Source organism: Bidens hawaiensis, unplaced genomic scaffold (genome assembly GCF_021521415.1).
Source record: "Bidens hawaiensis isolate Kalapana, Puna unplaced genomic scaffold, B.hawaiensis_p1.1 tig00030294_1, whole genome shotgun sequence".
Taxonomy (NCBI): domain Eukaryota; kingdom Viridiplantae; phylum Streptophyta; class Magnoliopsida; order Asterales; family Asteraceae; genus Bidens; species Bidens hawaiensis.
Window position 1 is genome coordinate 182,176 of NW_027495054.1, and position 72,089 is coordinate 254,264.

At 37.0% G+C, this 72,089-nt stretch overlaps 3 protein-coding genes and 1 pseudogene across 5 annotated transcripts; 1 reads left to right on the forward strand and 3 right to left on the reverse strand.

The window, feature by feature from the left end:
- Positions 1–20,272: 20,272 nt before the first annotated feature.
- LOC143580267 (homeobox-leucine zipper protein HAT22-like) lies at positions 20,273–22,157 on the forward strand. Of its 2 annotated transcripts, none has more exons than XM_077063351.1 (3): positions 20,273–20,673; positions 20,761–20,843; positions 21,868–22,157. In XM_077063351.1, the coding sequence occupies exons 1-3, from the start codon at positions 20,434–20,436 to the stop codon at positions 22,106–22,108; spliced, it is 564 nt and encodes a 187-aa protein (XP_076919466.1). In that variant the 5' UTR covers positions 20,273–20,433; the 3' UTR covers positions 22,109–22,157. The 2 variants fall into 2 exon arrangements, with proteins under 2 accessions (XP_076919466.1, XP_076919467.1); XM_077063352.1 differs by having other exon boundaries at positions 20,274–20,673; positions 20,764–20,843.
- Positions 22,158–28,147: 5,990 nt separating this feature from the next.
- LOC143580258 (uncharacterized) lies at positions 28,148–29,346 on the reverse strand (the record flags this gene model as incomplete). Its single annotated transcript, XM_077063346.1, has 1 exon — positions 28,148–29,346. A coding segment is annotated over one exon (903 nt), but the record flags the coding sequence as incomplete, so codon positions are not given.
- Positions 29,347–33,681: 4,335 nt separating this feature from the next.
- On the reverse strand, positions 33,682–38,113 carry LOC143580268 (transcription factor bHLH18-like). Its single transcript, XM_077063353.1, has 4 exons — positions 37,674–38,113; positions 35,904–36,368; positions 34,810–35,199; positions 33,682–34,122 (listed from the first exon to the last, which is right to left on the reverse strand). Exons 1-4 carry the CDS (start codon positions 37,707–37,709, stop codon positions 34,048–34,050), a joined length of 966 nt encoding a protein of 321 aa, XP_076919468.1. The 5' UTR covers positions 37,710–38,113; the 3' UTR covers positions 33,682–34,047.
- A 6,056-nt stretch (positions 38,114–44,169) lies between these two features.
- LOC143580269 (transcription factor bHLH18-like) lies at positions 44,170–53,385 on the reverse strand (annotated as a pseudogene). Its single transcript, XR_013143610.1, has 4 exons — positions 53,297–53,385; positions 52,717–53,220; positions 46,713–47,092; positions 44,170–44,269 (listed from the first exon to the last, which is right to left on the reverse strand). The product of XR_013143610.1 is annotated as a transcription factor bHLH18-like (transcript).
- Positions 53,386–72,089: the final 18,704 nt, after the last annotated feature.

Here is a 72,089-nt window from a genome sequence, read left to right on the forward strand (position 1 = left end):
TTATAATCTTTTTGTTCAACATATTTGATTCAATATTCTTACCACACACGAGTTCTTTGGTCAACTAAAAAATAGCAGTAACGGATTAAAATAAAAATTAAAATAAACTATTTAAAAGTTAATGTCAACCTTATACACTAGAAACTAGACTATTAATTCTTTTAATATAATCTTTTTGTTAACACATGATTCAAAATTCTTACCACACACGTGTTCCTCACTTCTTTAGCCAACTAATATAAATAAAATAACATGGATGAAAATTAAGAAACAATTTAAAATTTAATGTCAACCTTATACACTAGAAACTAGAAAACATCAACAAAAGTCTACAAATTACGAATACATCTTGCTTAACAAGTAAGCAATGACTCAAGTTCTTTTCTCACTAGCTCTCCCGACAAGGCTATTTTGACCAAACACTATTGTCAACTTTCATTTCATCAAGCATATAAATTAAACGCTTTAAATATTAATACAAATAAAACTTATTTATTTATTTTTTTGGGTTAAATTTTGTTATGGATGCCTTCATTGTAGCTACAATGAATCTAAGATCAATTGATCAATATGAATATCAAGAGTAACGGTGGATTGTCGCCTCTTTATCCTGAAGGCTCTCCTGGCCATTATTATATGGCAATGTATTTGAGGCTTGCCAAAATTGTACAACTGACAATTATAATAGTTGGAATGATAACAGTCATTCTTGATGGTATTATAATTGCAAACTTGCAGATGATGATAATTTGACGTGTGTAAGTGAAAGTATGGAAGTTATATTACCATAGTCATAAGTAGTATGTCTTTGTGACATATCCTTAACGCTTTGCTAAAGTATATGATAATGATAAAGTTATGTTTTAAGTTTAAACCCTTTTTTTATTCTAACTTAAGTAAAGCTCAAACTCACTCAGCAACATTGATTTTTATTGTGTATCTCAAGTAAAGTGTATGACCTTTTAGAGGACATTCGGGATTGACAGAACTAGAGCGGACTACCTACTCAAGATTGACATCTCTATACGATTTATAGACAGTTCATGTTTTAATTTAAGATCTCCGATCCATTGTTGGACAATATTGTAACAACACTAATTTATGCTATAGTTTAATGTCTTAATTTGAGCTTTAGAACTATGTTGCATGTGTAAACCCAATCATTATCATTATAAATCTTGGGGTTCGGGTGTTACATAAATTCTTTTGTTCTTGAAATTTTCCTAGCGATTGTATCGTTGATCCATGGCCGAGCCATATTGCCACACCTAAACGTGTCGGGTCATTTATAATCTAGTCATTTTGGAGTGTTAGTTGGACGGTCGATACACCCACTGACCATGAAGAACTGTCATTTTATTGTTGAGTCATTCAAAGTTCTTTGGTTGATTTGAGCATTCTAAGAGCATAGCACAAGATCATATAGTCATCTTGAGTTGATGTTTATCAAATATGATTTTTAACTTTATAATATCAAGATAGACAAATGTTTGTACATTTATGCACCAACATCCTTCAACATTACTTTGTAGGTGTCGACTTTTTTGAGGTTGATTTGAACACTTCGTCCTTTTTTATTCTTCTACTACACATGAGGTTGTTTGTGCTTTGCAACCTACTTTTGATATTGTGTCTCCTAAGTCCTAATAGTTGATGCACGGCTCAACCATGACATCAATAATGCAACCAATATATTTTGTTACCTTCTTGTGAGCACTTTGGTTCACTTTGTATCTACATGTGAAGAGAGATTATATTGTAAACATATGAAAGTTTTTAATTAGTGTTCCAACTCGCAAGTAAATATTTCATTATCATATATTATTCTCTAGGAAGTACGGTTCAACAACCCCTTTCAGTACTCTCCCCAAACTTTTGATTTCGACAAAAAGTCAAATAGTATCAAAGGACTCGGAAGGAACAAATTAAGTAAGCAATGAGATTTTTTTTGTCATTACAAGTACTACTGATTAGGTATATATTCTTTATTTTAGTGGCGGACCCAGAATTTTATTTTATGGGGGGCGGAATTTTTTCCAGAGTCGGGTGCTTATTGCATTAATGACAAGTCAATTCAGAGTCGGGTCGGGTAGGGTCATGTAACTAAAATAATAAAGCTAAATTAAATTTCAATTATATAACAAAACTATATCAACCGTTATTAGATATCAATAACAAAAATACAATTTCGTACATTACTCTCAAGAACTATATACAACTAATTCTATTAGCTATTACTCAACAAATACACACCAACCCATGTAAGTCGAATATTAATTTGTTTAAATTGTCTTGTTTATTCTTAAGATATACCTTTTCAAATGAAATAATAAAATTAAATGAAAAATTTATAACATTTAACTTTATAAACTACAAAGTTATATTAAATAAAGCTACAAATTAATTCAGTAAGATACAACTAAAAACCAAAAATTATTGAATTAAATTAACATATGAATATATAAATAAATCAAAAGTTAAAGAGATACCATTTTAGTGGTTGTAAACTGTAAAATATAAAAACTATAGGACCGTAGCCTATGTGTAATGGGGTGTAGATTTGGGCGATTTTGGGCGCGAACACCGCCCCCCCGGGCGATTTTTGGGCGAAAGGGGCGGGGGCGGGGGGTTTTTATCGCCGTGGAAGAAGAATAAATATTATTATTATATTATATGTATGTGTGTGTATATATATGTATATGTATATATATATGTTGTGTGTGTATATATATGTATATGTATATATGTTGTGTGTGTGTATATATATGTATATGCAAAATGAATCATAGAAACAACCCGAACCAACCAAACCACCCATTCCCTCCTTTCGGTCAACATCATGGTTCGCAAAACCAACCGAACGTGAACTTACAATGGAACCCGATGAACCTAAACCAACCGAGCTATCTGTTTCAATTTCCCGACCCGAAACTAAACATGTACGCCAACCGAGCTATATGTTTTTTTTATATTTTTATTTATGTATTTTTTTTGTATTTCTTTTTAATTTTAATGCATTTTTATTTTATTATTTGAAGAAATTGGTTTTTATTTGATTAGTTTAATTATAAAAAGAAAATAATAAAAAAAATACTGTGGGCCCAACTTGTAGACTCTACACCATTACACCCCAAAAACAAATTCGTCTCCTTTGCTAACTGAGCGCCACGTGTCACAATTCGCTCTCAATTATAGCCCCTCCAGTACACATAGCCTTCGTGTATGTTTCAAATCTTTAGTGAGGATCCAGAAAGTACATTTATTAAATGAAAATAAAGTAAAAGTAATAAATCAACTTCATCTCTTTCTTCCACCTCTTTCTTATCTTCACCGAACAAAAGCTGCAGACCCTTGTTGTAAACATTAAACGACCGAAGAAAATTCTAAAATTGATATTTTTGCCTTCTCTTTTCACTAAGATCCTCTAGTAGTCCTGTTTATGGAGGGCAGTGTCAAAATTTCATGGGGGGCGGTGTCACTAAATTGCGAATATACTTAAAGAAGATAAAATTTTAAGGTGGGCGGCCGCCCCCCTTCTCCACATACCAGGTCTGCCAATTATTTAGTTTGCCAAATACAAAATTTTGATCAAATTCATTTATGTTAAAACAATTTCATTTTAATAAAGAAGTTATTTGAGATAAAAATTCAAAGCCTATATGAGAGGGTTTAATCGGGAACTTTAAAAAAGTGATGAACTAGGAAATCGTATAAAGTAACGTTAAAGAACAAATGATTGCCAGTACATTTATGCACCAACATCCTTCTAACATTACTTTATAGGTGTCTAATTTGTACCTTTTTGTTCCTAGATACAATCCAAAGAAACGAAAAATGTAAAATATAACAGAATTATATAACCTTTTTAATTGGGCTTAAAATATAGCGTTGAATTGTAGGTCCCGTGACCGGCTCAAACAACACAACAAACTAAGTACTAGTCGTCTTGGATGAACCTCTCAACTAGTTGGCGGAAACAACTAGCTAGGACCGAGATCTCGGATCTTGTGGTGTGGGTATGGTCGTTGAGTTAGAGAGGGAGGATCGAGAAAGTTTGTAGGTTAAAACAATATTTTTTCAAAGGGTTGTCTTGTGTATGCTATACACACACATTATATAGTGTGTGTATCGTCATACATTATTTCATTAATAAGGCCCAATGGGCTCCAATTGCACAAGGCCTCGGCCCAAAACATACAAACGTAAACAAAATAGAAGCGTAAACTAACGAGATACAAATACGAAAGACTAATAACAAAACGGGCCTTACACGAATAGATTACTATCATAATATGTAGTGCTACTCTTCTCATACATAAGTTAATTTCAATGTTTTAGTATTCAAGTAAATGATTAATATTAATAATTATGCCATTATTATTAAAGATTGATATTATGAAAGGGAATATCACTCGTGACAATTGAATGAATTCAGGTAAACTAGATATCATGCAATCTAGTCATGTATTATTACATATATTTGAGATAAAGATTCTTTTCAAAAATTGACCCGAAATGTACGTGGGAGATGAAGACAGCATAGATAAACATGACGTAAAGATCTCAAAGATTCCATGCAAAACCACATGAAGATGCAAATTTTTAGGAAACCAAAACACCTGCCCAACTAATTTTAGGAAACCAAAACACCTGCATATAGGGACGTAGGGTTCCAATGAAAACCATTAAAAACTGAAAAGATCGTGAAAACCATTTTTAAATATCAATTTTAATATATTTTTTATTTTTTTCTTTGTTTTTATATGCTATTAATCTTTGTCAAAATAAAAAAGAAATATAACAGTATGTAGATTACATGGCTTAATAACTAACAAACAACGGGTATTGGCATCAAATTTTACTATGTAACCTAAATGCAGAAGTTAAACATCCCATAGGAAAACAAAAATAAAACCTAATATAATGCCAATTTTTGTGTTATTATTGAATGAGGTTTAATTTATCATATGTATATAATATATTATATGAGAAATAAGCAAATTAAACAAAAAAGAAATTATTTTAGTAAAATTTTTACGACTATACCTATTTGGTAAATACATTTCCATGTACACTCTTCTGGGAGGCAAATTAATTTTTTCAGTAAATAACCATAATTTTGTAGTAGTGATTGACATTAGAGTATTCACATTAAATCCATTAAAATATGCGAGTGAAGTTTTTATAATTTAGGGAGTGGTTCAGAATGTTGTGAGTTGAGAATAGAGAAATACAATGATTTTTCTGTATATTTGAAAAATTACTGTTCATGCCCTATAATTTTTTAATAAATTCTAAAAGTGGTTGTGAGTCGAGCATTCTCAACCTATCCCCTGTAAGTATGTGAGGGGAATTTGTAAATTATATGATATGGTTATAAGTGGTTGTAAGTAGAGGAGAAACAAAATGTTATACGGAAAAGTTAAATTTGGGGTTTCATTGTTCACACCGTATAATATTTTTCTATTTTTTGAAAGTGGTTGTGAGTGAAGAAGCGATAAATGATAAGAATAAAAGTATAAAAGTGTGTTATTTAATTGAAAATGAGAAACTGTAGTGCTTTTTAGTGTAGTTATATATATATATATATATATATATATATATATATATATATGACAAATCTAAATTCAAAGTTACACTAAAAATTACTACATTAATTTCTTTATCTTTTTAATTACATACTATTTTTTATACATTCATCATTACTATTTATTTTTCCTTCACTCCGAGCATTCACATTCAGTTCCCTACCATATATATATATATATATATATATATATATATATGGTAGGGAACTGAATGTGAATGCTCGGAGTGAAGGAAAAATAAATAGTAATGATGAATGTATAAAAAATAGTATGTAATTAAAAAGATAAAGAAATTAATGTAGTAATTTTTAGTGTAACTTTGAATTTAGATTTGTCATAGTACATATTAATTCTTAGTTTATTTTTTAAAACAACTCATACAGCTATTTCTAAATTATAAAAAAAAAATTATGGTCACGACACTTGAAACTCATACCATTAAATCAACACCATTTTTTGTTTTATTATGTTTTTTTAAATCTTTACAAAGAAACTTGTTCCATTGACGTTAGGATTCAAACCTTATGATCTCAAATTTGGTAATACAAAACTAGAGTACTGAATTTGAACACTATAATAAGTGAAAATTGTAGCTCCTAGATCTAGGGATTTGGGCCTGTTTTCGGTGCGCGTGATGAAGATGGCTCACGAACCGATCGATCGAACAAACAACAATATATAAATGATAAGAGCAACAAAGCTATGCTTCCGGTAAACAACTTTTATTATTACAATGATTACATAACTTCGTTCCTCCTCGGAGAAGCCCACCCCGGAGCGGTGGCTCACATACACAATATACCGTCACCAACAAATGAGGTATGGTTTGCTATTTATAGACCCTTGAGCCTGTTCGGTTCAACGAGCCGCCACTCATGAACAAACACGTATACTTTCACAAAGATATCTCCATGAAGTTTCACATAATGGAGTTGGACCAAATTCGCATACTCCATCGTGAAGATTCATTGGCTTTCTTGATACTTTCACTAATTAGAATGCTTGTGGTTTCACGAGCAAGCTCTACGAAACTAGCGAATTCCTACGAAACTTCATGGATTCTTTAAATCTTTATCTTCACAATCTTCTATCCGCTGCAAACTTTATGAATCGGTTAATTGATAATATCATCCTCAAATCCTAGAACCAATAAGAACATTTGTGAGTTGCAATGGATCTAAAACCTTTAAGAAGATTTTTTAAATGAGAAATGATTTAATTATATTATAGTCGGTTTTTTTATCAACTTTACTACCAGTGAACTACAATATCTAAATCCTTTGAGAGGACAAACCGACAAATATATACGTTTATTATATGTTAGCTCCGTATTTTTTTACAAATATGAGAACTCGATACTAGTAAATACATGTTTTTTTCCTAATACCCGGCTAACTGACAAAATAAGATAATCCCAATTGACGCTAGGCATATTGCCTTCTAGAGTCAATGACACGAAACCATTTGCATAGGATGACCTTGATTGGATCATGGGGCAAGATTGAAAGTTTGGATGCACAATTTGAAGAAGACAGGATTTGACTAAATGAACATGACGCTTTTGTCTCATATTCCATTAGCCCATACCTGGAATTTGCTAAAACATGTCCAATCACATATTACAGCTCCCTTTTTTTCCTCTCTCAAGACTATTATTGTACTTGTGTATTTATTGGTGATAGATATTGTTTCATAAAAATATAAACGTAACATTCCTAAAACATATAAGGTATATTTGGTGCGTCAACAAGAACGCGTACGAATTTTACAAATATTATGTTCTTTCATTGCATGCATACTTGGTGAAGTCAGCTCAACGTAGAAATTGTAGTTATCGTTTATAACGATTTCAAACGCTAATTTAAGTGGTAAAAAAATAAAGTTTATTAACTTTTTTTCAGGGAAAAAAAAGGTTTTCTCATTCTTACACGGCTAAACAAACACTAAAATAAAAATAAAATCTTAACAACGCACATGACATTTGAGTTTTTTTGGAGTCTTTGGACTACATTAGTAGGGCTGTTCATGAGCCGAGCCGAACCGAGCGAAGGGTTGCTCGTTGCTTGGCTCGTTTACAACCGAACCGAACGGCTGAAATTCGAAATGAGCGAAAAATGAAACGAGCCAAAATCGAATCGAGCATTTTTCGATTGGATATCGAGCGATTTCGAACATTATTTGTTTATTTTTCAATTTTAAATTTTCAATAAAAAACAAATTTGAAGGTTGTAAATAATATATTTTATAAATAAATTATTAGTTTTTAGACAAACATGTAATATATTGTAAATTTTTATTAAAAGTAAGTTTAGAGTGAGATATAATGTTCATGTAAACAAACTTTTAGTATTCTAAAAACTTGAATCGAACAAATAAAACTATAAAATTGACGGAATATGGAAATTTTAAAGGGGTAAAAATAATTGTAAGCTTATATTTACGTGTTTTGTCTATATATTTATATATTTGTTCATATATAATTATATAAAAAAAATAATTAAAAATATTCGAGCCGAACCGAATCGAGAGGACCCTTGCTCGTTGCTTGGTTCGTTTACAAACCGAACCGAGCAGAGCGGCTCGTTTTCAATCAAGCGAAAAAACGAGCGAGCATTTTTCGAGCATTTTTCAAGCGAGCGGCGAGCGGTTTGGACGGCCCTAACATTAGTAGTTTAGTACATTCTCAGATGTTTGGGCCTCTGGGTAGCCCATTACAGTGGGCTGGTTCGTTCTGGGCTGTTAATGTTGTTGAGTAGTTGAGTGTTGAAAGCCCAAGCGTTTTAGTAGTGACTGCAAACATGTAAGGCCCAGTCAAATACTTGGTCAATTTCTTTTCATATACGGCCTGTCAAACCAAACACCACTGCCGGTCTGCCGTAGCGTCGCACCGCCGCCATGAGACCATTCTCAGCATGTTCATTCGATGAACCGAGATGGAGTGGGTTTGATGGAAACGAAGTAGGAAATATTTGTAGCCATGTGGGGGTAGTTGTCACTGGGTCGTGATAACTAACTACATCGAATTAGTTGAACATGATGTACATTTATAATAATAATAACAACAACAACAACAACGGTATGGTTTCTCGAGGGAATGTCCAAGCCAAACTCCGAAGTCAGCGTAGGCCTGGTTAAGACAACATAGTCTGGCCAGAGTGGGGCATCGGGCTCTCCAAATTTGGAGAGTGCGGTAGCCTAAATACAAGAAAGTCGTTTTTCTGGAAAAGAAAAAAAGGTAATCTCTATTCTCTACCCGTTTTATAAAAACATGGACTAATGTTGTGGCACTGTGGGTTTTCTGATTAGCTGATTGGGCCACCGTCTTAGCCAGAAAATGCCAGATTTTGTTTATATATGAAGCCCACATGCAATTTTAATCAGCGAGAAGCCCAATAATTTATTTTGCGGGACGTGAATTTTTTGTGGATTTGTCATTTAATTTTTTATTTTGTGTGGTGCCAACAAAACAACAATTGCTAGCTAATGTCTTTGCCATCCCTTTAGCATTTTCAAGTGATATTAGTGAGAACCTTATCATTCAATTTAGTATAAACGTTATTAATGATGATGATGATGATGATGATGATGATGTAGCAGTAAGTAACAATACCTAGTAACATAGCAGTTGGGGTAACAGCAGCATGAGTAGCAATATTAATAATAGTTTCAGCAGACAGACAATGTGTGGTGGTAAGATGTCTCTCTTAAGCCATAAGCATAGTTGATTTATAAAAGTATTTACAAGTAGTTTCGTTTCCATTAAAATAATGTTCATAATAATAAGATTTTTAAAAACTTATATATTGCTAATTTCCGTAATTGATGGACATAAGTATTCTAAAACAAACCAATAAATGGTTGGGCGTGGTTGCAATAATGGAAGGAGAATGTAAAGGTATAATAACATCTTTTAATAGTACATTAGCCTTGACTTATGTATTATTCGATTGTTTTTAGAAAACCGACAAATGTTGTTAAATTATTTTTATTTGTTGATGTAGTTTGATTTCGCTGTTTCAGAAGAAGGATCAGACTAATCTCGGTGTGGTTCTCAAAAGAGGCCATTCTTAAGGTACTTTTGTTATTATTTTATTAGAGCCATAATCAACAGTCCCATTTGTTGCTATTGTAATCGCTCGGGCCAGAAAGTAGTATCAGGTAATAAAATTTATGTCTTTAGGTTAATATCCGTAATTGCATTTATTCATTCCTTCATGTACACTATGTTTGTGTATCTCACAGTGCATTTAATGTCATCAAAATGGGCACATGTGTATTGGAACCATGTGTGCTTTTTTTCCTCTGCACGTATAAATGCTTTTCATTTCATCTTTTCAGTACAAATATTAGGGCAATGGAATTCAATTTGTAGTATGTTTCCTTTTATTCTTTGTCTGTTCTTCAAGTATGTTTTCTTATAGAATTATTTTATACATATACATATCATCTTGATGAAATGAATTTTAGAGGTTAAGTTGTGGGTTATGTTTTTTTTATGGCTTGACGTGAGTTTTAAATATAAAGCGAATTGTATATATATCTTAATTATTTAATTGAAGTATTAACATAGGTGATAGATGGAAGGTTGCTGGGACAGATTTTGTTTGACCTCAAAAGTCAAAATGTGTATGTACCGAGATGCAGAAGTCTCTAATTTTCATTGACTTTTGAGTTCAAACATTTTTCAAAGTTATAGAATTTGATGTGAAATACTAAAAAAAATGTTAAATTTTGCTTAACTACAAGATTTGTCATTTGTTACAAGACTTACAGAATTACTGTTTAAAAATGAGTCTTTTTTAGCATAATCAAAGTGAGCCTCTACATCAAGTTCATGTATTAAATAAACTCGAATATGCAGGTATGACTGTACCTTATGGTCGGGAATGGCGTAAAACAACTTTTTACAATGGAGCAGATATAAGGATGTCTAATCATAGGCCGGTTAGTTCAAATGTCTCGACTGATGCAGTGCAAAACTATTGCCCTAACATAAGCTTCAGTTGATACATCCCGAATCTTTATTTTTTATACTACATTGAAATGTATATTTAACATTTTTTTCTTTAAATTTATAGTATTTTTTATTTATGTAATTCCTATTCTTCTAATTTATAGTATTTTTTATTTATATAATTCTTATTTGATCAACCCGTGTAATACACGGGTCCATAACCTAGTTTTCAATAAAGAAAAAAGGATACCGACTTCTTAATGTAACGTTCTTCATACTTTTTCAACAATTCTTTTTTGGTTTGTATTGTTTGGGTTGCTTGTCTCTTGTGAGTGGTTTCTCTTTTCGTTTTAATACTGGTCTTTCAAAAAATAAAAATAAAAAGTTGTTCACTGTTCTGTATTAATTCACTCGTCCTCTATAGACACAAAATATTTTGTTTTTTGTTTATTTTTGGAACGACACACAAAAATGTTTAATTTATTTGTTTAAGAGTATGTGTAGTGAAAGAGAGTGGATGTGTCAAAGCCTAGCCGTGTCACACTTTTAAATTTTAATGCCCCAAACAACTCCACACGAGTGTTAACAAGGGGGTCAAAGGTGAGTTCACCAAACCTTTAATCGTGGTGAGAGGTGTGAGAGATTTGGTCCATCCCCAATTAAGATATATTTTTTATTTTTATCTTCTTTATGTAATTAAATATATTTGGTTTTAACCACTACACCAAGTAAAATAACGTTAGTTAAAGTCTCATTATCTGTGTTACATTTTAACATACATTATATGTTAAATCACTACACATGGTTTAAAATGTGTATTATATATATGTTCAATCATTGAATAAAACTTTTTAATAACTTATATGTCTAGCTAGTTGATTGTCACATTATAATATATTATATTATATATATATTAAAAGGCAAATTGTCGTTACCTCACAAAGTATACTGTTCATCCGATGGACCAACTATTTTCTAACACGTTTCAAGAGTTTACTAATTTCAACGATGGTAGTTATCTCACAACTATTGGCAGCTCAAACGCTACAGTAACATATTCTATTTTTTTCACCTTTTTCATCGTTCTTCGAAGCCATTGTTACGTTGCTCTTCTATCTAATTCCATGTATTTTTCCAGGTTCGTTTTCACCCAATTTATTAGGGTTTCTGAAAAAACACTAACCGGACCCCGGGCAGATTACGAGTAACCTGGGGGTTAGATAGATGTTTCCCACGAGGGGTTAGACCCAGAAAAGATGGTTCTTCTGATAACCTGCAAAACAGACACCGTGAGCTAACGAAGCTGAGTATGAAGCATTCTTGGCCGGGTTGAGGATTGCGCGAAAAATGGGAGTAAAGAACTTGGAAGCCCATGTGGATTCCATGTTAGTTGCCAATCAGATAAACGGGACGTACACGGCCGTAAACGACACAATGGCCCTGTACCTCGCTCAAGCAAAAACCCTCATGCGCGATTTTAATGATTGTAAAGTCATACACGTCAAGCGTAGCGAAAACAAATCTGCGGATGCGTTAAGCAAGCTTGCGTCATTAGCTTTCACTCACTTGGGAAAAGACATCCGCATTGAACTGCTTGGAGCACCATCAGTCCCACACAAGGAAGTCTGTGTCATCCAAACCGGCACAGAAACGTGGATGACACCAATAATAAATTACCTTGCGGCGGGCATACTACCAGAGTCAAAAACAAAGGCAAGAAAACTACGCTGTAAAGCACTGAACTATCAACTCATCGATGACATCCTTTACAGACGTAACTTTCTTGGCCCCCTCCTCAGATTCGTCGACGACCAAGATGCCAACTACCTCCTAAGGGAAGTACACGAAGGCATCTGTGGGATACATGCAGGTCCACGCGCAGTTGTAGCTAAGCTAAACAACGCGGGATACTTTTGGCCGGGGATGCATACGGATGCGCTGGCGTACATCAGAAAGTGCAGGTCTTGTCAGCTCTACGCACCCAACACGCATCGCCCGAAGAATGAACTTGTTCCAGTCACCTCTGCATGGCCATTTCAGAAATGGGCCATCGACGTGACAGGCCCATTTCCCACAGCGGCAGGGAACGTCCAGTTTCTAGTGGTCGCCATCGACTACTTCACCAAGTGGATAGAGGCAAAACCCTTAGCCCAAACGACCGCAAAACATATCAAAAAATTCATTTGGGAATTTATCATTTGTCGTTTCGGGCTTCCACAGAATTTGGTGAGCGATAACGGCACCAACTTTGCTGACAAGAAGCTACAACAGTGGCTTAAAGAACTTCAAATCACCCACACCTTTACCTCGGTGGCGCACCCGCAGGGTAATGGTGAGGTAGAAAGAGCAAATAGGAGCATCGTCGACGGCATAAAGAGAAGACTATTGGAACACAGATCCGGCTGGGTGGACGAAGTTCCACACGTACTTTGGGCACACAGAACGATGAAAAAGGCAAGTACGGGAGAAACCCCGTTCAGCCTCACTTATGGCACTGAAGCCATGGTCCCGGTCGAAATTGGTTTACCCTCACCAAGGGTCATGATTCAACCAGAGGACAATAATGCGGAAAGACGGTTAGACCTTATGCTAACCGAGGAACGCAGAGACTTAGCCGCAATGCGTGAAGAGAACTACAAACGACAAATGCAAAAGTACTACAACACGCGGGTAAAACTCTGCAACTTCAATGTAGGAGACTACATATTGCGTAACAACGAGGCTTCGAACCAAGATCGCCCAGGAAAGCTGACCCCTGTCTGGGAAGGTCCGTACGTTATCAAACAAGTGCTGGGAAATGGCGCATACCGGCTCGAAAGGCTCGATGGCACTCCCGTCCCAAGAACATGGAACGGAGCTCAATTACGCAAATGTTACATGTAGATCAATTCCAAATTTGTAAAGAAAAGGCCAAGAGCCACTTCTAATGGAAATGATTCTCCTTAGAACATTGACGCTGATGATTTTACATTTATACTTATAAACTTTTCACACGGATATGCCGGTCTTCACCGCATAATTACGAGGAAAGTCGTTGCGTGGGGAAGGCGGCAAAACCCGCATAAACCCAAAAAACGGCAAACCTTCACGCAGGTCAGTCATAGGTAAACTTTGGTCATTCCACTAAATGAAAGTGCCGGTCCTAACCGCACAAATCATAAGAAACCAAACCTATTGACAACCGCGCGTCGAACGGTTAACTTATCCAAAGCACTGGGAAAATTGCTAAAATAAACTAAAATATGCATGCGCAATTCATATAACGTTTATAACGCAAGTCTCAAAGATTCAAAAGTAAGCGGGAATATACCCCTTACCTTGGCAACCAAGTAACTATAAGACGGGTGCGAGTACAGTGTTAAGGCAAAACCCTTCACATACCTAGCACCTGCAGGGAATTGACGCCAGGAATACCTTGGAAGTAAAGTAACTATAAGACGAGTGCGGGTACAGTGTCAAGGCAAAACCCTTCACATACCTAGCACTTCGCAGGGAAATGAAACCAAGAAGGATCTTCTGGGCCATGCTTGCGCAAACGGGAATAACATCCCCGCATAGCGGGAACGTCGAGAACTAGATTGTTTGAACCTTCAAGATGGAATTGGTGGTTTTAACATAATTGATCACTATGTTCAAAACTACCAAAACCTCATGGAGAATCTACACAAGAGGTACTCAACGCTCATGACTTGCGAGGAGGTTACAGACCTACCCGCATCATACCCAAAGATCAAGCAGAACAGTGGGAAATTCTGCGTGACATTAGGACTTCCGCAATCCCCATGGAAAACCTTAAAACTAAACCCTTTTCAAAAAACCCTCTGCTTAAGTCCAAAAGTTCACCTCACTTTATTAAACATTCATGAGAAGAACATTGGACTGGGGGGACTTGAAGAGGTAGGTCCCAGCAGAGCCCAGTTGGACCCGCATGACTCACCTTGAAAAGGGACGTCTGCGCAGTTGAACCCGCAAGACTCCTTAACGGACGTCTGCGCGGTTGAACCCGCAAGACTTAACTAAAGAGACGTCTGCGCAGAAACCAACTGGATCAGCAGGACCCACCACGCTCAGAGACGTGACGTCCTTACGCGCAGTACGCAAGCTGTTCCCGCAGGAAACGCCTCCCAATGGTTTCCAAGTACTCCGCCTGTTCCCGCAGTTACGGATACCAGCCATCAGGGAAGGCTGCTCGCGCAGCATGGCTACACGCACAAGGCTTAACTCTCATAATAATTCAGTAGTCACCTGAAGAAGGAATGAGCAAGCCGGGAACAATCCCGCACAAGGGCGGGAGGGGGAATACTCCCGCCCAAAAGCCAGTCCGTACGATACGGGAAGATCTTCTGTACTGTACCTGACGAGGTATGGGCAAAAGATCTGACTAAAGATACGACAGCTTATTGACAACAGTATGGCGAGCAGCATGCTCCTGTACTGTATGTCACTATTAGCCGCTGCCTACTCACCAACTCCTGTCATACCACGTGCATAGCCGGCAGTTGGTGGAAAAGGAATAGTACACAGCAGGCCTGGTCACTATCAGCCGCTGCCTACCCACCAACTACCAGCAGAGCACGTGCGTAGGCCACTGTTGGTAGAACAGGAATACTATTCAGCCGGCCACACCTCCTTGGAAACCTACCTTCGGCTATAAATACCACAAATGGTATGATCATCATATCTTATCATATCTTATCATATTATCATCATAATATACCTGATATCTGCTCTAGCAATCTCTTAATATACATTTATATTTAAAGAGCAATCTAGTCTGATTCTCACGCCGGAGGGTGGTCACAAGGAGGAACCCCCCCCCCCTTCTCAGTGACAAGCTCACGGTGTCTGTTTTGCAGGTTATCAGAAGAACCATCTTTGCTGGGTCTAACCCCTCGTGGGAAACATCTATCTAACCCCCAGGTTACCCGTAATCTGCCCGGGGTCCGGTTAGTGTTTCTTCAGTTTCCATTTGATTTGGATTCGTCGTTGCTATTGTTAAAAGCTTTGGATTTGATTTGATTGGATCCATTGCTTTCAAGTTTAATCCGCAATAGTTGCTAGGTATGCTTGCTCTGATTTTTTTTAATTGATTAGGGCTTCAATGTATCCGATTAGGGCTCAATCAGTGTATTTGATTAGGGATTCAATTTATTACATGATCGGGAGATAAAATTGTTGGTGTACATTATTTGCTCTATGGGATGTTTGATTGGGCTTTTACTTGGTTTGAATTACTATGATAGGAGTGTTCATATGCTTACTCATTTGCCCTGCTTACTTTTTGTGTGATTAATTAGGCTTCGATTTAGTCGACTTCAGCTTAGATGATGCAGGTTTGAACCCAACCATTGGTTTTTAGTGTATCTCATATGTTAAATATGTGTTATGATTAGCAGGTTCATATGCTTGCCCTTCTGTCTTTCTGTGTCAGGCATTATGGCTTCTATTTGGTCCATCTATTTGATTAGGGCTTCAATTAGTATATGTGGGTTTGAACTTGAACTTCGTTTGTTAGTGTACCTTATATGTTAAACATTTGTTATATTTGCTATATGCCAATAGTTACCTACTAATGATTCGCCTTTAATGTTTTACAATTTTTGCACTTTAACCTAAAATTAGTTAGAGTTAACGCTTTTAATCTCTCAATAAAATGTCGTTGCCTGAATTAGAATGTCTAAAACGAGGTGCAAAAGAATGTGATGTGAAATGCACAAGAAATCATACATATTTGCAGTTGAAACTTAAAAATAAGATTGTCAGCTTAGATATATGTAGGATGCTAATGTAAACAATGTTCTTTATAGTCTTGCATCCTAATGATATAGTTCTTTTGTCGTTCATAAATATTACGCTACTTTTGTAAAATCATGGAATCCTAATTGTTATAAGTATTTTTGTATGTACAGGCAACATCAAATTGAACATGGTGCAACTATCGATTTGGTATGCGATGTTGAGAACATATTGATGAAATCAGATCTGTTTAAAATCACATGGTTCTGTTTTTATAAATTGGATATGTTTAACCACACTGTTAGTTTGCTGCTTTGTTTCAATAGTTTGGTTGTTTTTAAAATACATTTTGTGTAACTTAAACCATTTGACCTGTTCCGCCCTATTTTCATTTTCGCCCATTTTTAATGTTTGCTCACTTGACTCATTGAAGACCAAATAACCCATATGAAAATGTTAACCATAATAATTGAGTTAACATGACCTTTTATTAGCATGATTCTTTGTATGCTTCTTTATTGTTAAAGTAAAACTATAAGTAAAACTATAGAGTTTTTGGTAATTTGGATTTTTAGGAGAGAAAGTTGTTATTTTATTTCTTTAAATTGCAGGTATTAGTTGCAGACTAAAAAATCTTTTGAATTCTTTGGAAGTGATGTACTGCAACAAATTTTTAGTATATTTTATATATCTTGCAAAAACATGCTTATGGTGTATGACGTTGACTTATTTTATAACCATTTTATCAATCTGTTAATCAACTTTGAAGGTGCAAGGAACAATGACCAACAAAAAGCTTAAGCAATTCATAGGGGTCAGCAATTACTCACAATGAAAAACATAATTATCAAACGAGTGTACCTAAATTCTCGATCTCTTATTTGCAATGGCTGTCATGTTTTTAATTCTATTTATAGGTATCTCAAATGGTGGTAGAAAGTAGATAAACATTGGCTAAATTCACCCAAAGCAGAGGTTATGTAAAGTACCGGTACGATACCGTGGTCCTGAAACAAAAAAGGTAGGAACCATCGATACCCGTTTCAGCATTGGTACTCGATACCATTTTCTCATCCCTAATTTTCCGATTCTTTATTACTTTAACAACACACTAAATTACCGCGGCATCACGCGGGGTAATCAACTAGTTTTATTTTAATAGAGAAAATAATAGATAATTCAAAAAGAAAGATAATAATATTCAAAAGAAAAAAAGAGAAAATCTTATCCTAGGAAATCAAACCTTCAATAATTGCCAAATTCTATGTACCATAATCATCAATCTTCCCAATCTAATCTCATCCAGCCAAATCATTTGTGGGTACCACCTCTCCGTTTTCTTACTTTAAATTTTAATTACTAAAGAAAAATGCAATGTTTTTTTTTTTTTGAACGGCAAATTTAGGATCACTCACGGACCACTGGAGTATAGTACCAGCAGAACCACGCGATCATATCCATCTCCACTAGGCAATAATGCCTAACCACCAATTCAGGAGGAAAGCCAACAAAAGTTGGGAAAACCCCCTTTTATGGGATTCGAACCCAGGACCTTATGGTCCCTAAGCCTTATCCCACCACCAAGATGCCACTAGGCTACAAAGCCATGGACGAAAAAAAAAAAAAAAAAAAAAAAAAAAAAAAAAAAAAAAAAAAAAAATGTCATGTAAGCTAACGTAAGCAAGTCATGTTTGTGGGTTGCCAGGTCTAAAGCTGACACGAATTTAAGAGTTTGAGAAGAACAAGAACACGATACGAATCAGAATATCGTGTTAGACAAATGAATCGTATACACGCATACTCATGGGTTGATATGAACACATCTCGATTTTTTCTTTTTCTTTTTTGCGTCTCTTTAGTTAAAACATTGAGGATGTTTCCATGTTCGAAGCACTCACGCATAGGTGCGTTCATTAAATGTCCTTAGAAGTACTATGTAAAGCTATGTGTAGTGGATGCTGTACAAAATGGGGCGACTTGCGTCATGTGGCGCCTAGTTAGGAAAGTGTGGGTTATGTTTTAAGGGTGTAGTGGTGTTGTAGCCTATATATATGTGTGTGTGTGTGTGTGTGTGTGTGTGTGTGTATAGGGGTGGGTTAACGTACAATAATAGCTTATCGTACATTAGGTACGCGACCTTCCAGAGCGTTAGATTAAAAACACGCGGTGGCAGTTTCGTAAATAACCCAACTGCAGTTCGCGATCAAATTCATCGATTACAAATCGATTCTGATCCAAATTCGAAACTCATGGCTCTATCTCATCCAATTTATAAACTCTAATCACAGCTTAAAGTATGAAATCTCTAAATAAAAACCAAATCAAAATCGAGCGTCGTTGGACATCAAGAAATATTCAAAATTGATCAAAAAATGATGATTTAATCAATCGAATTGATGTGTATAGAAGTATTTAGATTCATCAATCGATTATGAAATTGCATAAATAATTCACTTAATCGAGCTCTGATTAAGGTTCAAAGTATTACGTTTAAACGTTCTGAACAAAACTGAAGACCTTTAAACGTTCTGACCAAAATGAACATTTAAACGTTCTGACCAAAAATGAACATCTTTAAATGTTCAACTAATACGTTCAAAATTAGAAATTCTGGGTGTTCAAAAAGTTTAGAAGTTCTGAACTTTTAAACTTTTTGTACTAAACAAACCTTTGAACGTTAGATGTTCAGTAAAACCCATCACTCAAAACTTAAAATTGATCGATTGAGCTTTAAATTGATGATTAACTGGATCAATTTCAATGTTAATTGATCAGTTAGGTTTATCAATTTCAATTTCAATTGGTCGATTTGATCAACTCACCTGTGAACAACGATTGATGGTCGTGACATAAGAAGACGGTGTTCACGTCGTTAGACGATGGTCGCGACGGTTGACGGAATCGTTGGACGGTGAAGGATTGCTGAACGGTGATGGTGAAGATCAAGGCGGACAGAATCGATGGGCAACAGAGGTGTCCGGCTCGCGTAGTTGTGATTTAGGGTTAACGTGGTCATTGAAAATCAATGTTCCAGATTGCCGCGTACAAATTGTACGATAAAGACATTACACACACATATACTATAATAATAATAAACACATTACACACAAACATGCGATAAAAACCCGTCGCCCCCTTATCGCTTAGGGGGCGGTGTTCTCTTCTTTTATCGCCCCAAAATGGGCAAATTATCGCCCCGTTACGGAGTGCTAACAAACCAAATGTTGGAAATATGGGCCCACTTGAAAATATGTTACGCGCGTTGATTTATTGTACTTTCACTTATAGAGTTCCCTATCGATGAAGGCATGCAACGTGTCGGGAGTGCATAGTCGATCGTCTTGGTATCACATTGATCTGGATTAAGGGTCATCCCTAATCAATCAATAGTAAGAAGAAACCAATTAATCTGGACCTCATTTAGAATTGTTGGAGACTAATAATGGAACTAAAAAGTGTGTTGAAATGGCAAAGGTATAACAACCTCCATATTTTTTTGAGTTTTTAGTTTCATTATACTTTGTTTTATAAACTCAAATAGATTTTATAAGGTATATTATTTTTGTTAAATCTAATGCCATAATCAGAATTCTCTAAGTTATGTTCATTTATTTTCATTCATCCATCAGCTATGTTCTTTTCTTTACGCTCGTTTGTTTTCATTTACTTTCGTGAACCATTCATTTGCATTATTAACAAACAGATATAAATGAACACGAATGCACTCATTTTCTTAACAACTGAGCGTACACCATATAAGAAATCAACCACCCTCCCCTTTCATTTAAATGTTTGTATTCAATCGTTTGTACGGATAAAGTTAATCAATCAAACACAAATATGCTCGTTCCCGTCGATCATGGTGTGTTGTTTAAAAAACATATATATAAATAAAATAAACAATTAAATGTATGTAGTAGACGTCGTTCTAAAAGTATACAAAAAAAAATGTGTGAAGACTACAGAAAATTGTTGGATAATTAGTTATATACATCTCTTTCACATGCACAATTTTCATTTTATCTACCAATCTCTTTTATTTCTTTAGTAATCATCAAAACCACCAATTATTTCTCATATTCTCTCCTTCACTCTTTATTCTTTGCTAATTCTCAAACCCAACATATTTTCTTCAATCCACTATCTTTGTTTCATATGGATTTCCATGGTTTTGCTAGCATTGAACATGCACTAGAGCTCCGCCTCAGTTCATGCGGTGGTTCATCGTTCTCTAACGCTTGCGCAAAGAGGGAGAGAGAGGTTGCAAGTGAAGAATCAGAAAACTGTGAAGAAGATGAAGATGGTGGTGTGAATGGTAAGAAGAAACTTAGGTTAACCAAAGCTCAGTCTGGACTATTAGAGGAAGCCTTCAAACTTCACTCAAGTTTAAACCCTGTAAGTTTTTTTGTAACTATAATAATCATATTGATTAGTTTGCATGCTTTAAAAGTTAAAACTAACAGTGATTGCTTTTAATATTAGCAGAAACAAAAGCAAGAGCTTGCAAGGGACTTAAAGCTAAGACCTAGGCAAGTTGAAGTTTGGTTCCAAAACAGGAGGGCAAGGTTTGTTTTTTCTAAGATAATGTTATATCCTCCTCAAAATCTTTCTAACAAAAAGTAACTAAGATAAACGCTAGTTTAAACTCGAATTTGGCTCGTTTAATTTAAGATGTGTTGGGTTCAAGGTGATCAAGCATGGTCATTTAGTGTTTTATTTCTAAGCTCAAGTTAGACTCGTAATTAATTTTAGAAGCCTCGCTAGTCTTGGTTTGAAATCGCTTCGTATATTATTTATTATATAATTATCATATTATATATTTATAGTTATATGAAAGGGATAATGAGAAACTAAATAGATACGAGAAAATCAAGAAACTAATGCCAACCAATACATTTTTTTATTATAAGGTTAGAAATATAAAAGAAAAGATTCAATAACAAACTAGATATCAAAGTTACGTATATATGTAACTTGTACGCTACATATGAGATACATATATATAACTTTGTGAGCTATATATTTTTATTTATTTATTTTTTAATTTCTAACCTTATAATGAAAAAAAAAAGAAAAATATAATAAAATTTTATTGTTTGTGCTAGTTTTCTTATAAATTTGTGGTTTTATCATAAAACTCTCCCCTACAGTAACATATATGTACACATAATATTTGAATAATAGTATATATGGTTCATTATCTTTGTCTAAGTTTTTTATATAATAATAACTATGAATAAAATAAATATCTAATATATTAAATAATAATTATAAGAAATAATACTTTTGTTTATAGTCTAAGCCTAGTCAAACTTGCTTATATGAAGCTCGACCTCGAGCTCGCTCATTAAATGGGCCATAATATAATTATTATAATATCAGCTTAGCCTGAGTTAGTATAACTCGGCTTGATTCAAGATTTTAACAAGTCTATCTCGTTATTTGTTAGTGTCTGTCAAAAGGATAATTTAGTTAGGTGTAATACTTATCTTTTTTGAATTAAATTACCATTAATAATTCTCAAAAATTAATGCAACAAACACAATCAACTGAAGGGTTTCTTTGTTTATTGTTGTCAATTGATTATAGAACAAAACTGAAGCAAACTGAGGTGGACTGTGAGTATTTGAAGAGATGTTGCAAGACACTAACCATTGAGAACCAAAGACTCCGGCAAGAGGTTGAAGACCTGAAAGCTCAAAAGGTGTCTCAGCCGTTGTACCTGCAGCTGCCGGTGGCCACCCTTACCATGTGTCCGTCGTGTGAGCATATCGGAGACACCAAAAATGCCACCAGCATATCATTAGTTCATCGGCAGCGTGTTAATTAATATTAATATGGATTGTAGAAAGATTGTTGTCTTGTAAATAATCTCCTGTCCATAAAGCTATTTGTAGTGGACGGGCTATAAACGGAGGCGAATTGTGACATGTGACGCCCAGTCAGCAAAGGGTGGGAATTTGTTTTTCTGTAATGGTGTAGGGGCTACAAATTGGGCCCACAGTATTTTTTTTTATTATTTTCTTTTTATAATTAAACTAATCAAATAAAAACCAATTTCTTCAAATAATTAAATAAAAATGCATTAAAATTAAAAAGAAATACAAAAAAAAATACATAACTAAAAATATAAAAAAACATATAGCTCGGTTGACGTACATGTTTAGGTTCGGGTCGGGAAATTGAAACGGATAGCTCGGCTGGTTTAGGTTCATCGGGTTCCATTGTAAGTTCACGTTCAGTTGGTTTTGCGAATCATGGTGTTGACCGAAAGGAGGGAATGGGTGGTTCAGGTTGTTTCTAGGATTCATTTTGCATATACATATATATACACACACACAACACATATACATATATATATATATCACACACAACATATATACATATATATATATATATACAATAGTAATATAATAATAATATATAATATAATAATAATAATCTTCATCTCCTCCGGGCGACAAAAGAACCCCGCCCCCGCCCCTTTTCACCCAAAAATCGCCCCGGAGGGGCGGTGTTCGCGCCCAAAATCGCCCAAATCCACGCCCCATTACATATAGCCTAATATAACAAGAAGTTAATGTTTCATTTGGTTTTGTATACAATTATATATATTTGTTTAGACATGTCTTGGAAGGTCTTCAAAAGTATTGTCTTATTTGGTTTTTTAATGTTTCATTTGGTTTTGTATACAATTATATATATTTGTTTAGACATGTCTTGGAAGGTCTTCAAAAGTATTGTCTTATTTGGTTTTTTGTTCAATCATTATATATATATCTCACCAGAATATGTCTCATTTGAATTTGTATTCAATCAAATGATTAGACCCACTATTACCAAGATTTTCCACCAAATGTCCCTCAAACACAAACTGGTCAAAAAATGTTTTAACACTTAACTATGTCCACCAAAGCCCAATCTGCTGATAGCATGATATTTATATAACACAAGTTGGCTTAAAAAAGAAAAGAAAAGAAGATTTATCTAAAAGAAAGTAATTATACACTGGACCACTACACCATATATCTGTAGTTAGGTTACAAAAAGCTTACCACATGGGAACTCCTTGTTCCGAATGTGCAAGTATGGATACGCCTACTAAGCAACATATGTCCGCTATAACAGACAAAAAGATGCTTAATAAATAGTAATAAAAAATATTCAAGCTTACAGGGGGTTCTTCAGAATCAGGATGAGTACCCTTAGATAGGTTAACAAATGCAAGAATCGAGCACGCATCGATTCTTAATTTCAGACTCGTAATTGGCGTGTCTTCAACTTCATGCTTGTCATTCTTTTCTTGATTCTCTCGAGACATTTCTTGATATCTTGCAATGTTTTTCGGGCTCCACTTGGCTTGAAGAAACACTTGCTTCGTTTGATCCTTAAACGTCTTCCCTTGGGCTTGAATCACTTTCTCGACCGCACTTTTAGTTTCTTGAACTCTCTTCATTGGAATTTGAATTTTGGAAGTAGGATATTTGATTGGCATCTGACTTGTACTCGGCTTGTCTTCTTTCAGTCCAACTCTTTGAAGATCCTGACCTGCAAAATTCGTCATTCCAACGCTAGCTCGTTTACTAAGACTTGCTATCTTGAGGCTAATCTTGTACAATAGGTTCTTGGTCCTTGTCACCTTCATTAAAAGCTTGCTTGTATCATCTTTAATGGTTAGCAAATCGTGTTTCATGTAAATCTCGCATCCACCTTCCGTTACTTGACCAAGACTTATGATATTGCACGTAGGCTTGGGATGTAATAGACATCGGTCAACATGCGTTGCTCCCCTGTCATTCCTTTAAATAAGACCGACCATTTTCTTCGAATATCAATACAAGACTCATCTCCGAACTTCCCTTTTCCCATGACATGTTCATTTAATTCATAAAAAAAAGCTTTATCACACGTCATGTGATTCAATGCTCCATTATCGAGGTACCAAACATCTTTCTCCATCGGCTCGGTTTCGAAACGCTTTGAAATCATAGCGTCTTCATTCAGAAAAAACATTTTTTGAACACGCTTTGTCATAAATAAAGATAAATCAAAATCATCAATTTTGTTCAAATTAGATTCTTCCTCTTTTTTCATACGTTCATGGCACATTTACCCAGGATGACTAGCACGCGAAACAAGGCAAAATATAAAGTTTGTTGGTGAAGAAACCTGTGATGAGAGTGAAGAGAGTTCATCGCGTATCGCGATGGACTTGCTTAATGACTGTGTTGACTTTTGGTCAATCGCGATACGTGATGAACCCATGAAGACCCCCATCTTGTACCGCGATGGGTTACAGAAACGGAGAATCTAGTGTTTTTATTAAAACATGTAACACCCTTGGCAAACACAACATCGTCCCACTCTTAGGCTATCCCACATCGGCCGTGGACAAGAGAGATGCTTGGTTCATAAGTAATGTCCTGCCTCTTAACATCACCAACGCGTTTTGGGCAACAAAAAACAAATCCGTGAGCTCTTCGTGGGCAGAGCGGACAATATTGGTGGTACGAGAGGCCGGGGTGTTACAGGTGGTATCAGAGCCACTTTTGTGCCGTTCGGGATGATGGGACATGCCTCATCAAGGACGATGAGTCCAAAGGGGGGGTTGTTTGTAACACCCTTGGCAAACACAACATCGTCCCACTCTTAGGCTATCCCACATCGGCCGTGGACAAGAGAGATCCTTGGTTCATAAGTAATGTCCTGCCTCTTAACATCACCAACGCGTTTTGGGCAACCAAAAAACAAATCCGTGAGCTCTTCGTGGGCAGAGCGGACAATATTTGTGGTACGAGAGGCCGGGGTGTTACAAAACATCTCATGCACGACCCTAGCTAGGATCAATCAACACTTTCCATAGCAGTTTCTAAGGCAGAGAAGAGCATTTCCGTCATTCCAATTCATCCCGAGATCATTTACATATCCTATATCATCAGAATCGAAGATCTTGTGATGTCGCGGCGCCGCTAATCTTTTCGAATCATATCCATGATGCAGTGTTTGTAATTTTCAGTTTTCTCATGTGTTTATTGATGTTTGGTATTGTTGTGCACTCAGTCAGTTTAGGTTTATTTCGATCAGAATGATTTGTTTGCCAATTGCTATGATAATTGCTTATAGGCCTGTTTGATTAATTGAATATGATGAAGCATAGAATTGTCCTTAGTTGGGTCACACTGGTAGGGACTGTTTGATAACAAGTGTCGTGTGCTAGAGATTCTTGATACGTAAGGTTTAGCTCGTTAATTAATTTGTATTGATCATTGATAATTATCGATTATGTTATTATGAGATTGATGTTAGTTTGGTTACTTGAACCCCATGTGTGGTTTGTCTTCGTTAATTATTTGAAAGTAGTTTATTGCTTGTTTAATTTTAAAACCAAATTGTTTGCTAGTGTGATTAGCACTTTTGACATTCACATCGTAATTCTAAGAATTAGTTGCACGTTACACTGACTACATATTCCTTATGGATACGATACATGACTTACCTTATCTGCTTAGGTTAGTTAGGTTTTTGCATGACTCGAACGACGGTCATCAATACGCAAAGTGGCCGAACGCATCACAACGGTAACAATGAACACGTGATCTATCCTTTCTACCATTTTGACGATCATTCGTTCTTCTTTGACCTGCCTGCCTTGACCCACGATGTTGACCTACTCGGCTTTCACAACCTGATCCTCATTATCTCGATCTTGATCTCTAGGAAGTTCTGTTGATCCTTGACTATATTCTTTTAGCTCTCCCGAACTCGACTACCTATATGACCATAGGGATGACAATGAAACTCGAACCCGGCGAGAATACCCGAAACCCGAATCATTTGAGACAGGTATTACCCGTCCCATTAGGGCATGGGACAGGTTTGGGATTGCATTTGAAAATTTTCACGAGTTTGAGATGGGTTTGAGATTTGTAATATGCCTGATTACCCAACTACATAACCACATTTACCCGATTATTGACCCGAGTAAACTCGACATACTCTATGTTATTATTCATTAAAAGTCTCTATATTTTCTTTTCTATTGCCTTGTCTTAGCCTATTTAAATGCACAATTAGTTAAATATAATAATTAATAAAGTTTATTATTCAGTTAATTTTCCAGTTACTAACTCTCAATTTCACAAACGCAAACATATGGTGCAAGTTGGTAATTTGGAAAAGCCAAACCATGTCTCATTAGGAGCATCATGATTATTTTATTAGTTTAATGTTGTTAAAATCTTATAGATACCCTGCAGGTTTTTGTCGGGTGTACCCGATGGGTATTTTTAAGAAATTAACAGGTAAACCCGAAACCCATAGGGTAGGGCCGATACCCGACAAATACCCAACGGGTTTTGGGACGGGGTTTAGTAATCAGGTTTGGGTTTGGGAATGCCTAAACCCATCCCTGTCCCGACCCATTGCCATCTCTATATGATCATGTCCTCGACCATTTTCTTGGTCATACGAACTCACATAACCACTCCTTTGGTTGCGATTATCGTCTTCTAATCGAGCGAACTACAATTTTTCTTGATCTCCTTTTGTTCCCAAATCAAAACACGAGCACATAGTTTAAAGCAAAAATCTTAGCCAAAATATAACTTGTTCGAACCATATAAAAACAAACACTGAGTTGAACCGGCTTGTCCAACCCCCTTATGCAGTACGTTGGAAAAATACGAACAAATTATCCCCAAACAACTTTCAGAACTAGCCCGCTTGCTCGAAATACTCCGTTAATTCGATTATCGATTTCTTGAACTTGGCTCTAATACCAATTCAAGTCCCGGATCGAATAATCAAACACGAACTAACGAATAACTCTCGTTTATATTAATCAGAAAATATTACACAAAAACTAATTACACCTCTCCAACCCTAACTGGGTTGACTCTTGATGAACCCTAACTTAATTGTATCAACTTCATGACAATCCCTAACCTGAGTGTTCCTATTTATAATGTTAACTCAACTTGCTAACAAGAAACCTAATAACCCTTTAAAATTCTTGGTTGAAAGCTTACACTTTAAACAAACAACCATTAAGCTAACAAAAATTTACTTATAAGGGGTGAGCCAGATGAGTCAGATACAACAATTTGGAATTTTTTGCTTTGAACTTTTTCATATATTAAATTGGAATTGGTGCGTGCAAGAAAGGCGCCAAACAATATTCTTTAAATTAACTGTAATAACTTATTTTAATATTACATTACTCAACTAGTAACGCTTTAAATATAGTAAATCGTAAGTTAGGGTTGTATCGAGTGCTATTTCTGACACCATACCAACACAATATAAACACTTTATATGTATAAACCGTTGACTAAGCAATTTGTATTGGATTGGCACATTTATCGTGTTTAATAAAATATGTGGGATTATTAAATTTAAAATTAAAAAGAAGAAAACTATATTTTACAATGACAATATGTTAACACGTTAATTTGGAACTAATTTAATCTATTTACATATTCCATCTAGGCCCTGCTCATCAGAGGGGTATGGTTTTATGGTGGTCAAGTAGCCGATCTTAGACATAAGTTTACCTGTGAGATTCTTTAACGTTAAAAATAAAAACACTTAACTTACAAACCATCAATATACATATTGCTTGTTTACGCGTCAATTACGAGTATTAGCTGAGTCTATTTGACAAATAAGTTACACAGATGTGCATGGTCAATGGTGTAAACCATTTTACATATATTCAACTATAATTAATACGTTTTACACTATTAATATGAGTTGAATTGGATTTACCAGTTCACCAACATAATTTTCACCTATAATCATAACAAAAAAAAACGACTTCACAAAATATAATTGTTTTTCAACTTACATTTGGTAGGGTGAAAGGTACAACATTGACTAATTGTTCTCATATTAATTGGTGTGATTAAAATTCAAATTGGGCCCAAAATACTAATTAAATTTCATTAAAACAAAATAAATAATAATATGTAGCATGAGAATTATTGTTTAATAGCATGTATTTCCATTTTCAAACTCAGACTCACACTTGACTTTGACTAACATCTACACAACTGTAACTCATGTGTTCAAAGTCAAACAAAGAATCCCCACCACCACCACTTTCAATCTCAACCGTATGATCTTCAAATCCACTTTCAATCTCAACCGTACAATCTTCAAATCCAGTCAAACAACCAAGCGACTCCACCACATCTCCCATACTCCATCCGCCACGCAATAATCTCCTTGACAATATTCTCCAACTGTCTCTCGTGGGCCGTGTTTATCATCAGACGATGATGATGACCACGACGCCACTGATGATGGTGGCGATGACTCTGCCACCATCATCATATCATCCAGATCCTTTTCCTTCCACCCACCGTCCTTTAGTTTTACCCTTACACTCTCCAAACACCGCCCTAATTCACTCCCACCCCACCACCTCTTCCCAGTCTCCACACGACAAATCTCAGCCATCTCTGTCCAAAACTCTATCCTTCTCGCCTCGGTTGCCGCCCACGCGGGCGCACTCAAAAGATGCCCTAATCGCATTCCACTCACCACGCCTTTATTATAATCAATTTGATGAAACAACCCAACGACGTCGTAGCTACAAACCCTAACTTCCGAACCATGCACGTAAAATATAGGGTTTCCATGCACACACGGTATAGTAGGAGTATAACAATTCCTATAAACCGGGACAAGAACCGGCGATCTTTTCAACCATCTTTTTGCCAATCCAACCGCTTCTTCGTCCTCCTCGGGGCGATCACCCCAGTGGCAGAACCAGAACTTTTTACGGCAAACTTCTTTACATATTCCCAAAATTGGAAGGTTCACCAAAATATCTAGTTGTTGATGGGACGACGATCGCCAATTGGGGAAGCCTTGGCCGATAGGGAGGCCTTCGTGGAGGATCGAGCGAAGGTCGGGTGGGAATGAGAAGTTGAAGGTGGACTCAATGGTGGATAGTTCTTTGTTTGTGAGGCCGTGGGCTATTGGGACGTTGGAATGGTGGTGGAGATGAGCCAATGAGATCTTTAGAGTACGCGGCGAATGAGAAGCAAGCTTTGGGTTTTCGGTTTACGGGTGGCGGTGTTGTGATGGTGGCGGCCATGAGTTTGGTTGGAGATATGGGGTTGGAGCATTTGATGGGGAAGAAGTCGTTGTAGAGAGATATTTAGTACGTGAGACTTGAGAGTATTATTTAAGTAGCATGAGAATTGGGGCGACTTATAATTGAAAGATCTTTGAAGGATTCAAAGTACAATGCAAAGGTGTTATTAGTTAAAAGGTGTCATATTAGTTAAAAGGTGTTATTGATTTTATTTTAATTGAATTCCATCATAAGGAAAAAATAAGAGGTGCAAACCATGGTTATGAACAATATTAAAATTTAAAACAGTTATTAGAAAATATACTTCTTTTATAAAAGTACATCTAGCTACTTATACAATTACATGTGTCTAAAATTCAAATCCCACACCATTCCATAAGGTAAGAGTTATGGCATGAATATATATTTTCAAAGAAGCCTAGTAATAATCCAAGAATTTGTATTAAGGTGTTGATGGTTTAGATCTATAGTGTGTTAAAAAATCGTATAATGTTTTATTTACATGATGTGTTTTATGTTAAGTCTTCCTATGCTCTTTTAAAAAAATAATTATTTCTTATTTATATCAGCCCTCAAACACACGCGTGCACACGTTTTCGCCAAAATTTATATAAACGTTTTTGTCGGAAATTTAAACGTAGTTTACATTTACCTGCTTTCGCCGAAAATTTTGAACCAAGATCACCTGTTCATTTATGAAAATTTTTATACGTATTGAGTCTGCACAACGTGTTCGTCAAAGCTTAAATCGCCAATAAAAGTTAGCTGGGGACGAAGCAAACGACAAATAAACAAACACAATGCAACATATTACAACTGTTGAACAAAATGCTTGTATATATATTAAATTTTAGAAAGAAATCAAGAATTATGCAAACACATGAAAACAAAATGTTTAAAAAATCATTATTAAAATTACACCCCAATTAACCGTTGGTTAAAAATGTTAAAGCAAATTTTCAACATAGATGAAAAAATAGTTAACAATTTCCAATAGGAGTATATATATATTGATACAAAAAATTGTACGCAAACGAGTGGTGGACCCAATGAAATTTTATAACAGATTAGAAATTTTTTCAGTTGACTATATCTATATAATCACATAGCCGGTCAGAAATTTTTACACTATAGTAGTAATAAATATTTTTTTACAGGGGACGACAGACCCACGCACCACAAGGGTAGGTCCGCCCAGACGTAAACTGTAACAATGCAAGTATATTAAATAGGGAAGGGAACAAAGTCCATAAAATTTCAACATGAATCCATGAAACATGCCCGGAAATTGTGTGGATTAATTTGGTAACATATACCGAATTTTCTTTTCATATTCATTAAAATGCCGGCATCCCATTTTATCAAACAATTCATTTTATTTTATTCTGAAAAATTCAATGTCGACCAAATGGCTAAATGTATAATATATTAAAATGTGTGCGGGTCGGACCTATCTATGAAGTTCTGATGAATACCGAATGGAAATAAGTAAATGCAAATAAACAAAACAGAACAAAAGAAGAATGGTTGGAACTTGTTTACAAAGTTTTTTTAAAACTAATTTTATGTGGGTAGCTACAAAACAAGTTTGTTTTATTGGAGACAAGTTATAATATATGTTATTAGCGAGTCAATATAATCATTTAATGTCGCAAGTACTATAGTGGTTAAAATTCAGGAAGTTAAAACTTAAAAAGACAGACTAATTAAGGAGTGCTGAGAGGCTATAGTGGAAGATAACACAAAGTTGAGGTGTTGGCTAAAGACAAGCTGAGAAGTCAAGAGTCCTAACTGAAGTTCCTTTGAATCTCTCAATTCTTCTCGAGTCATCTTTCAGGTTCGCAGAACCTGGTGAACCGGGCGTACTACTTCTCAACCTTCTTTGAACTTTTTTTTTATGATTTTGATCTTTAAGAGTTTTGTCTTAATAGTTTCGTTGTATGTTTTGGCTCAAAAGTTCTTTGTTTCTTATGAACTATTCTTAGGGTTCTTATTAGGCAAGGTTTGGGTAATAAGTTTTCATTACTCCAATGATAATTCACTAGAGCCTGTATATACATGTTGTGTGTTCTGCTCAAATCTATTAGTTCTCAGAATTTTGACTATACAACAGTGTGATCGATAGTTAAGTTGTACTCTTTGAGTTGAACCCTCAAGCATGAAATCACACCTAAAATCGCTTAGCGAAGCAACTGAACTTGTAATGTGTTTTCCATTTTCCTTTGTGTAAAGATTTAAGGTATACCTTGGTTTTATAGCCTCAACAAAAGAAAAACTCTCCATTTAATTAACTAGCTCCTCAAAAGAGAAACTCTCCAACTCATCTTTGTATCAAACATTTGCCTTAGAAGTTTAGACCAACTACATAAATTAAGTGCACCGAGTGCCAATTAGAAACAAATTTACAAGTATAGCCCGAAATGTGTACCTCAAGCAAAACCCATAGAAGTAACTTTAATTATTTAAAATAAATTATAAGTAAAGCCCACAATGGGGCAGCGGGCCCTCCAAACACTTAATAGACTACACAGAATAAGTTGGGGGTCCGGTCTAAATAGCCCATTGATGATGTTAACACAAGAACAGGCTGATCTTAACTAGTACATGTAATGTAAGTTGGAACGTCCTCGTCAATTCTCAATGCTGTTTTGTCTTCTTCCTAACTATTTATATATTTTTACCGGCAAACTCACACTTTAGTATACATACTCTACTCCTAAAATCACTACACCTACTTTACTATATAAAAGAAATACATTTAATACATTTAATAGTTATCCTAGGGGTTTAGTCACCATTTTTGACAATAGCCTGTTTCTTTAGTGTAACAAAATGCATGAATGGTTCACATAATCATCACTTATCTGATTATGCAAATTTGTTTTTTAATGAAAAAATCACACAAAACTTGGGTTGCAACCGTTAAACTAATACCAACTTCAATAGGCGATAGACCAATGAATATGTAATGTGTTTCTTTGTTCACACGATCTTGTTATGAAAAATTAGAATTAGAAAAACAAATAAATGAAAAAAAGAAAATACGTTTGTTGGAAACTTGAAAAACTTTGCAACAACATACTTTTATAACGATTTTGTAGGAAAAACTGTTGAAAAAAATTTTCAAATGATTTTTCCATCATGTGTTTTCCTACACAAGTTTTTATTGGAATATCGTTGGTGAATGAGTTTCGCAATAAACTTCAACCGCTATATGAAAATGACTCATTTTCCGGCCGTGGAAAAAAATTATAAATTTCCCTTAAAAAAGGAATCCAAAACATTAAAGATGAAAAGTTTTGATTAAATTGAAGACACTACGAATAAAAAAGTTGAACACAAAAAGCAAAAAGGTACACTGACAAAGAAAGATCAAAAGCATGTGAAGTGATGAGGGCTTTCAATCAAAACATGCATGCACGTTCTATATGATTTAGAAAAGGCGCTTTATGTAAAAAGTTATTCTTAAAGACTACGTACTTTAGATAAGGCTGTTGTTACTAACTTACTACTCACTTCTTTAAGAGTGTTTTGTTGGGTTGATAAAATCAAAACATAAGACAGCATTGGTCGTCACTCACTTTAGTTAGATTTGATTCTTCAGAATAACTCATAGAAGTGATGTCTGACTGACTGTTCTTTTTCTAATTGTTTCATAGCAATGTTTTGGTCAGTTTTGGTTGGACGGGTGTAAGAAACCTTTTATTTTCATTTTCGAGTGAAAAGATGTTAGCTTTGCATGAACGAATCAATGTCGTTATGGAGATCGAGTTTATTGTTCCTTTTTGAAAGAATTCTATAAAGGAAACAATATATATAATATGGTGTTAAAATGTTTATTGCCTTATTGCATTTTTAATGTAGCTTTTTGAAATGGTTAAAAAACAGTTTTCTAAAAACCTCAAATCCTGCATCTTCAAAATGAATCTTTTTAAAAAGTCAATAAGCATTTTTAACCTCAATCCTGAACATGTTCTAAATGTGTCTTTGTAACTCATATCTATTTTAATATAAGATGACCATAAAATCTAATAAACTTAAAAAAAAAACAATAAACGATCATTAGATATTTTTAAAATTCTCAAAACAAAAAGGGCAAAACCGGATACGACGACAACAACATGAAGTTGTTTTGGGTGATCAAAAGCATGAAACGACCGCGGTGGTGTGTTTCAACAATACGGATGGCATGCTCGTTTAGTGACTCGAATGTAACAATCGGGATGACTGTGATGGAGTTGCAAGGAAGAGAGAAGGGGGTGCTCTTGTAATTTTCGATGTTTAGAAGATAATGCGAATAAAGAAGGCATAGAATATGTTAAGCAATTTTGCCTACTCAAAAAACTTTTGAGTTTGTTTCCCTCATCGGATGTACGTATACACACTTTCAGAAAATGTCTACTATTCTTCAAAATTCAAACCACCTTAATCTAATAAAATATATTTTCCCCATATAGTGTTAACTAGAAAAATGATCTAGCTTAATGTGAAAATCTAGCTACAACTGAAAGCACATTTTCTCACTCCTAAGTTATAACCGAAAACCCATTTCAAAATATGAGATTATCACAACATGTACTTGACAAATGATACAAAGAAAAAAAGAAGTTAAAGTGTATCACTTCACCTTCGCTCATCTCCAAGATCTCCTCAAGTTAACGTGGATGTCAATGGAAATCTCGAAGGCTTGACATCAAGCATTTCACAAGATATTTCGCTGTTACGACCATCTCATCACTCATCTGTAAATCAATAAGGAAATTATTATAGAACATTTTTTAATAGAAAATACATTTCGCCCTAGGAACATGAAAGTCATTAGTGAAATAATAAGTTTTAAGTTGATGTATCTGAACTTTGTCATTAGGCTTACTAATGTTATTGTTCGGCTAGTGCATAATTCAAATATACGATATTCACTACTAGAAAATACGGTGTAGCTTGTTTTCCTACAAAAAATTGCTACAACATGTAATTATAAGAAATTTCAGACGAATTTCTAACAAAAAAAAAACCCTGATTTTGCTACAGTATTGTAACAAAATAGTGACATTATGATTTTTCGTTGGATAATTGTTGCTAAAAATCCAAAACAATAAAAATAAAATACATGTATCAATTATTTATATTATTTTCATGGAATATTATATGAAAACGTTATAAGAATAATTATCTGTGTTATTAAGTATTATACTTTTGTTGAAAAGTTGTAGCTAAACAAAAATTAAATTACATAAAAAGTTAAATAGGATTTGAACTCTCATCATTTTGATGTACGAAAACATAATACACCTTACCACCAATATGTCCCGTTGGGACATGATCTAGTTCTATAGCTAGTACTTCCAAAAGTATATGTTACGGTTCATCTATAGGAGTGGTTTCTTAACTAAACATAAAGTAGCAAATCTAACTATATACTCACATACCTGAGCAGTGATGGTAATTAGATGATCAGTGCCGAAAGGAATAACGCTACAACAATCGATGGTAACATGATGTCTGTCCATCTCAGCCACCGTTTTCAGTAGTATTGTCGGGGAGCTTTCCATGCAATAGATTCTCACTAGCATTTTGCTTCCTGAAATTCTTGCTTTGATCTCAGGAATGAAAGTGCTGGTACTAGGTAAATAATTTGTGTCATCAGAAGAAGAAGCAACATCTTCCTGACCACCACAAAGCTTGGATGTTCCTATACAAACACCTGATTCCTGAATAATATCTTTTCCCTTGAGTGATGTTTCTTCTAGTTCCTTAACCCGGGTTTGAAGTTGTATTATATACCTCCTGGCATCTTCTAACACAAGAGCCTTATCCATCTACAATAATAGATAATTAGAAAATGTGCAAAAAGAGATGGTCATTCTAAAGCTAATCTATAATAAAGCTTGTGTTAAGTAAATCCATTATGCCAGATTAGTAATCCCGTGTATACATTACATATGATCCCGAGTTTGGGTGTTTTTTTATAACCATGAGAACCTGTTATCGAAAAATTCCTGGGACTCACCAATGCTTAACTCAGTTTTAAGTTTAGCTCAGTTTTAAGTTTTAACAGTAGACGTATAATTAAGCCATTCACCTTTCACAAGTATGTTTAATGTTGTTTAAACTTAGGGTATATCCTAAGAGATATGAGGTTTTGGAATCTTTATTACCTCCATATTCTATCTATAGTGTGTTTTCTATATTAAAACTATAAAGTTGTTGGACTTAATTGTTTGATCAAGTTCGAATAAAGTTAAGAGTAATTTGTGTAATTACGTTTTGTCAAAGTGTCTTTAAGTAATATGTAACGGTGTTAGGTAGTTATGGTAGTTACCATCAACCAACATTAGCTAGTTGGTTAGTTAGTTAATTGGTGACGGGTTTACATAACCGTTAATTCATATTGTTATAAATAAGGATGTCAATGTAAACAAAAAGTGTGTCTCTGGTTCGTTTAAATACAAATTCGTGTTTAGGACTAATCCCTTCTTCTTGATCTTGGTTTAAATATAAAAGAGCAATAGCATGTCGGTACCTTTTTAATTCCCGGAAGAAGAGTAGACAAAGAAACGAAGCGTTCAGCCAGCTTCTCTCTTCTCTTCCTCTCTGCTAAGACATGTTCTTGACTTTGTCTCTCGTTTCTTCTCGTTCTTTGAAACCTTGTGGTACTATCAATGGATTGAAGAAACTCATTTAGACTTGTCTCCTCATCAGGCATCACAGCATCATGGCATGTTTTTGTAGGGTTTTTGAAAGATATAGTGAAAGTATTGGGTGACGGAGCTTGGCTTGGAGCAAAAGTCTTGGTAATATTAGATGCCTTATGATCTTGTTGTTTGTCTATATCACTATTAATTGTTGATATATGAGTAGACTGGTTTGATGTGACCACATTTGGACAACGTTTGAAGCTTTTGGAAGAAAATGAATCCACTAAGTCCTTATTATAATAAGGACGTGTTTGTTGATGTTTCAAGTGATTACCAGGCACTTCCATTTCCTGTATGTCATGATTATGTTGAATTAAGGTGAGTATATAACATATTAACATAAAATTAAAAGATATATATAGTTTATGATGTTATATAGAACATATTTAAACGGATCAATGCAAACTCTTTTAGTTTATAATTCCACAAATCATGCAGTGACGGTCATCAAGCAATCATATGACAAAGTTACTGTAAATAAAAAAATGGATTTGGGGTATGTTGACCTTTTTTATTGTCTATACATTATGAAATTTGAAGACAGTTCAATCAATTATATAAATTGAGAAATAATTACAATCAATTATATAAATTGAGATATAATTACAAGCAAAAACATAGTTTTGATTATTGCAAATGATTCCACATTTTTTTTAGTAGATAGTTTAGGATTTAACAAGTATTTCTCGGTGCTTTTTGGAAGTTTTTGTACTCATAGACAATTCGCTTCTCATGCTAGCGAATTGCATGAATTCGCTAACGAGGGTAGCAAAATGGAAGGGATTACATAAACTTTCAACCAAAGTACGCGCTATAAGTATTAGATAAATCCTAAACCACTCGCTAATCCTAAAATACCACCATTGTCTAATAAAGAAAAACTAATCAAAAGAATAATGCATCTTGTGGCTAACCATAAATTATGTTTACAGTAACAGTAACTTTGATCGAATAGACATGGGCGTATATCAAACTTAGAAAATATCTTCTTACTAAACGTAGTAGTTTCTTCCGCTAGCTTAATCACAATCAATTCTTGTTGATGATAACCCATGCCAACAGCTTTTTATCTTGAAACGGTGTAACTTAACCTTTTGTTTCTTTTGCAGGTAATTCTTTATTTCGTTCTTTTTAGTTATTCAGCAAAATCTTTGTTTTTGTTTTGATCAATTGTTGTTTAGCAACCCTATATTATTATAGTTAACGTTTTTATATTTGTCTGAGAATCTTTGTGCATTTCAAGGGAGAATGATGTCTACGTATTATTCTATATATCATTAGCCCAACAACTATAGTAATCAACTAATTCTTTTCAAATTCATAAATATACCAACTAATTTACCTTTTTCTCCTAAAGTTGTTGACCTGGAGTTCGGATATTTTAAGGTAAATATGAGTTCTAAAGTGTTTAATTACTTGGTATGTATAACCCAAAAATCAGCATGACTAGTTAGCAAATATGAAATATGAACTCTAATTATATGACACATATAAATATAAATAATCATCCATGGAAGAAAATTATATTAATCTACAACTCCTTTGAAAAGATACATTACCAGTCATTTCAAATCAAGATCTAGCAATATTCTTACCAGCTCTGGCACCCATGTCATGGATGGGTTATCCATTATAAGTGTGTTTTTCCGTATCTTGCTAAAATTATTTGAAGTACGACGAAGCGTAAAGGCCTGCAAGCTAGACAACAAAACTCTTTAGGTACATATCCAACCCGTCAAATTGATAATTTTTACGAATATAAATCTTCTTTTCCTACAATATTATCTAGCTCGATGTAAAAACCCACAAGAAAATCGGTCTGGATCTGTATAAAAGAGTAATACGTTTCCTCTAAAGAATGCCCATGAGATAAAGATTTTTAACACTCGGCCCTAAATTTATGTCACAGTTAATCTAGCAATTAACCTTTTTCGATGATAAGCAATTGATTCTCCCCTATAAGTGGTCATAGGTTTAAATCTTGGTTTGATCACTGGTTTGTGGTTTCTTACGATAACTTGGAAGACCACCTACCCAGCACAATCCATGATTGATCTAATCCCGTTAGTTAGAATGGTATTGAAATGATTCATGAGTTTTCTACAGAAAACCTCATCTACTTATTCATCTACAATATATCTCAATTCATCTACCATTCGAAAACATGATTATTTTGTAATGAGATATGACCCGAAGGAAGTCCAGCTAATAACGCAATTCTCTTACGAATACTAAATGGTAAAAAGTTTAAATACGACGATCTAAACAACACCAAAAAACTTTGTCTCATAGAACCTAAGCCCAAACATATAACATGAAACATTTAAATATGACATTGAATCGCAGCATGCAAAACTAATGTTTTAATTTGATTATGTAGCATTTTAAGCAAAACTTTACTCAAAACCTAGAAGCTATTAGTATTTATGTACCAAACTAGTGTTTAACAATTCAAAATATCAAGACTAAAAATATATATGTAAATAATTAATATTGTTTACACGGTTTAGCATATGTAAAGTCTTTTATATCCTGATTGCAAAGCTGACTGCCCTCAGTGCATGAGATTGTGCCAAAGAATGTGACTCTTGAAGCAAGTGATTAGTTGTGTTCCAGAATTTCATGATTCTAATGATCATCATATGTTCAAATTAGTAAGTATTATAAGCTAAGAAAGCAGCAGAATCAACAACTATTGACATGAGGCTTATAAGACGTTCATGAACAAGCTTACTATGAGTCTAAGAAAATTGGATATGTTTCGATTTTCGAATCCAGGCCGATCATTACAGGCATTCCCTTATTTGGGACATATAAAGCTGTTTTGATTTCTGTTGAGTTAGTTGGTATATGAGTCTTGTTTTGATTTCAGACATAAAATTACATGGACTTAAATATTTTACGCCTAATATTTCATTTATAAATGCAGATGCAAATTAATTAACTTCAGATATTATAACAAAATAAAGCTTCCAGATCATGCATATAAAATTAATAACTCAATCCAATTTACACAATATTTGGTATTTATTTTTTGTGATTTTGAAATAATTGTAACAGTACAACCAATTGAGTAACACAAAATATGATTAAATCGGCCAGAAACTGGATATGAAACCTTTGTGTTTGATTAGACCACATGCAATAAATTAATATATTTAAAAATATCCAGAAATATTCAAAAAAGATAAAATTTCATCAGACATCTATCCTAATCCACTTTCCCAACTTTTAGATCAGAAAAGTGAAAACTAATCTGAGGGCAAAATGGTTCTCTGAATTATCATATGATTTAATGAAAGAGTACATACATAGATTTTACAAATCCAATATATCTCAACATTTTGGAAGTCTAAAATCATGAATTTCAGCAAAAGTATTAACTAAATCATGAAAGAAGGTTATTATTATAACTAGCTATCCAAATCACCATGAGGGTGAATTTAATTAGATCTAATACTAGTGTTAATCAACTAATTTCTTACAATGAAATTAGGGTTTTTGTTCAAACACATATCATATGTTTCATATATTCTCTTACAACCATAGATATGCAGAAAGAAAGGTCAAGGGAAAAGGAGAGAAGATTACGTACCTTAGTTAAGAAACTTCAGATCTCTTCAACTGCTGCTGAAATTACTTCTGACGTATGAGGCTATTGTGATTGTAGTCTCATGCATTTATAAGCTAGTATAACCAAACTCTAGCTCCAAGAAAGACCGTGAGCCCTAAACTATGTACATATATGATAATATTAATTATTAGTATAACAACCTCATATAGTTGTGTGCATATATACAAAGTTACTTTATTTGTATTGTGTTTATTATGTACCTTTATACTTATTCATTTGAGTTAGACCGTCTACAATGCAGGCCTAGTTAGCTTGGCAAATCAGATTTTTTACTCAAACACATTTTTACTCTTAATAATACCATACTCATTTTCCCACATGCAACCAACTTTTTATTATTTAGTTACAAATTATGAGAGAAAAACAAATCAATTTTTCTTCTGTAGACCCGCATGTACCAACAAATGGGGGCTCAACTCAAGGGCGGACATGCCACAACGCCACAAGCCCGGCATGCGGCATCCACCTAAGCCATGAATGGGTGATAGGTTATTATAACATGTTATCATTTTCACATCTTGTGTTTCATTTTACTATTTATATTATAAAATTATTTTTATCGCAATTTAATTTTACTTATATTTTCTAATTACGAGTTTTATTTGTTCATAATTAATAAAATCAAACATAGAAAACGGTAAATGAAACCTCTTCATGAATAATGAAAACTTAATCTTAGATTCTTAGATTATAGTTGGAAATATCCGTTTAGGGGAAGAAAACGAGCAGGGTTAAAAACACGTTGGATCGAATGTCGTAGAAAACAATTACGTATCAACTCATAGTAACTATTCTATGAGATATTTCCTAGAAATAAATAGGACCAAATCATAGTAGAATAAAGGTAGGAATAAAACAATGAAGTTTCTAAAAAAAGGAACTTCATTAGATATTTATAAATCAAATTACATCATACAGTTTTCATCAACCTTTTTATGTCTTTTGTAACAGTTACAAATTCACTGGTACAAAAGTTGAACACGTCTGTAATAATTAAAGACCAACTCAATTCTGTTATTTGTTACTCTTCATTCAAATGTGAGCATACAAACTAGTTTTTTTTCACATTTTTTATTGCTCATGTGGTGCCTTTTTGTAGTTGGATTAAAAAAATAATCACTTTATTAAGAAAAGTCAAGGCCCAACCCTTTATTGTGACATTTAGAAGTAAACTTGTGTAATTTCTGGAGAGAGGGAAAGAAGCTAGAAAGTATTGTAATATCTGCAAAACGGAAAAAAAGAAATAATAAAAAAAAGAAAAAAGTGAAAAAATAAAAAATAAGAATGTAGGCTACTATTAGAGAGAGTTAAAGTAAACTAAACTATTGTTATTATTATTTATTAGAGCCTCCACAATAAGGAGGTATAAAAGTATCGTTTTTTAAAAACACTTAAAACTCATTCAGTAAGGAATTATAAAAACACTCATCAATATTGTAACATCATCACCACCTTTTACACCCGAAGCACCCCCCCCCCCCCACCGGGCTCACCACCTGCAAAAGGGCCCACATCAAACTCATTTTTTTCTAGTTCTTGACCTAAAACACCTTCTAAAAATTAGTCCAAAAATCATGTTCACAATAACTAAAACTGACGACGAGTAAAAACCCTAAAACACAACTCTCAAAACACCTTATTGTGAATGCTTACGTATTACTATAGTGTAAAATTGTCAAAAGTCTTGTCGATTAGGTTAGATTGTCATCGGTTATCATAACAATATTTGTTTGATGCTGTGTATCGTTATAATCAAGCCGCTTCGTTAGGTATACGTAGGTTGTAAGCAAGAACAATTGTTGTCCTGACTAATATTCAATATAAAGCTATGATTTGACCAAGACGTAATTTAGATACAAGAAATGAAGAATTCAAGATAACTAGAGATCAATGTATTGTTTGATCACGATATTAATAGACCACTCATATTGACCGACAACATCCGGATCACGATATTGTTCATGTTATGTCATAAATGTTGCATCTCGATGTGTTAAAAACTTAATTTCACAACTATGAAGAATTTAACGGTAAAAACTAGGACCACGACTGTTTTACCTTCTAACATACTGCTAGAAGGGTTATAGAGGAAAAGCATCAAACTTGGTGGGAGATTGAAGATTTTGGGTAGTAAACCCGTTCGAGAATCGAAGATTAGACTCACTTCGGGGTTTGTCTTTCCAGTTTTCGACATGACCATGATTACTTTATATGTTTATTTTCATTTCCGATACTACGTAATTAGGCTAAACTTTGTTAGTTGCATTTTAGGAACGGCTATAGCATTTAAAATACTTAAAATTCACCACATAAAATTTGTATTGGTATTGGTAAAACAAAGTCTCCATTGAATGAGTGTTACTGTTTTGTAGGTGTGAAAGACGAACAATGTAACTCAATCATTTGAGATTGAATCTAAGGAAACAATATAAAATTTGTTGGTTGAGTGAGTATAAAAAATTTGAAAAAAGTATATAAAATTAAATCTTATGGACCTATGGCTACAACATCGGTGTTGAACTATTTTATGGGCTTCAACAGAAAAAGAAATTTAAAAGCAATAATGGGCTTAAACTAACTAGTGGGCTGAAAACCCAATCAGTTGGGTTGAAAAACCAATGGGTCGAGAATAAAAAGAAAACAAAAGTGGGCCGATTACGGTATTACATGAGATGGGTTAGACAATATATTTTGACGACGAGGAACCAAGATCAAGAAGAAATTTGAGTTTTACTTCTTCTCCAGACAATTGACTTGTTTTTGGTTTTGTCACTTTGTGAGTTTATAGCTTACGTATATTTTTTTATTCGTTTACACGACTAAACCAGTTTTAATTTTAAGTTTTAATACTATGGTTTCCTTATTTGATTTTGATTTGACACTTATGTGAAACAATTATGTGATTCGTTTATTTGAATGGTCTGCTTGCATGATTCCTATCTTAAACTCGGCCTTATCCAATGTATATTACATTGTTAATAAACATCAATTTATTAACTTTTCTAATGATGTTCATCCCTTTTTATAACCCTAGCTAATTAATTGAATTATGATTTTTTTGGTACAAGGAACAAATAATAACTAGTATCATTAAAAATCATTTAAGGTATCTATCACAATTTTGTTGGTAATTACCATCGGCTAAAATGTATGATATGTGGTTACCGATAGATTTATGTTAAATCGCTGATAATTTTCCAATTTGTCCACCGATTAGCCTTGTAATGTCTTTATTTGATTTATTTGTTAAAAGAAGTCATATTAGGTTATAACAAATTATGTTGGTGTTAAATACACATATACACGATATATGGTTTGGTAATACAAAGGCACGATAGGTTACAAAAGTTATTTTGCCACAAATGGCTCGCCACGGGCACCCTGAAAACACATTACAAATTAAATTATAAATAAATATTACATTTATTTCGAATAAAGTACTTTGTATCTGTTGGTAATGCATTCCAAAAGGCAAAGACATTTAATTAAGCTAGACAAGTTTATTTTAATTATGTTCCATTTTCATATAGATTTAGAAAAAGTGAAAAACAATTTAGTAGAAAAAAGAGATCGATGTGAACGTGCAAAGCGTGATCATGTGTCCTACACTCCTACTATAAAAAAAGATTAGAATGAAAAAGATAGCTCAAACTTTACATACACACAGTATCCTTTTACTAGCTAGCCAATTAGCCATAGTAGAAATATCTATCATATTATTTTCTAATGCATAATATAACAAAAAGGAGCTAGGTTGGGTAATTGTAGGGCTGTAAACGAACCGAACGAACACGAACAAAGTCTTGTTCATGTTCGTTTGTTAATAAATATATTGTTCACGAACGGTTCACGAACACTTACCGAACGAGATTTTATGTTCATGTTCGTTCACTAAGGAAATTAATGTGTTCACGAACTATTCACGAACACAAACAAACACAAATAAAATCGGTAGAGCATAGAGATTATTAAGACCAATGTTTTCATTAATGTGAATATTGAAAGCCTGTAAACAAATCGAATAAACAAGAAGAAGGGCATGTTTGTGTTCGTTCATTTAATTTTATAATTAATTGATCAAATATTAATGTTCATGTGTGTTTATTAAAAAATGGGCATTTGTGTTCGTTTATGTTGGTTTGTTTAAAATTTAAACAAACATAACTACACAAAGATAAATGAACATATATGAACCAATGTGATTGAACACAAACAAACATAAACAAACATAAATGGAAACTCTTAAATGAACACAAATTAACAAATATGACCTATCTAGATAATATTTAATTATTTTCTATTAATACATAAGTGAACATAAATGAACGAAAATAACGTGCTTTCATGTTCGTTCGTTTATTAAATAAACGAACTTCTCGCCGAATAATTCACTAACAGTTCACCGAACGTTCAGTTCGTTTGTTTACATGCCTAAGTAATTGCACTACTCCACTGTTGATTAGATCTTCAGATCCACTACATGCCAACAAAATTTGAAAGAGATAACTGCAAGCATTTTACAAGATCCTTGGCTGTTATGATGAACTCTTCACTCATCTACACAAATTAATGTAAAAGTCAACTTTTAGCCAATATAATGACACTAGAAAAAAAGAAAGCGAGAACACGCACTACAAGATTTTTCATTTGACCCGAAGGCTTATCCTGACGACATGTCATTTTCCGTCAAAATAGGTTATATAAGTCGTTGTTGTTGGAAGTAATTTCAGACTCTAAGTCATAAGCTGGTGAACTTGAGGGACTAATATTGACAAGCTGGTCATAATTGGTTGTGTTTCCTAATTACGTTATGTTTCCTAATTGTATTGTAATTATAATAGGTAATGTCTCTGATAACAAGTTAGGTTAGTCCTATATAAACATGTCATGGTTAGACATTATAGGATGTGTGGTGTGAGGTGTAACCGAGTTAGGGTTCATCTAAGAGGCATACACGAGATGTAACCGAGTTAGGGTTCATCTAAATGTAACCGAGTTAGGGTTCATCAAGAGTCAAACCGGGTTAGGGTTTGAGAGTAATCAGTTTTTTGAGTTATATTTTCTGATTAATATAAACGAGAGTTATTCGTTTAGTTTGTGTTGATTATCGATCTGGGACTTGAATTGGTATCAGAGCCAAGTTCAAGAAATCGATAATCGAGTTAAAGGAGATCGCCAATCAAGAGTTCGTTCCAGCGCCAACGGTACTGCGGAGTAGCGGTGTGGGTACTATTACGGCGGTGTAGCGAGAAGGTTGTTTGTGTCGCGGCAACTCGGAAATAAGAGGTCTCCGAGTGGGTTTTGGCGGTAGGCTAAGGAGTGTCCTACGGCAACGAGCGGAATTACAGAAGGTTTATCTTTAGTGTAAAACGGTTTCGGTTTCATAATTCTGTTGAGGTTTCTTTTGTGATTAAAGTAGCACAAGAGTATCACAAAAGTCAACAGGGTTGACAGGAAAGGAAAATTAGAATAAGTATTGATGCCAGGAGGAATTACAAGAAAAAGAAGTCACAAGCTGGGTTATTATTCTTTTTCTTTCTTGGTTAAGTTTCTTTTGGGTTAAACGAGTTGGTTTAACCACTCTTGTTGGGTATTTTATTTGGGTTGGATAAGTAGGTTCAATTCAGAGTTCGTAATTTATTGGGTTAAACGAGTTAGGTTTAAACCAAGGGTTGATTTATTTATTTTACGAGAAAGTGGGTTCGGTTATGAAAAGTTGTTCGTATTTGTTCCAACGGAGTGGAGCAAAGGGTTTGTGCGAGGCAACTACGGGACATCAATCTGAGCGATTCAGATTGGGTGGAAAATTGATCACCTGCGACGGGCGTGAAATTTACCTGAGTGATTCGGGTGGTACGTGTGATACCTGTAAAGAATAAAATTATCAATCCGTGACAGATTGATAAGAAATTGAGACTGATTGTGTGAAGCAATCAAGAAGGAGACAATAAGTCGGTTGTGTGAAGCAATCAAGTTTGTTGACTAAGGTATTAATTTAAAAGATGTGTTTGTGTTTTGATTTGGGAACAAAAGAAGATCAAGGAAGATTGATGTTCGCTCGATTAGATGACCGAGATTGCAGCCAAAGGAGTGGTTATGCGTTTTCATACGGCCGAGTGAATGGTCGTGGGGACAGTGTCACAGAGGTAGTCGAGTTCGAGGGAGCCGAAGAACACATTTATGGATCAAGAAAAGTTCTGAGAAGATCAAGGCCAAGATGGTTGTGAAAACCGAGAAGGTCAAGTTCATGGGTCAAATCGGGCAGAGCAAAAGAGACATGCTCGGAGTTGAAGAGCCACCTATTTCGAGTCAAAAATTAGGGGGTGATTGTTGGAAGTAATTTCAGACTCTAAGTCACAAGCTGGTGAACTTGAGGGACTAATTACGTTATGTTTCCAAATTGTATTGTAATTATAATAGGTAATGTCTTTGATAACAAGTTAGGTTAGTCCTATATAAACATGTCATGGTTAGACATTATAGGATGTGTGGTGTGAGGTGTAACCGAGTTAGGGTTCATCCAAGAGGCACACACGAGATGTAACCGAGTTAGGGTTCATCTAGATGCAACCGAGTTAGGGTTCATCAAGAGTCAAACCGGGTTAGGGTTTGAGAGTAATCAGTTTTTTGAGTTATATTTTCTGATTAATATAAACGAGAGTTATTCGTTTAGTTTGTGTTGATTATCGATCTGGGACTTGAGTTGTTACATAGTTCGATGGTATAGATTTGTTTGTAGCGACGACTAGTTTCCGGCAAAGGGTTTGTCAATTGATGCCTTAACCAGCAACATTAATTAAAATTCAAAATTAAAAAAAAAAAGTCCTTTTCCCAAGACATGTTTTCGGTAAAGGCTTTCACAACTCACAAGGAGCCAAATTTCCACTAACTTTTCTCCGACGACATGTTGTCTGTATAGTGGTTGTCGGGTCAGAACAATATTCTTGTAGTGATATGATCATGATCATATTTTATAGTATATGATTATTGTCTAACATACCTGTGCAATAATGGTTATGAGAGCTGCAGTCCCATATATCGGAAGAACGTTATTACACATGACGGTGAACTGAAGTCTATCCATTTCAGTGAGGGCTTTCAACGCAAGGAGCGAATTTTTCTCGCAGTAAATTCTTACTAGCACGTTGTTTCCAAGAATTCTTACTTTAATCCCAGGATTATAAGTTGTGTTACAATTTGTTTCATCAAAAGAAGATGCGTCTTGTTCTTGAACACCATGAAACATGGATTTCCTCATTGCAGTAATTGATTCCTGAATGACCATTTTTCGCTATTTGATGTGTCTTCGAGTTCCTTCACTCGGTCTTGAAGATGTTTAATGTATTTACTTGCATCTTTTAGCACGGTAGCCTTGTCCATCTACAATAACAGATCATTAGAAATGTTCAAGTGTAGATGATCATTTTTAACTTTAACCACAGAGCTCTTGTTTTATGGATTATAACCAACATAGTAATCAATGAATTCATGCATAACTTATAACTATATACAAAGTATTTGAACTACTAGATGTTCTGACATATGTTAATTATGACACATAATTAGTTTCTACTGTATCATATTGAGATTTGCGTATTTCTCTCTCCTTAATTTTCTCTCAATATTTCTCTCTCCTTAATTTTCTCTCAATCAAATATTCGTGCATTCATTCCATGCTCATTTACAGCCATGTATTTTGGCTACCATTCATTATGTTTCCCATTTTTGTATTTCTTGTATTTCCTATTTAAACCTTGTATCTTCTTGTTCATTGTATTAGAAAAATATACAGTGAATAAAAAAAACAAAACCTTTGAACCATATTGTTTATGGTATCAGAGCAGTACGCTCGATCCAAAACCGAATCCTAAAGTCTTTCTCACTATCTCACCGATATGGCAGAAGGTGCAAACAAAGATCTTGTCAAGACCGATGCTAACAGCCCAAACCACAACTCGCCATACTATCTCCACCCCTCCGATTATCCCAGGCAGATGCATGTCAACGATGCTTTGACCGACAACAACTACCTTGATTGGGTCCAAAAGATGGAGAATTTCTTGTTCGCCAAGAACAAGATCGGCTTCATCGATGGAACCATCAAAAGGCCAGAATCGGACGATGCTAATTATATGGCATGGATGCGATGTGATGCGATGATTAAAGGATGGCTTACTACAGCCATGGAGAAAGAAATCCGGGGAAGTGTAAAATACGCTAATTCGGCGTCGGAAATCTGGAAGGATCTTAAGGAACGGTTCGGTAAGGAAAGCGCACCGCGTGCGTATGAATTGAAGCAGGCTATCTCGAACACTAGACAAGAAGGGATGACCATTTCAGCCTATTACACGAAACTGCGTGGATTATGGGATGAGATGCAATCCTTCTTGCCTGCTCCGGTTTGCAAATGCAATGGATGTACATGTGGCATTGGAAAATCTCTTAGGGAGCTCAAGGAAAAGGAGCAGCTCTATGAATTTCTTATGGGTCTAGATGGTGAGTTCTCCATCATTAGAACCCAAATACTCGCCACTAAACCAATCCCATCTTTGAGAAATGTATACCATCTCGTTGTCGAAGATGAGCAGCAAAGATCCATAGCTGGCGTGAAGAAACCTGTGAATGAAACGATGGCTTTCCAAGCCTCCGCAAAACGCGGCGGGTCACCGAACAAGGTCGGCCAGAAGGAAAACAAAGGCCACTGTGATCACTGTGGCAGAGACGGACATACATGAGATGGTTGTTTCAAGATAGTCGGCTACCCGGAATGGTGGAACGTGAAGAATAAACGAGAAAAAGTGAAGCCAAAGGCAGCCTGCGTAGAAACAGAACCGGACCTGATTTCAAGCCTGACAAAAGAGCAATACGAGCAGTTCCAGAAGCATTTCGCTACTGAAGGAAAACCTGCACAAAGTGAGCCTCCACGCACCGCAAATATGGCTGGTAAGTTTAGACACAATGATAAATGGATAGTCGATTCCGGATGTACGGAACACATAACACACAGGTCTGATGCTCTCGAAAATCGAGTCGAATCGAGAGACGAACCACCTGTAATCATACCGAATGGAGAAAGCATACCAGTCGAAGGAAAGGGCAGCCATACTTTACAAAATGGGACAAAAGTGCAAGATGTGTTGCATGTTCCACAATTCACTTTTAATCTCTTGTCCGTAAGCAAACTTACAAAGGATCTAAGTTGTGCCATAACTTTTTTTCCAAATTTCTTTGTTATGCAGGGACTACATTCGAGGAAATTGATTGGAGCGGGTAGGTGCGAAGATGGTCTATATCAAATGGGGATGCTTGGGGCTAGGAGGAAGGCAATGATGGTAACTAGTGATTTATGGCATAAAAGGCTCGGACATGCGAGTGATGAGAAGTTATCTCAAATAAAGCTTCTTAGTAATTTTTCTTTTAAGAACAATAACAACGTTTGTGATTCTTGTATGAAGTCTAAATTTACTAGATTACCTTTTCCCACTAGCATGACCAAAACAAATGCTTGCTTCGAACTCATTCATTGTGATATATGGGGTAAGTACCGTACGCCTTCGTTTACAAAGGCCAACTATTTTCTAACAATAGTAGATGACTATAGTAGAAGCGTATGGGTCTACCTTCTCAAACATAAACATGAAGCAAGCACGTGCATAACACATTTTTACGAGATGGTCAAAACACAATTTGAAAAGAAAATAAAAAGAATAAGGTGCGACAACGGTGGGGAATTCATTTCCAACCAAATGATGAACTTCTATAAAGAACGGGGAATCATGTTGGAAACAACGTGTCCACATACTCCGCAACAAAACGGAATCGTAGAAAGAAAACACAGGCACTTGCTTGATACAGCGCGTGCCCTCATGTTTGAAGCAAGTCTCCCGAAAAGATTTTGGGGGGAATGCGTCTTGACAGCAACATACATCATAAATAGGTTACCCTCAAAAGTCATTGAAGACAAAACTCCATACGAGTTACTATACGGCGAGAAACCAAACTACGACCACATGAAGGTCCTAGGTTGTTTGGCGTACTATCGAAGCATTGAAACAAATGGAGACAAATTTGAGATAAGAGGGAAACCGGGTGTATTCATGGGGTATCCTAATGGAACAAAAGGATACAAGATTTATGACCCAAAAGGTAAAAAAATTATTACTTCAAGGGATGTTCGATTTGCTGAAAAGACTTTTCCATTTGCCACAAAAATAGAACAGGTTAAATGTGAAAGGGAGGATGTTTTTACCACATTTATAGATGAAGAAGATGGGCCCAGTAGATTCAATAAAGCAAGCACTGAAAATTTGAGTTTTGGAGACCAACATGATGAAGAAGAAGAACTAGTAGTGCCAAACCAATTTAGCCCAAGTGATGGTGATACCGGACAGATTTTTAATGGGCCGAATAATACCACTCCTCAAACAGAAACAACAAATGAGTCTTCTGAAACCCAAAATGAAATTGGTGAAAATGTTGCACAAGGAAGGGAGAAACGAACTCGAACTAGATCCACACGACTTAACGATTATGATGTGAAGCTTCCGCCATCTATAGACCATCCGCCCCCCGCCTCCGATCAAGAACCCTCAACGGTATGTCCCATTGCCAACTTCGTTTCTTATGAAAAATTTTCAAAAACTCATAAAGCCTTCCTGGCGGCCATCACTAAAAATGGTAAGCCAAAAAGTTTTAAACAAGCTGTACAGGATCAACATTGGAGGGATGCTATGCAAAATGAGATAAAGGCCCTTGAAGAAAATGGTACTTGGACCATCGAAGATCCACCCAATGGAAAACGAGTTATAGACTCGAAGTGGGTGTACAAAACAAAATTTAAGCCAAATGGTGAAGTCGAAAGGTACAAAGCGAGGCTCGTTGCAAAAGGTTACACACAAATGGAAGGTGTCGATTACCACGACACGTTTTCCCCCGTAGCAAAGTTGGTGACTGTAAGAAGCCTCATTGCCGTCGCCATCAAAAGGGATTGGAGCATTCATCAACTCGATGTGAACAATGCGTTCTTGCACGGTGACTTACATGAAGAGGTATACATGCGAATACCACAAGGTTACGATAAAGGGGGAGGAACAAAGGTGTGTAGGCTAAGGAAATCACTATATGGGTTGAAGCAGGCCTCAAGAAATTGGTATCAAAAATTTATATCAGCCCTTTTGGAACTCAATTACAAACAATCTGCTGCGGACCACTCGCTTTATATATACAAGGAAGGTAGCATCTTTGTTACCGCCCTCATATACGTAGACGACATCATTATGACAGGAAATGATGAACACAAAATCAAAGAAACAAAGAAGTTCCTGAATGACAAGTTCAGTATCAAAGATCTCGGACCACTGAAGTATTTTCTTGGGATAGAAGCCGCTCGAACCAAAGACGGGATAGTGCTAAGTCAACGAAAATACACCCTTGACATCCTTGAAGATAGTGGAATGCTAGGATGTAGACCATGCACCTTCCCAATGGAACAGAATGTGAAGCTGGATAAAGGAGAAGAGGATGTTCGTGTCAATGCTAGCAAATATCGAAGACTAATCGGCCGATTGCTCTACCTCCAAGCCACGAGACCTGATCTTGCCTACTCGGTAAATGTCTTAAGCCAGTTCGTCTCGGACCCTCGACAGAAACACATGGACGCAGCCATGAGAGTTCTTCGCTACCTAAAAGCAACTCCGGGACAAGGTATTTTCTTCCCGAAAGAAGGAGGAATGGATTTGGTAGCATACTGTGATGTTGACTGGATGGGATGCTCACTCACTCGGAGGTCTAGGACAGGATATGTTCTTCTTTTGGGGGGAGCTCCTATCTCGTGGAAATCAAAGAAGCAATCAGTCGTTTCTCGCTCCTCAGCTGAAGCGGAATATCGCGCAATGGCCAACGCCACTAGTGAAATCTTGTGGATGCGTTGGTTGTTAGAAGGACTAAAAACAAGACAACCTAGCTTTACACCTCTCTTCTGTGATAACAATGCGGCACGACATATCGCTAACAACCCGGTCTTTCACGAACGAACAAAACACGTGGAAATGGACTGTTACTTTGTCAGGGAACGAGTCGAGTCACAGGAAATCAAGCCGTTTTACGTTGACACAAAGACACAAATAGCCGATCTACTAACAAAGGCTTTGGGGGCTAAACAACTCGAGTTTCTTCTAGTCAAGATGGGCATGCGAAATCTACACGCTCCACCTTGAGGGGGAGTATTGAGATTTGCGTATTTCTCTCTCCTTAATTTTCTCTCAATATTTCTCTCTCCTTAATTTTCTCTCAATCAAATATTCGTGCATTCATTCCATGCTCATTTACAGCCATGTATTTTGGCTACCATTCATTATGTTTCCCATTTTTGTATTTCTTGTATTTCCTATTTAAACCTTGTATCTTCTTGTTCATTGTATCAGAAAATATACACTGAATAAAAAAAACAAAACCTTTGAACCATATTGTTTATATCAAGTAAAGCTTCATATACTTTAGCTGTTAAAAAATCAGTAAAGCTTAATATTAGTAAATTTGCTTAGGGGCTGTTTGTTTACATCCGAATGGAACCATTCAGATGTAAACATCTGATTCATTCAGACTGTTTGGTTCTAAACAGAAAAACATATGAATGGTTAAAACTAGGTCTGAATCATTAAGACTTATTGTTGTTGCTGAAAGGGACAGATGCCCATTCAGATCTGAATGAACCAAACAGCCTCTAGACTTGTATGAAAACCGAATATGCACTACTAGAAACCTGATAGGTTTGCGACACAAAAATTGCATTGGAATAGAAACAAGTAATTCTTGTTACAACTTTCCGATACATTTTAACCGCTTCTTTAATAATTAAAAATACCATATTAATTACTGTATTAATTATTTGCGACCAATTTCGACACATGTGAAATGTTTTGCGACGCCGTTCCGACACATACAAAAAATATTTATATTGATTTTTTTTTTAATTTCAGGTTGGAGTGCAGTTAATAAGCTGGCACCTTTTTAATTTCAGGCAGGAGAGCAGACAAAGATAGGAATCGCTGAGTTAGCTTCTCCCTTCTCTTCCTTTCAGCCAAGATATGCTCTTGGGCTTGTCTACGGTTTCGTCTTGTGCCAGAAACTCTTTTCGGGAGCTCTATGGATCCAAGAAGTTCATTTAAATTGATCTCCTCTTTACGTTTCATCGCATCAAGGTATTCCAAGTTGTAGCCTCCATAGAGTTGATTTTGGTTTATAGTTGTTGGTGTGGTGAAGTCTCCAAATGATATAGTGAATGTGCTTGATGAGGATCCAACAATAGGAGCAAAAGAACTGACCGTAGTATGCTTATAACTTTCGCGTTTGTCTAAGTCTCCGCTTGTGATGGTTGCGTTAATATATTGGTCTCTTGTGACTAGATTCGGATAACCTTTGAAACTTGGTGAAGAAAATGAATTCGCTAACTCACTATAAGGACGTGTTTGTTGAAGCTGGTTCATGAACTCGCGAGGATCTTCCATATCCTATATAGTTGACATGTTATAATTAATCATCAAACAATTCAAAACAAATGTAAAGATGCATAGTAGATATTCTTACCAGCTCAGGCAACCACGCTCCGTATGGGATATCCATTACAAGTATGTGTTACTTTGCTTGATCGGCTAAGAATGCATATATAAGGGAGTGTTAGGGGCCTGCAGAGCCACTGATATATTTCAACTAGTTCTCATAACCAGTTCTAATTCATAGCAAATAATCAGTGCATACAATGGTCCTCAAGATTATGTAATCAAACCAATGTTATTCACAAATATTAATGTTTAGGCCTACAACTAGTTTCAATGCATATATATATTTGGTGTTTTATATACAACTACTTGAAGAATGTTGCCAAAACTTTTGTATGGGGGCAAACAATTAGGAACATGAAGAATGTTTCAGGCCACAGGATTTTTGGAGAAGATTAATTAATAAGTAGAAAATAAAGTGTTTTTAGGTGAGCAAAAGAGTTTTCAGTACATCAAGGTAGTCCCCTATGCCAGGTAGCGGACTTCAACTAACTTTTGTTAAGGTGACAAGTTTGATTATCGAAGTTGTGGACTCGAACAAAGAATGGTCTTTCAAAATACTTATTTGTTTTCCAAGACGCTTCAGACTGATTTTTTTTCCTACTTTCATGGAGTCCGTTACTTCAATAAGCGGACATGCCACACCCCCGAAAGTTTGTTCCCTTACATGAGGTAGCGGACTGCCAAGTTGTACTAAAAAAATGTTGCGCGTCTATAGATGCTCTAATTTTCTTAAAATCCTCTACTCTTGCAAACAAAATAAATATATAAATCAATAAATAAATAAATAATCATTTTTGGAAAGCAAAGATATTAGAGTCCATGAAAGCACTTCAAAGTTCAAAGTAAGATGCATGCCAAATTTTAGTACATCTTTGCAGTCTGCTACCTCAAGTAAGATGCATGCCAAAACTTTAAAATTTTGAAAGACTAATGAACTAGTACATGGCATTATGGCAATGTCTACACTCTTGTGTTCGAGCTAGTACCGGAATAATCAAATTGAGCAAGGTTTGTAAAATAAACTTTTTTAACCTATAAATATATTTCTGTAACTTTTTATCCTACAAATCTGCACAAGAATGAAGAAACAAAACATAAAGTTGATAACGTTTTTCGGATTATACTTTTTCTACAAAGGAGTGATCAAACTGTTGAAAGATGCATGTTTAACAAAACCAGTAGAATTTGGTGCAGTGAACAAAGAAAATATAAGTGTCATTAACAGAGAAAAGCAGTCTACAATATGATGCCCCCTTCTTGATAGGATCGATTAAACGAATTAAAATTAATTAAACAATACAGAAACTAAACTAAACTAAACGATTTTGTATTATGAAATGCTTGCATAACAGATGATTTACAATGCATGGTTGCCGGTGATGGCATTTATACCCACTGGCGGTTATATTCCGATTGTCGTGTCGTTTCCCTAATTTACAACATTAGCCCAAACTATTAACTATTTACAATTTTGGAACTAACTTTACTAACAAAGTTTCTATAATTACTTACTAACTTAAAGCATTAGCCCAAACTATTAACTATTACAATTTTGAAACTAACTTTACTAATAAAGTAATTTCTAACTGAACTTCAATAAACTAACAAGATCAGGATTATCTCCGACTCAATATAGGTTATAACAGATGACTCAAGTATTTCATGATTAATTTTTTTATGCATCACTAAACAAATGATTTTATATTATTTTGAACAATGTTAACCAAACACCACACAGCTGGTCCAGGATGACCCTTTTATCAATATATAAAGATTTTCACCCAAAAGAAAACTAAGAAAAGAGATTAGATTACCTTGGTATATATAAATCTTTAGATCTGTTTTGTGGTTTCCACCAGTTTCTCCTCTAGTATGAGATGATATAGTAGTCCATCTATTTATAGATGACAAAGAAGACAAAGAAGGGGAACAGTGCATGTGAATATGTGATATCATTTTGTTCTTTTTGATGTTTTAAGTGTTTATTATATATCTGATTCAATTAAAATCCAAGTAACCAACACACTTTTAATTTCTTTATTTCTATAATGGCAAATATGAAATTCAATGTTTTATCTGTTAGAATGTTAAATTATACCTCGTACACTAATTAGTATCATTATTAGTATTTACGGGGCTCAGGTTAAATTCATGTTTTTATTATTTAGTTTCGGTGGCATCAGGTGATGATGAGAGACTAAGCGAGTAGGTGGTATTCAATAGTTGGATCATTGAATTGAATAGATTTTATTCAAACGCATTGTCACGTCTTCAAACGAGTGTTCACGGGCGTTGACCTTAGGTGAGTGTTTTCCCCAAATTAGAAGGCGATGTAACATCTGGCCCCTCGCACCACCAATATTGTCTGCCCTGCCCACGAGGAGCTCACGGATTTGTTTTTGGTTGCCCAAAACGCGTTGGTGATTGAAGAGGTAGGACATTACTTATGAACCAGTGATCTCTCTTGTCCACGGCCGATGTGGGATAGCCTAAGAGTGGGACAATGTTGTGTTTGCCAAGGGTGTTACAGGCGAGTATATCCCGATGTGGTGAATTTAGCTAGTAGCTCATTTGGAGGATTTGTTGGCTGTTAAAAAAAATATTGGGGCATTTACATGTTTCCTATTCCTAAGATGATTACTACATATTTACCCAAACAAAAAAATAAATTACGTATTTCTCCTTTCTATGATCCTAAAGTACATATTTCCCAAACTAAGAAATCCATCCATACCCCCCCCCCCCCACACCACACACACACCCCCCTCACCCAAACATATAAATTACATAGTTATCCTTTTAAGTAAAATTAAGTTATTGAATGACTACTTCACCCTTATCTTTCACAGAAGATTTTTATCGAGCTCGAATGCATTAACTGGTTTCGGCGCGTTATTGATGCCGGACACGTTTAGCGGCCTCGTACATGTTAACAAGCGTTAGAGACGTGTAGACCATTGATGTGTTAACCTGCGTCTAACACATTGCCAAATTCGGACACGTACTTAAACGCCATCAAATGAATTAACCGACGTAGGACATGTTAACCGGTAATAAACTCATAGTTGGTTATTATTGATAGATGTATAACTATACCTGACACGTTAACTAGACACCGATTATCGTGTCAGATGTCGGTTACGTCTCTAACGCCGGTTAACACATTCGAAGTCGGTAAGCGTGTCTGGCGCTAGTAATGTCTCCGAAACTCTGGTTAACATGTCTGACTCTGGTTAAATGCGTATGTGGCCGGTAAATATATTTTATGAAAAAATAAGGGTAAAATAGATATTTAATAACTTAATTTTAATATGTAAGGCTTCGCTTCAGACCTAGGCATCTTTCTAACAGTTGGATTTACACTTGAATGTAGTTTAGTTATCAGAGTTTATTAAAACTTTCGCGGATTATTATTACATTTACATAATACTTTTTTGTCTAAAACGACTATTTGGATGTCAACGTCGTGTGGATACCCCTTCGTGCACTCCAAGCTCTTTTACCGTTTTTAGCAACCACATGCGTGCATACTAAAAGTCAAATACGCTGAGTGAGTTCTAGTGTTAACAGGCAACAAGTCATACTTACACATTCATACTCGTTCGTATCCAAATATACACATACCATTCTTAACCTATTCCACATTCATATGTTTTGACAAACTTTATTAACACTCAAATCATACATATATGCGTAGCACATTCACATTCAACACTTACCTTAACTTCCAAAGATTATGTTCATAGTCCGCTGTCTATAACTATAGTCAAGATCGTGAACACGTACAAGGTCTGTCGTCCTTACTTGTGTTCACCATTCATGGTACGTACAAGGTCCGCGGTCCTTCCCTATACCAACATCCATAAATAGCACGTAAAAGGTCCACCGGCCTTCCCTATGGTGACACCTACATAATAGCGCGTACGAAGTTCATAGTCCTCCCCTATGCTACCCCCATTACATCTACAACATGTTGAAAAATTTTATTGGCTTCTAAATTAAAGGTTATTGTTTCAACCTAGTGTTAGATCCGTAGAAAACATTACTATAGAGGGGAGGAGGGGTAGAGGACGACCTAAATTAACTTGGGATGAGAGAATTAGGCATGATCTGATACACCTAAACCACTCAGAGGACATGGTTGATGATATGAATTATTGGAGAAGTAGAATTAAAGTTAAGGATTTTTAGGGATAAATGAATACTTTAGGGCGTATATTTAACTTATTCTGGTCACAAACAATAACGGTACTTTCTTTCCATACTTATAGTATTATTATTATTATTTGTATTATTATTATTATTATTTTAACTTTTACTATTGAACTTTGATTTCCTTATATTGCCCCATACATATGTATTCTAGAGCTGAGGGTCTCTCTGAAAGCCACCTCTTTATCCCTTTGGATAGAGATGTGCCTACATCTCACCCTCCCCAGACCCTACTTATAACTATGCTGTTGGTGGGACTCCACTGGGTATGATTGATTGATTGATTGTTTCAAACTAGTGTTTTACCCAACGCGTTATGTCGGGCAGGTCAGGTATGTTTATGTACCCTTCACATTGCAGCGGCGCACTACTGTGGGTTCGGTTGGTACCATAATTAAACCTAAAAGATTCGATTGAAAAATATCGAGTGTTGAAACCTTAGCGGGTAAGACCGAGCGTTACTGCGGCGAGTCGACATGAATTTGGTCAATATCGATTACATTCGATACGATATAAGCAACGATGGTAAAACCCAAGTATTAAAACCTATAAGATAGAATCGTCAAATTAACATATTAAAGGACTAACATGTAAACAAATAAAATATTTAAAATGACATTTGTTGTGTTAATATAAAATCGGGGCGTTGGTAGAACCTGAGCATTATAGGTCCCGTGCATTGTTGCGGTGAGTTGATGGGAATTCGTACAGCTTCGGTTACATTCATTATCGTACCGTGTAAACAATGTTCGCAAAATCCAAACCCGAAAATAAATTCGTTAGGTTAACAAATAAAACATAAAACATTTAAAACGACGTTTATTTGATTGGTAAAACTCGAACATTGTCGGTTATGTGCATTGTGGTGGGGAGAGGACGAGAATTTGATCAGTTTCGGCTACGTTTATTACGTTAGCGGAACTAAAACAAAAGGGAAGCGAAAATCTGGGTGTTAGTAAAACCCAAGGGTAGTCAGTCATGAGCATTGCAGCGGTGAGTCCGTTTAGTTATAAACAAATAACTCGTTACGATATTGGAACTAAAACAAAAGGATGGACAAAAACAACATATAAAATTTGAGGTGGATCAATGGGGTGACATGGTTCGGTAAAACTCGGGCGTTGGGAAAACCCAAACATTATCAGTCTCGGACGTTGAGGCGGTGAGTTTATGCCATTAATTCAGTCGGATCCTGTCATGTGTGTTACAGTATCGAACTAAAACAATAAAAATAATACAAAAATTATGGTAGACCAATGGGGTGTCGTCGGTCAGTAAAACTCGGGCGTGGAGGTGGTGAGTTTACGCGAATTTGGCCGGTTTCCATCACGTTCGTTATAATAACATAACTAAAACAAAAACAAAAAAATGGCGTACGGTTGTTACTTCTGTATGGTAGCTGAACTAAAGAACACAAAAAAACTACATAAACAAAAAACAACTGACCAATTTGGTGCCGCCAGGCAGTCCAATAGGGCACTTGCGGAACCAAACTTTCTATTTGTGATCGGGTTACGTCATGTTTGTTATGGTATTGAAACTAAAAAAATTGAGGTAGATCAATGGGGTGTCGTCGGTCGGTAAAACTGTGTTGTCGCCCCGGGCGTTGAGGCGTAGACTACGCAAATTCGGTCAGTTTCTATCACGTTCGTTATAACAGCATAAGTAAAACAAAAACTGACATTCAGTTGATTTTTTCTTTACGTTCTATATGATAGCTGAACTAAAACAAAACAAAAATTATAGACCAATTGGGCGACACTTACGGCACCAAACTTTCTATTTATTACATAGTAAAAGTTAAGTTTAATTATGTTATATACTTAATTTAACATAAAAAAAAAAAAACTTGGGTCGTGAGAACAGATTTTTTGTGGTCGTTCACCTCGAACTTACAAAAGGCTGTTTGCATACATTATACTATAAAAAATTGTTTTATTTATTTACTATACTGTAAGTGTTTCTATATTCTTTTCGGGAGAGGTTGGAGGGTGTGTGAGCTGCATTATCGATGAAGGCACATAAGTTTCGGTGGCACAAACTGTTTTATGCATATTACATATATATGTTTCCGGTGTTAAAAATAAGGTTATTTACAATAGTTTATAAGATAATTACATACTTAGAATGATTTATGCTTATAATAAATCGGTCGATAAAAGTTTTATCAATGTACATTAGCAAATAAAAAATTTCGTTAAGGCCTACGAGTCTTTTTATTTTGGCTTTACCAAGGTATTTAAATTCTCGGAAACGACCCTGATTCTTTTAACAATGTAACAACATGAATTTTATGAGAGGTGTCAATTTTTAAAGTTGTTCTCAGTGAGCCATCATGTTTGTGTGTATAAACAACTTGAATATGAGAAGAATTGAAATTTTCATGAGATATATACTAAATATTAATTAAGTAAATTGATCTTCATGTCATATAACATAAGATAATAGTTAAGATTTAAGATTTTTGAGGTTCCAGATTTGAAATCAAACCTAACGTAATGAAGTTTTCTTATATTGGTATGTTTTTTTCTTAATAGTATTTTTAGATTAATCTAGTCTGAAGTATCAAAATTAATATATTTGGCTAACCTCCTATTTCAAAAATACTCATTGAGGAGGTAGGTTGTATTGAAAAACGTTGAGAAAAAGGACTACGTACTTTGTCCTTGCACTTCAAACTTAAGTTTCATTACTTTCTGGAATTCCGTTTGTCCGCTTGCATGATTTTTATTCGGCATGTGCAAAAAGTCTATTCAAAATTGCATCCGTTTTTTTATTGCTGTTAAAAGTTTTTGCTACAGTACTACATATAAATCCCAATCTACGGAAACAAACTATTTATTATTTAATAATAAATAATGACACAACCATGTTCTTTCGGAGAAGCGTTTTTTTTCCTTATATTAATTTGCATAATTTAGAAAGTAATTTTTTATGTATTAAAAGTACCTTTTAACCATAACCGTTAACCGAAAATAACTGATAATCGATTTGTCGTTGAACCAAATTAACCGATAACTTAGATTATTAGATTAACCGATGGTTATGGATATAGGTTATTTGATTAACCGTTTTATTGGTTATGGTTATGGTTGAGGGTGTCCATAACCGGACATTAACTGGTCCGAAAAGAGTTAAGACATGCTTACATCGAGATGAATACTATATGTGTAGCATAAGTTAGACCGGAAAATGCATGATATAATTTAATTTTTACTAACAACCCATGAAATTGGTTTCTTTACGCACTGACATTTATAAATTGAGTACTCTGAATACACCCAACTTTCTAGTCGACCGCCGAGGTCCGCCTAACGACTTATGCAACCTTAAGAAAAAATAAAGAGTTACATTTTTTATACAATCAAACAATATTTGTTTTATTACAGACTAATTTGTAAAACTTGGAGCAACACCAACTTGAGGACCCAAACGGTTAATACGAAAAGTATAAGGGTGGTACGAAAGATCTCAAGGGGCGGTTCGGTGGAGATCCAAAGTTCAGGGACCAAGTTGAATAACTTGGTGTCATAATTATCTTTTACATATTATTAAATAAATTAGAGGTCTAGTTTAATTGTGATTCCTAGTTTGAGTAGGATTAGAATTGTGGGTATTATATAAACCAATCATTAGTTTTCTTTTGGTAGAGTAGAGAAGAGTATAAAGTATTTTTTTCTTGTTTTCTATTAATGAAAAGAGTCGCATAAACGTTTTATGCAAAATCGTGTTTGGTGTTCTTGATTCACTTGTCTAAGGTTTAACAAGTGGTATCAGAGCCTAACGATCCAGGCTCGTGTTTCCGATTGACGGCAAGTCGTGATTGCGGTAGTAGTTCCAATCAAAGACATAAGAGGCCAAGAATCCGATCGCGGGAAAGAAACGGTCAAGATAGTTACGAGGAGAAACCGGAGGCTACTTAAATATTGATTGAAGGTCATCCGAAGTACGTATCTAGAAACGAGTAAAGATCGGTCAGTGAGGTTTGTTTGTTTAATATAAGTAGCCAAGCTTACGGTTACTCAGAGAACACGTAATAGGAGAAAATAGTTGCCGGCATCCATCAGTTGCTTGATTATTATAATATATTGAATTGTGTGTCTATTCAATTGTGAGGTTATACACAGCCGCCACATAATATATATTGGTTTTATATTGCCATCAAAGTCAACAATAATTTATAGAAGTATTTGTTTGCTACTGAAGAAATCATCAAAGAAGACCCGCTGAAGAAACACTAAGTGACCCCGGGCAGATTACAGATAATCTGGGGGTTAAATAGATGTTTCCCACGAGGGTTAAGTCCGGCAAAGATGGTTCTTCTGATGACCTGCAAAACAGACACCGTGAGCACGTCACTGAGAAGGGGGGGTACCTCCTTGTGACCACCCTCCGGTGTGAGAATCAGACTAGATTGCTCTTGAATATAAGTGTATATTAAGAGAGATTGCTAGAGAAGATAAAATGATAATACCATTCCAAGATGTTGGAGTATTTATAGCCGAAGGTAGGTTTCCAAGAGGGTACAGCCGGCTGAATAGTATTCCTGTTCTGCCAACTGTGAGCTACGCACATGCCATGCTGGTGGTTGGTGGGTAGGCAGCGGCTGATAGTGACCAGGCCGGCTGTGTACTATTCCTTTTCCACCAACTGCAGGCTATGCACATGCTACGACAGGTTGGTGAGTAGGCAGCGGCTGATAGTGACATTAAGTAATAGAGCATGCAGCTCGTTGTACTGTTGTCAGTGAGCTTTCGCAGCTTTGGTCAAATCTTTTGTCCATACCTCGTCAGGTACAGTACAAAAGATCATCCAGTAGCGTACGGACTGGCTCATTTGGGCGGGAGTTTTCCCGGCTTTGGGCGGGAGTATTCCCGGCTTGCTCACTCCTTCTTCAGGTGACATTACTGAATTATTTAAGAGTTAAGTGCCTTGTGCGTGTAGCCTTGCTGCGCGGGTAGCCTTCCCTGATGGCTAGTATCCGTTGCTGCGGGAACAGGCGGAGTACGTCGACCATTGGGAGGCTTTTCCTGCGGGAACAGCTTGCGTACTGCGCGTAAGGACGTCACGTCTCTGAGCATGGTGGGTCCTGCGGATCCAGTTGGTTTCTGCGCAGACGTCTCTCTTCAAGGTGAGTCTTGCGAGTTTAGCCTTTGCGCAGACGTCCCTGTTAAAGGTGAGTCTTGCGGGTTCAACTGCGCAGACGTCCCTCTTTGAGGTGAGTCTTGCGGGTCCAACTGGGCTCTGCTGGGACCTACCTCTTCAAGTCCCCCCAGTCCAATGTTCTTCTCATGAATTGTTAATAAGTGAGGTGAACTTTTGGACTTAAGCAAAGGGTTTTGAAAAGGGTTTAGTTTTAAGGTTTTCCATGGGGATTCTTCCGCGGAAGTCCTAATGTCACGTGCAGAAATTCCCGACTTTTCTGCTTGATCTTTGGGTATGATGCGGGTAGGTCTGTAACCTCCTCGCAAGTCAGGAGCGTTGAGTTCCACTTGTGTAGATTCTCCATGAGGTTTTGGTAGTTTTGAACATAGTGATCAATTATGTTAAACAACCAATTCCATCTTGGAGCTTCAAACAATATAGTTCTCGACGTTCCCGCTATGCGGGGATGTTATTCCCGTTTCCGCAAGCATGGCCCAGAAGATCCTTCTTGGTTTCAATTCCCTGCGGAGTGCTAGGTATGTGAAGGGTTTCGCCTTGACACTGTACCCGCACTCGTCTTATAGTTACTTTACTTCCAAGGTATTCCTGGCTTCAATTCCCTGCGGGTGCTAAGTATGTGAAGGGTTTTGCCTTGACATTGTACCCGCACCCGTCTTATAGTTACTTGGTTGCCGAGGTATTCTTGGCTTCAATTCCCTGCAGGTGCTAAGTATGTGAAGGGTTATGCCTTAACACTGTACTCGCACCTGTCTTATAGTTACTTGGTTGCCAAGGTAAGGGGTATAGTCCCGCTTACTTTTGAATCTTTTTGACTAGCGTTGTAAACGTTGTATGACATGCTCACGCATACTTTAGTTTAATTTAGCAATTTTCCAATTGTTTTGAATAAGTTAACCGTTCGACGCGCGGTTGTCAATAGGTTAGTGCAGTTTCCTCTATCATGATTGTGCGGGTAGGACCGTCACTTTCATTTAGTGGGATGACCAATCTTCACCTATAACTGACCTGCGTGAAGGTTTGCCATTTTTTGTGTTTATGCGGGTTTTGCTGCCATCCACACGCAACGACTTATCTCCATATTTATGCGGTGAATACCGGCATACCGTCCGGAAAGTTTATAAGTATAAATGTAAAGCGATCAACACAATGTGATAAAGGAGAATCATTTCCATTAGAAGTGGCCCCAGGCCGTTTCTTTATAAGTTTGGAATTGATCTACATGTAACATTTGCGTAATTGAGCTCCATTCCATGTTCTTGGGATGGGGGTGCCATCGAGCCTTTCGAGCCGGTATGCGCCCTTTCCCAAAACTTCTTTGATAATGTATGGCCCTTCCCAGACGGGGCCAGCTTTCCTGGGCGTTCTTGGTTCGAAGCCTCGTTGTTACGCAGTATGTAGTCTCCAACATTGTAGCTGCAGAGTTTTACCCGCGTGTTATAGTACTTTTGCATTTGTCGTTTGTAGTTCTCTTCACGCGCTGCGGCTAAGTCTCTGTGTTCCTCGGTTAGCATAAGGTCTAACCATCTTTTCGCATCATTGTCCTCTGGTTGAATCAAGACCCTTGGTGAGGGTAGACCAATTTCAACCGGGACCATGGCTTCAGTGCCATAAGTGAGGCTGAACGGGGTTACTCCCGTACTTGCCTTTTTCATCGTTCTGTGTGCCCAAAGGACGTGTGGAAGTTCGTCCACCCAGCCGGATCTGTGTTCCAATAGTCTTTTCTTTATGCCATCGACGATGCTCTTATTCGCTCTTTCCACCTCACCATTACCCTGCGGGTGCGCCACTGAGGTAAAGGTGTGGGTGATTTGAAGTTCTTTCAGCCACTGTTGTAGCTTCTTGTCAGCAAAGTTGGTGCCGTTATCGCTCACCAAATTCTGTGGAAGCCCGAAACGACAAATAATAAATTCCCAAATAAATTTCTTGATATGTTTTGCGGTTGTTTGGGCTAAGGGTTTTGCTTCTATCCACTTGGTGAAGTAGTCGATGGCGACCACTAGATATTGAACGTTCCCTGCTGCTGTGGGAAATGGGCCTGTCAAATCAATGGCCCACTTCTGAAATGGCCACGAAGAGGTGACTGGAACAAGTTCGTTCTTCGGGCGATGCGTGTTAGGTGCGTAGAGTTGGCAAGACCTACACTTTCTGATGTATGCTAGTGCATCCGTATGCATCCCCGGCCAAAAGTATCCCGCGTTGTTTAGCTTAGCTACAACTGCGCGTGGACCTGCGTGTATCCCACAGATGCCTTCGTGTACTTCCCTTAGGAGGTAGTTGGCGTCTTGGTCGTCAACGCATCTGAGGAGTGGGCCAAGAAAGTTACGTCTGTAAAGGATGTCATCGATGAGTTGATAGTTCAGTGCTTTACAGCGTAGTTTTCTTACCTGTGTTTTCGACTCTGGTAGTATACCCGCCGCAAGGTAATTTATTATTGGTGTCATCCACGTTTCCGTGCCGGTTTGGATGACACAGACTTCTTTGTGTGGGACTGATGGTGCTCCAAGGAGTTCAATGCGGATGTCCTTTCCCAAGTGGGTGAAAGCCAATGACGCAAGCTTGCTTAACGCATCCGTAGATTTGTTTTCGCTACGCTTGACGTGTATGACCTTACAATCGTTAAAATCGCGCATGAGGGTTTTTGCTTGAGCGAGGTACAAGGCCATTGTGTCGTTCACGGCCGTGTACGTCCCGTTTATCTGATTGGCTACTAACATGGAATCCACATGAGCTTCCAAGTTCTTTACTCCCATCTTACGCGCAATCCTTAACCCGGCCAAGAATGCTTCATATTCAGCCTCGTTATTCGTACTTGGAAAATCTAGTCGAATAGCGTAAGTGTATTCTTGTCCTGCTGGGTTGGTTAGTTTTAACCCTGCGCCTGAGCCCTCGTTGCTGGCTGCTCCATCAGTGTAAAGTCGCCAGACATCATCGATGTCCTGTGCTGGAGAGGATTGAGCCTCGTCCTGGCACTCTTTCTCCCGCGAGGCGGGGACTTCGGCAATAAAGTCTGCCAAGACCTGGCCTTTTATGGCTGGCCTTGGCTTGTACTTTATCGCGTATTCTCCCAATTCTATTGCCCATTTGGCTAGGCGTCCCGACAGTTCGGGTTTTCCTAAAACGTTTGCAAGTTTGAAGTTGGTGAGAATGGTGATTGGGTGACCTTGGAAATATCGTCTTAGCCTGCGTGAAGCCTGTACAAGTGCTAAGACTAATTTTTCCAGGGTAGAATACCAGGTTTCGACGTCTGTTTGGAGACGGCTAACATAGTAGATTGGCATCTGGATGCCTTTTCGCTCGACTAGCAGGACGGCCCCGGTTGCTCTATCTGTGGTGGAGAGGTATAGGATTAATTCCTCTCCCGCTTCTGGTGTTGTGAGCGTTGGGAGTTCGATCAAGCGTGACCGAATTTCCTGAAAAGCTGCTTCCGCTTCTGGTGTCCAGCGGAAGTGCGTTTTCTTTAAACAGTTTCTCAGCGTCGACACGAATGGGAACGACCTATCCGCATGATTTGCCAAGAAGCAGTTAAGTGCAACTAGGCGTCCATTCAGTGTCTGAGCTTGCTTGATAGTAGTAGGTGATTCCATTTTGATAATGGCTTCGACCTTTTCAGGGTTCGCTCTGAAGCCATCTTTTGTAACAATGACTCCTAAGAACTTCCCTTCTTCCATCCCAAAGGAACACTTGCTCGGGTTGAGCTTCATGTTTATCCTTCTGAGTGTGTTGAATGTTTCTTCGATGTCTTTCAACATCGCTTCTGGGTCAAGGCTTTTGATGACCAGGTCATCCATGTAGACTTCCAAGTTCCTCCCAATTTGGGCGTGAAACTCTTTGTCCATCCGGCGTTGGTATGTGGACCCGGCATTCTTAAGTCCGAATGGCATCATTTGATAACAAAATGTGCCATCGGGCGTCCGAAATGCGGTTTTGTCCTGATCGTCAACGGCCATGTGGATTTGATGGTACCCTTTATACGCATCAAGGAAGCATTTAAGGCGAAACGGTGCTAACGAATCTACCTTAAGATCAATTTCGGGTAACGGGTAACAATCTTTGGGGCATGCTTTGTTCAAGTCTTTGAAATCTATGCACATGCGCCATTGCTTGTTAGACTTCGGTACCATAACGGGATTTGCAACCCAAGTTTGATATCTGCTAACGCGTACGATGCCTTCGTCAAGGAGTTCCTTGACTTGGGTTCTACACACGTTAGCTTGTTCCGCCCCCATTACTCTACGCTTTTGTATGACCGGCGTAAAAGCCGGGTCACACTTGAGCTTATGCTCTGCCTTACTTCGAGGTACACCAGTCATGTCAGCTGGTTTCCATGCGAAGATGTCAGCGTTTTTCTGTAGTAAGCGTTTGAGTAAGGTGCGCGTAGGATCAGTGATTGTTGGGCCAATGGTACCCGCCTGGTCAGGGTATTTGCCATTGAAAGCCCATTCTTCTGGTTCGGTGATGGTGGGTTTAGCCATCTTTGGTTTGGGTGTTGATGAGACAGATGCGATGCATACCTGGGGAATACCGGTGACCATCGCCACGCCCTCAGCTGTTGGCCATCCCATCATACCGTGGACTGAAGATACCACGGCATTGAATTTTGCCATCCCGTCTCTCCCGAAGAGAATGTCGTATGTGTGGTGTGGCTTCCTCATTACGACAAAGTCCACATCCTCTGTGCGGGAGTGTTTTCCGTCTGTGAGAGTGACGGGGAAAGATAGGATACCCAGAGGGGTGTTTGTGCTGCCGTCGAACCCTTCCATCGAGGCGTAGACCATTTCCAGGCGTTCTTTGTCTTCGTCATCTAGCTTGTCAAAGAAATACCTGTACATAACCGTTGACGAGGCGCCGTTGTCAACAAGAGTGCGGGAAGTGATGTAGTGCCCCAACTGGCTTTTGATGACGATAGGGCCTTCTTTACTGGGTCCTCCTGGCACTCGCGGGAAGCGCACCTCAGCTTCCTTCCATGCGCATGGTTCTGTCGTCCGTCTTTTTCTTCCTCTGACGTTACTGTGAACCATGTGGATGCTGATGTCGACGGGCTTTCGTCCATTGCTTTTGTATCGGTTGTCATTCTTCCTTCCATTCTTGATTGATGCCACAAGGTGTGTAAGTTTTCCATCCTTGACGAATGTTTCAATAATATCCCTCAACGACGTACACTTCTCAGTGGTGTGACCCTTTGTCCCGTGGAAGTCACAGTATTTGCTCTGATCCGCGTCCGGTCGGTGCCGGACCGTTGGAGCTTTTGGCCATGGGAGTTTCTCAGTGGCAAATATCTCCGTGACGCTTTTGGTGAGCGGCGTCCACCGGGGGTGTCGGCTCGATGGGTGCGTGTTATCCTTTCCGCCCACTAAAGAGCGAGAGCTGGATGAGGTGTCAAAGTTTACCCTTGACTGCCAAATGCCTAGCTTCCTCTTTTTGTTTTGCCGGGCGGTCCGGACGTTGTGTTCTCTAGTCCTCTGCGTGTAGAGGCTTGTACCCTGGGGCAGATCCCCACCCAGCTGCTTCTCTGTTTCGGCAAAGCGCTTGGCCGCCGTCATGATGGCATCCCATGTGGATGGCATGCCCTCTTTACCCGTCAACGTGCGGATAAGCTCTGGGTATTCGGCGCCCTGGATGAAAGCGGCGCGAACAAGATCTTCGCTTATAGCGCCCAGAGTCAGCTTTTTCGAGTTGAAGCGAGTGATGAAGTCTAGTAAAGATTCATCCTCCTCTCTAACGCAGTTGAGGATCATCCACTGCTCTTCAGTATATTTCCTCTGTTGACTGAAGTGTTGGCTGAACTTGTGTTGGAAGTCCGTCCAATCGTAGATTTGGTGGACCGGTAGACGGTCAAACCACGCTCTAGCCGCTCCAACCAGTGTCATCTGGAACATATAACACCACGTGGGTTCCGTCCAGTTGCTGACGGTTGCCCCCGCTATGAATCTGTTCAGGTGATCATCTGGGTCGGATATACCATCATAAATGCCGATGTTGGGCATCTGCTTGGCACTTTTCGGGGCGATTGCTTCCGCAATGTCCCTTGCAAACTTGGATGTTCCCGCGTTTGCAGCAGTAGGTCTGAAGGTTTTGGAGAAGTCACATGGGTTTCCCCCCGCGTTCCTTTGTTTATAGGTTTCTCCAAAATTCCTTCTCGGTTGGAAGTCCGTTTCGTTACGCTTCCCTTTCGCCCTATGGCGAGGGTTTGCGTCACTGTCGGACTCTCGATCATCGTCCGAGGACTCGCACTCATTGCTCATGTTGAGCTGTTGTCGAGTGCTTCCGAACTCGTCAGCCTGTTGGAGTGAACGTAAGCGTTCGTCCAACTCAGCTTGGAATTCCTTCTGACGTGCTTCCGCCCACGCCTTAACTTGATCAAGTGTTTGGCGGGGGAACCTCGTCTGTCGTCTTTCCGCCTGGGTATCAATGAATCCCTGGGGATGATTGTTTACTGCACTTACCCCGGCTTGGGTAACCAGGGTAGTGTTCGTAAAATTTACTGCACTTGCCCCCGCTTGGGTAACCGGGGTAGTGTTCGTAAATATTGTGTACTCGCCGGTGTTCCCCCCAGTGGCTGGGGTTGTGGTTACCGGGGTTTCTTGGTCACTCGTTGGCCTTGGCAACGGAGTAACCTTAACCATCTTTCCAGAAGTTTGAAAAAACTGAGAATAAGTTCTAGCTTTTATGCACGGATGGCGCCAATGAAGAAACACTAAGTGACCCCGGGCAGATTACGGATAATCTGGGGGTTAAATAGATGTTTCCCACGAGGGTTAAGTCCGGCAAAGATGGTTCTTCTGATGACCTGCAAAACAGACACCGTGAGCTCGTCACTGAGAAGGGGGGGGGTACCTCCTTGTGACCACCCTCCGGCGTGAGAATCAGACTAGATTGCTCTTGAATATAAGTGTATATTAAGAGAGATTGCTAGAGAAGATAAGATGATAATACCATTCCAAGGTGTTGGAGTATTTATAGCCGAAGGTAGGTTTCCAAGAGGGTACAGCCGGCTGAATAGTATTCCTGTTCTGCCAACTGTGGGCTACGCACATGCCATGCTGGTGGTTGGTGGGTAGGCAGCGGCTGATAGTGACCAGGCCGGCTGTTTACTATTCCTTTTCCACCAACTGCAGGCTATGCACGTGCTACGACAGGTTGGTGAGTAGGCAGCGGCTGATAGTGACATTAATAATAGAGCATGCTGCTCGTTGTACTGTTGTCAGTGAGCTGTCGCAGCTTTGGTCAGATCTTTTGTCCATACCTCGTCAGGTACAGTACAAAAGATCCTCCAGTAGCGTACGGACTGGCTCATTTGGGCGGGAGTTTTCCCGGCTTTGGGCGGGAGTATTCCCGGCTTGCTCACTCCTTCTTCAGGTGACATTACTGAATTATTTAAGAGTTAAGTGCCTTGTGCGTGTAGCCTTGCTGCGCGGGTAGCCTTCCCTGATGGCTAGTATCCGTTGCTGCGGGTAGCCTTCCCTGATCACCCGCATAAGACAAAATCGTATTTCTGGGTATTATTATTTTGGCAAACAGGGGCTGTTTTTTATTTATAGAAACAGATAATTAGCAACTATTGTTTGGGGTGGTTGTTCGACCAAGAATAAAAGAACCGATTGTAGCAAGATTCGATCCGATATTAGTGAATCGAAATAATGGCAGAATTCCAGGTCGTAGGAGGAATCAAGAAACTGAACCAAAGCAACTACAAACAATGGTCGACGTGCATCAAGTCGTATCTTCAAGGTCAAGATCTTTGGTAGGTAACGAACGGTACCGAGACGAGACAACCCGCAAACGATATTAATGGTAGTATCAGGAAGTGGCAGGTGAAGGCGGGTCGGGCGATGTTTAGGATCAAGACAACGGTTGATGATGACGTTCTTGATCACATTCAAGATCTTGAATACCCAAAGCAAGCGTGGGATACGCTTGAGACCTTATTTACGAAGAAGAACGATGCTCGATTGCAACTAGTCGAAGGTGAGTTGATGACAATTTCCCAAGGAGATATTCCAATTTCACAATATTTTCGTAAAGATAAGAATTTGTGTCGCGAGATTGGAGAACTCGATCCACAGTCTCGGGTTAGCGATGCTCGTATGAAGCGGATACTCATTCATGGTTTAAGGCCGGGGTATCGTAGCTTTGTTACCGCTATTCAAGGGTGTGCGACCCAACCGAGTATTACCAAGTTCGAAAATATTCTTGCTGGACAAGAAGCCTTGGCAAAACAGTTAGCCGGTGTGTCGATTAAAACCGAGAGCGAAGCCTTGTATGTCGTTAGGAAGGAAAAGCATCGGTTCTACAAAAATAAAAATCATTATGGAGAGAAAGGCAAGAGTAAGTATTCGGACAACGAGAAACGTGAACGATCGAAGAAGAAAGAATGGAACAGAAAGGGTCGAGATGACAACTCTGAAGAAGATTCATCGGACGAAGAGAACCGGACAAGGAATCTATGTATCAACCAAAGCAGTTTCTTTTTAGGTGCCATAAATGTGGACGAAAAGGGCATATGGCAAAATACTGTCGAGAACCTGAGGAGGAAGGTAATGCAGTTGTAGTTAAAGAAGAAGAACCGTGGGATTTGGAGGCTAATATGGCCGAGGCTCAAGGAAAATACACAGCTGACACCGAATTCAAACCGAACTTGGTAGATGAATGGTTTGAAGAAGGCTCCTGTTGGTGGACAAGTCAGGAAGTAGTGCCAGAGTCGAATCTGTTAAAGGCAACCTTGGAATCATCTAATGTTAGTTTGAATCTAGATGATGAGGAAATTGTGGTTGAAGAAGAAAGTACAGTTGATCAAGACGTAACCATGATAGTAACCGAACAAGACGAGAAAGAAACCGTGTTGGATGAAGTGCACGAGGAGGTAGTTCCGTCTCATGTTTCAGGTTGTCATGGTGGAATAGAAAACGCTGAAGATCAACAAACCAACAAAGTTAACGTTGGAGTTTGCATGAGGTTCATGCAAAATTCGGGTGATTCAAATGAACGAACGAAAGAAGGAGTTAACTTCGAGAGGGAGCATGCATCGAGTGGGAATGGAAGAATTGCTTTAAGTACTATGATAGTTGGTCATGGAGTTGAGAAAGCAAAAGTTGTTTCTTATCTGAAACGGGTGATGCAGTTCTGAATAATGGTAATCTCGAAACTAGCTCAATTGATAACAGGAAAAAGAAACTTGAATGTAGGGTTATGAAGTCGAATCCAAGAATCAAGCTCAAAGAGGTGAGAGCGTTACAAGGTGTGAAAGATCTTGGAGGAACAATGGAAGTTGGTATTGAGAGGGAGTGCAAAACTTGGAGCAACACCAACTTGAAGGACCCGAATGGTTAATACAAAAAGTATAAGGGTGGTACGGAAGATCTCAAGGGGCGGTTCGGTGGAGATCCAAAGTTCAGGGACCAAGTTGAATAACTTGGTGTCATAATTATCTTTTACATATTATT

Coding starts and splice junctions, on each gene's coding strand:
- LOC143580267 (XM_077063351.1), top strand. CDS start 20,434: ATGGATTTCCATGGTTTTGCTAGCATTGAACATGCACTAGAGCTCCGC. Junction 20,674..20,760: donor TTCACTCAAGTTTAAACCCT/GTAAGTTTTTTT, acceptor TTTTAATATTAG/CAGAAACAAAAGCAAGAGCT. Junction 20,844..21,867: donor TTCCAAAACAGGAGGGCAAG/GTTTGTTTTTTC, acceptor AATTGATTATAG/AACAAAACTGAAGCAAACTG.
- LOC143580268 (XM_077063353.1), bottom strand. CDS start 37,709: ATGGATAACCCATCCATGACATGGGTGCCAGAGCTG. Junction 35,200..35,903: donor TTCTTCCGGGAATTAAAAAG/GTACCGACATGC, acceptor CTATTATTGTAG/ATGGATAAGGCTCTTGTGTT. Junction 34,123..34,809: donor TAATTACCATCACTGCTCAG/GTATGTGAGTAT, acceptor ATTGATTTACAG/ATGAGTGATGAGATGGTCGT.